This window comes from Quercus robur, chromosome 9 (genome assembly GCF_932294415.1).
Source record: "Quercus robur chromosome 9, dhQueRobu3.1, whole genome shotgun sequence".
NCBI lineage: Eukaryota > Viridiplantae > Streptophyta > Magnoliopsida > Fagales > Fagaceae > Quercus > Quercus robur.
Genome location: NC_065542.1, coordinates 9,721,172 through 9,775,885, shown reverse-complemented (window position 1 = coordinate 9,775,885; position 54,714 = coordinate 9,721,172). Strand labels below are relative to the sequence as shown.

General features: G+C 36.2%; 3 protein-coding genes across 9 annotated transcripts; 1 reads left to right on the top strand and 2 right to left on the bottom strand.

Annotated features, from left to right (window-relative positions):
• The first annotated feature begins 27,141 nt into the window (after positions 1–27,141).
• On the top strand, positions 27,142–31,145 carry LOC126698174 (probable pectinesterase/pectinesterase inhibitor 34). The gene is made up of 3 exons (XM_050395198.1): positions 27,142–28,184; positions 28,863–28,999; positions 30,208–31,145. The coding sequence occupies exons 1-3, from the start codon at positions 27,208–27,210 to the stop codon at positions 30,903–30,905; spliced, it is 1,812 nt and encodes a 603-aa protein (XP_050251155.1). The 5' UTR covers positions 27,142–27,207; the 3' UTR covers positions 30,906–31,145.
• Positions 31,146–37,462: 6,317 nt separating this feature from the next.
• LOC126698232 (phosphatidylinositol 4-kinase gamma 3) lies at positions 37,463–41,220 on the bottom strand. Its single transcript, XM_050395325.1, has 3 exons — positions 41,000–41,220; positions 38,728–40,466; positions 37,463–38,105 (listed from the first exon to the last, which is right to left on the bottom strand). Exons 2-3 carry the CDS (start codon positions 40,102–40,104, stop codon positions 37,728–37,730), a joined length of 1,755 nt encoding a protein of 584 aa, XP_050251282.1. The 5' UTR covers positions 40,105–40,466; positions 41,000–41,220; the 3' UTR covers positions 37,463–37,727.
• A 6,266-nt stretch (positions 41,221–47,486) lies between these two features.
• On the bottom strand, positions 47,487–53,985 carry LOC126700261 (uncharacterized). Of its 7 annotated transcripts, none has more exons than XM_050398330.1 (7): positions 53,729–53,985; positions 53,510–53,604; positions 52,503–52,953; positions 51,052–51,246; positions 50,439–50,468; positions 49,091–50,197; positions 47,487–48,216 (listed from the first exon to the last, which is right to left on the bottom strand). In XM_050398330.1, exons 3-7 carry the CDS (start codon positions 52,941–52,943, stop codon positions 47,665–47,667), a joined length of 2,325 nt encoding a protein of 774 aa, XP_050254287.1. In that variant the 5' UTR covers positions 52,944–52,953; positions 53,510–53,604; positions 53,729–53,985; the 3' UTR covers positions 47,487–47,664. The 7 variants fall into 7 exon arrangements, with proteins under 7 accessions (XP_050254287.1, XP_050254284.1, XP_050254288.1 ...); XM_050398327.1 differs by having other exon boundaries at positions 52,503–52,946; XM_050398331.1 differs by having other exon boundaries at positions 52,503–52,946; positions 53,514–53,604.
• Positions 53,986–54,714: the final 729 nt, after the last annotated feature.

Sequence of the window (54,714 nt, the reverse complement as noted above, 5' to 3'; positions counted from 1 at the left end):
CAACTTACAATTTCTCAACCAAAAAAAAAAAAAAAAAAAAAAGCCTTACAAAATTTTATATTATTATATAATCATCCCTATATTTTATTGTTTATTACACAAATTTTGTGAAGAAGAATAAATTATTATATAAAAAAGATAACAATAATTTTTTTTCCTTTGTTAAAGCTCTAGATTTATTATTTTTTCTCAACCTTCATTTTCTTTTTGTAGGTTTTGAAACTTCAATTAATTGATTCTCCAAAAAATACAACCCTTAAAATATACTGATAAAATAGAAAATATTTTCTTTCGTTTTTGAAAAATACTAGTCGCTAACCCGTGCGATGCACGGGATAGTTAAACAAAATTTATACACATTCACTTTTATTGGTACAATCGTTTGAAAATAATTCTAACTAATACCCAAATGTAAGAGACACATTGACTTACTATTTAAAGTAGTCTTCTGAAGAATTTACACATATTGTGCAACTAAGCCTTAATTTCTCATCAACAATAAAAACATGGAAATTCAAAACATGAAAAGAAAATAAAAATTACAACAATTAATTCCATTATCTTTCATGCTATACTTTGTAATTGTACGGAATTAAGTCAACTCAATTTAAGTAGTTGTAATAAAATTGGCTTCTACTATTCTCTAAACAAAATTTATACACATTCACTTTTATTGGTACAATCGTTTGAAAATAATTCTAACTAATACCCAAATGTAAGAGACACATTGACTTACTATTTAAAGTAGTTGTAAGAACCAAGTACAGGAATTCTGGGCCTTAGATCACTTGGGCTCACAACTTATTTGTAGTGGGTTTAAGGATTTCCTACAATGGGTCGTTCTCGGCAGAGAGACTCAAAGCAACCCTCAATTGAAATACTCTCTCCTTGACTATTTTCCCTCAATTTTTCTGAACCCCCTATTCTCCCAACTTTCTTCTATTTATAGTCAAGGTTAGTGGGGAGATCATGATTACAATCACCGTTAGTGCTACTAAAGGTCCAGTATTATCTGGTTAAAGTGGTCGTTTAGGTGGAAGGGCGGTGCAGCATTTATGATCTTGGAACTTGTTTCCATTTGCACCGATTATGTTCAGCAACTCACGTTCCCGTTCATATCATGTCCTTCCCGGATATGACTCATGCGCTCTTCCGGGAAGGATCAACCGGTCAACTCTGGGAACTTTGTGCTCAAAACCTGTTTTTACTTTAAGGCAGTTTCAAGAAGGGTCCGGGCCCAAGGACAGTACGGGCTTTGGAAGCTCGGCGCCGGGCCTGCATCCAAGGCCGGTATGGGCTTGGGCCCGGGGCCTAGATGGGTCTGGGCCCAAGGGCAGTATGGACTTTGGAAGCTCGGTGCCGTACAATAGCCCCCCCTTGATTCATACTCGGTTGCCGAGGAGAATCAAGGTGCTGCTTAGGGCCTTTTGATCCCAGGAGTCTTCTAGCCTGGGACTTCTGGTTGTCACTTCTCATTAAAATTCATCTCAAAAGACGCGTCGTTTCGCGGCGCTAGGCTCAGTCGTCATTATTGCCTGACGGTTCGTAAACCGAAGCGGCGCGCACATCAGTTACGCTTGGCATTCGTTGGGTCGCTCGTAGGCTGTGCCCATTTATTGCTTGATTAAGCGTTTCCTCTTCCCCCGTTTCTTTTGGCTCTATAAATAGTCCTTCTCCACACATCATTCCATTTTTCCTTCGCCTCTGATCTTTAGCGTCTTCTCTCTGCCGATCATAGTTCTGTGTGCTTGCTTGCTCAGCGTTCTTTTCCTCCTTAGAACCCAAAGTAAGTCTTCCTTCCCCTTCCTGTTCCTTCAGCTTTGTTTCTTTGAGTTCATTCTCGTAGTTTTAGGCTTTGTAGATGGGTTATTCTTACCTCCTAGATACCCCGGCTGCGTTGGCCACCTTTAGGAGTAAATTTAGTATTCCCAGTGACGTGGACGTGGCCTACTGTCACGAGAGTGATATGGAACTCCACCGAGGGCAGGGTACAGCCTTCTTTCCTTTGATGTCCATCTTAGAAGGTGGGGTTAGGTTCCCGGTAGATCCCCTCCTGATAAACACACTCACCTACTATGGGCTGTGCCCCGACCAGCTTCCCCCCAATTTTTACCGGGTAGTTAGTTGTGTCAGCCAATTGAACCGAACCTTTAACTTACAATTAGACCAACATGATATTAACCAAATGTACAGCCTCTGTGGGAGCAAATCCACAAATTATTATTTAAAGACGAGGGATGCTCGGGTACGGCTGATATCGTGCCTACCTGATTCGAACAGGAACTCCGCCGGGGAGTTCGTCAGGGTGCGCGGCAATTGGTTTGCCGGGGATATCCCTTGCCCCCTCACACGGCGTGAAGTGGGCTCGTACCCTCCCCTTCTTATTGTTGTTTGAGTAAGAAAAAAAAATTTTATTTGTTAAAAGCTAACGCGTTATCTGTTCTTTTGCAGACGGCAAAGTTTTTGTTCAGGACCTCAGAGCCGTCCACGTCAGGGACCTAAACTTCGTCCTCCGTTCCGAGATCTTTGTGCATTGGGACGGGCAACTCCGGGCCTCACACCTGATCCTCGGCGTGGAACCGGTTTACTCTACTTGGCAGCCTTTCAAGCAGGCGTTGATAGTTGACAGCCCCCTGCTATCGTACATAGACGTCCGGTACGTGAATTTCTTGCCGCCGAAGCTTACAACCGGGGAAGCGAGGGAATTTGGTCGGCGGTTCACTGCCGCGGACGAACTAGTTCCCCAGCGAGACGATTCCGCGGAACAGGTATCCCGGCGCCTTAGAGAGAGAGCTCACGAAGCCATACAACAAGGGGACCAAGCCCAAGAGCAGCCCCGTCCCGAGGATCAACCTGCCGAGCACCAACAGCAAGTGACAGACGCGGCTAACCTGCTAGCTGAAGCGATCCAGCCCGGTGTAAGAATGGTGGCAAGGAGAGCAATGACTCTTGACAGGTTCGTGCCTGGTGCCCGGCCGACCAACCAGCCCCCGCCTACTCAGGGTCGGGGTCCAGTTTCTCAACCTCCTCCCCCCTCGCAGTCCGGACGTGCCCGGAAGAAACAGAAAGTAACCGAGCAACATTCCACGGGTCCGGGGGACGCCGTAGTTCAGACTCCTCCCCGTCCAACTGGCGGAATCGTTATCCGCGAGCCGCCAACCGAAGCTGGCACGGGGGGCGCGTCCTCCTCCCAAGTGGCTCCAGCGTGGGAGCCTAAGTTCCTTTTGGACGGCAAGCCATTGCCCTCAACCGCCTCCATTCGGATGTGGGATAAGGGCGAGGGCGGTCGTATCGCCCAGACTTTGGCTGGAGCTCTCCAACTCCCCGAGGACGTGCATGCTTTCGAGGATGGGTCCGAGGAGTCTGTGGGGCGCCGGTTAGAGTGGCACGCCATTGCGGTAATTCTTTTATCTCTTTACTTTCGTATATATATAGATTTCCCTGGGCTTCTTTGTTAACCCCCGTGCTTGCTAGGCCGCTCAACTGGCTCATATCGTGGCTGCCCGGGCACGGGAGCTTGATGAGGAGAATGAGCGCGAGAAGGAGGCGCGGGAGGCAGCAATAAAAACCGCTAAGGAAAAGGCAAAGATTGCTGAGTCTGCCGAGAAGAAGGCTGCTGCCGTGGAGAAGTTCCGAGCATCGGCTGAAAAAAGGTGTACAGAGCTCCTAGCCCGGCAAAATGAGACGGAACTCAAGCTAGCCGAAGCCCTCAGCCTCAACACTTCCCATGCTGACGAGATAGCCGATCTCAGGGCCGGCTTGGCGGCCGCGGAGCAGAAGTGGTATGACGTAGGTTTCGCCGATGCCGAGAACTCCGCAGAGCCGGTGGTGACTGGGGCTCGGCGTATGGGTTTCGAGGCCGGGTGGTTTGCTGCTCTTCAGGCAATGGGAGTTCCTGAAGACTCACCGCTGAGGGATCCCGGCCAGATTCCATTTCCGAACCCTGTACCTGCCGGCCAGGACGCCCCGGCTGCTCTTGATGAGGAGGAGACGGCCAGTATGAGGGAGTTGGTTGATCAAATCGACTCCCATGCTGAGCCCGAGGAACTGGAGGCCACGAGCATACCTACTATGCAGGAACTTCTTGACGAGGCCCAGCCTTTCTCCCTGATCGTCCAGCAGGAAGTGCCACCACCGACTCAACCCCCTAGTTGACTTTATTTTCTTTTATTTCATTTTTATTTGCCTATGTCACCGGGATGTGGTGATTGAACCGTTGTTCTAATTTATTGGTTTTATTTGCCCATGTCACCGGGATGTGGTGATTGAACAATTGCTTTTAATTGGTAGTCCGTTTTCTTCTCCTGTTTCAATTTGTTGAATTACATCCGTTCGTGTTTTGCTTGAATTATACCAGTGCTATGGCCGTTTAATAGAATGTACCCCCGAGAGCCTGTTGCGCGGCGCTGTGTGTAGTTTTGAGAGCGCTATTTTTTTGTAAAAAAGGGTTAGGTTTTTATCAGGTTTTGGTTTAACCGAGAATTGAGTTTCCGTCCTTCGAGCATTTATTTGCAAAGTTTCCGTTTGTCCGGATATTTGATTTTAATCGAGAATCAAGCTTTTGTCTTTATAGATTTGATTGCAAGGTTCAATCATGCTCGGTGATTTTGACCGAGCCGAGGGTCAGGTTCCTGCCCTTAAGACTTATTCGTCAGGTTTTCACCTGCTCGGTGATATTGATCGAACCGAGAGTCAGGCTTCTGCCCTTAGGATTTTGTTCGTAAGGTTTTCACCTGCCCGGCGATATTGATCGAGCCGAGGGTCAGGTTTCTGTCCTTAGGATTTATTTGTAAGGTTTTCACCTGCTCGGCGATATTGATCGAGCCGAGAGTCGGGTTTCCGTCCTTAGGATTTATTTGTAAGGTTTTCACCTGCTCGGCGATATTGATCGAGCCGAGAGTCAGGTTTCTGTCCTTAGGATTTATTTGTAAGGTTTTCACCTGCTCGGCGATATTGGTCGAGCCGAGAGTCAGGTTTCTGTCCTTAGGTTCTGCTGGGGATTCTCTTGGTGCGCGGCTACAGGGTCAAAAACAGCAAAGACAAAAAAGTTCATCATACTCTTAATCTTCATAGCATACAAGTTTTGGCTTACATTGATGGTTACGCGTAGAATTTCTTCAGGTTGTTGGCGTTCCATGGCCGGGGGAGCGGCCTCTCGTCCAGGTCCTCTAAGTAGTAAGCCCCTGCCCCTGCGACGGCTGTGACTCTGTATGGTCCCTCCCAACTCTGAGCAAGCTTCCCTGCAGCCACGTCCCGCATGTTCCCCACTACCCTTCTTAACACTAATTCCCCGGCACTGAATTCCCTGGTCCTTACATTTCGGTTGTACCTTTGCGCCAGCTTCTGCTGATACTTGGCGAGACGTACGGTCGCGGCCTCCCTGCATTCTTCTAGCCAATCCAACTGCTCCATCATAAGGTCGGCGTTCTGTACGGGGTCAAACCCGACGACCCGCGCACTGCATAAGCTCACCTCGGTTGGTATCACTGCTTCTGCTCCGTATGCCAGAGAAAATGGGGTTTCCCCCGTGGATCTCCTGGGGGTCGTGCGGTAGGCCCACAAAACACTGGGTAGTTCTTCTGCCCACCTTCCTTTCGCTCCATCCAACCTTCTCTTGAGCCCGTTCAAAATAGTCTTGTTTACTGCTTCAGCTTGGCCGTTGCTCTGGGGGTATGCCGGGGTTGAATACTTGTTCTTGATGCCGAACTCGCTGCAGAAAGTCCGAAAAGCGTTGCTGTCAAATTGTAGCCCGTTGTCTGTCACTAGTGAATTTGGCACCCCAAACCTTGTAATTATGTTTTTCCACACGAACTTTTTCACGTCAGTGTCCCGGATATTGGCCAAGGCTTCAGCTTCGGCCCACTTTGTGAAGTAATCCACGGCCACCAGTACAAAACGGCGGTTCCCCGTTGCTCGGGGGAATGGCCCGAGGATGTCAAGCCCCCATTGCGCAAATGGCCACGGGCTGCTGACGGGATTTAGATGTCCAGCCGGCTGATGGATCATTGGGGCGTGCCTTTGACATTGTTCGCAACTCCGAACGTATTCGGCGGCGTCCTTCTGCATCTGTGGCCACCAAAACCCCTGCGTCATTGCTCTGTGTGCTAAAGATCGTCCCCCGGCATGCCCGCCGCATACTCCTTCGTGCAGCTCGGTTAAAAGCTCCTGGACTTTTTCAGGATGCAGGCACAAGAGGTAAGGGCCCGCGAAGGACCTTCTGTACAACTTTCGGTCCGAAGATAACCAGTACCTAGGAGCCATTCGTCGAATCTTATTGGCCTCGGCCTCATCCTCTGGAACTTTATCTTCGGAAAGAAAGTCTATGATCGGGTTCATCCAGCATGGTCCGGCCACCGTCACCTGCGCAACCTCTACTTCGGCCCGGTCGAGGGCAGTCTTCACACAGATGCTTGGTTCCCTTACAAGTTCAATCGTGATAAGCCTCGGGGTGTCCTCGGTAGCCGATGAGGCTAACGTGGCAAGAGAGTCAGCATGCTTGTTTTGAGACCGGGCTACTTGGGATATCTTTACCGTTCCAAACTGACCGATAATCTGCTTTGCCGTACTCAGATAAGCTTTCATTCGGGGATCCCGAGCCTCGAAGTCCCCAGTGATCTGATAAACAACCAGCCGAGAGTCTGAGTAGATTTCCACGTCCCTGGCGCCCAGATGCAATACTGCCCTTAGTCCGGCCAACAGGGCCTCATATTCGGCTTCGTTGTTCGAGGCTTTGAACCCCAATCTGAAGGAATGTTCCAGTCGCATACCTTCAGGGGTGATTATGACAATACCAGCCCCGGCCCCCATAGCATTTGATGCGCCGTCCACAAATAACCTCCACGGGCGAATCTCCGCACTACAGATCACCTGGCCTTCATTCTTAGGTGTAAATTCCGCGATGAAATCAGCGAGAATCTGCCCTTTCACCGAGCTTCTAGGTCGGTATCTTATGTCAAACGATCCCAACCGAGTCCCCCATTTAGCAATCCGTCCTGTGAAATCGGATCTCTTCAACAGTGATTGCAATGGATACTCGGTGAGGACGAACACTGTGTGTGCCTGGAAGTAGTGTGGTAACTTCCTCGTGGCGTGTACCAAGGCCAAAACCAACTTTTCAAGAGGCAGGTACCTTGTCTCGGCATCGACCAAGGTCTTGCTTACGTAATACACCGGTATTTGCACTCCCCGGTCCCTTAGTAATACAGCACTTACGGCATGATTGGTGACTGCAAGGTACATAAACAAATCCTCCCCGGGCTCTGGGGCCGTCAACCTCGGTGCCTTTGCCAAATACTCCTTTAGTTCTCGAAAAGCTTCATCGCAGCTCTCGTCCCACTGAAACCCCTTCCACTTCTTCAGAAGTTGATAGAATGGCCGGCAGCGATCGGCAAACTAGGAGATGAATCGGTTCAGGGCGGCCAACATCCCGGTGAGCACCTGCACCTCCTTAGGGTTGCTCGGTGGTTTTAGGCGATTGATTGCCTCTATTTGGTCGGGGTTAGCCTCTATTCCCCGAGTGGAGATCAGATAACCCAGGAACTTGCCAGCCCCCACTCCGAAAGTGCACTTTCCGGCATTGAGGCGCAGCCTGTGTCGTCGTAGTATCTCGAATACTCCCTGAAGGTCTTCAGTATGCAGCGACTCTTTTCTGCTCTTTACTACCATGTCGTCGATATAAACTTCAACCGTGCAACCAATTTTTTCCCGGAACATTCTTGTCATCATGCGCTGGTAGGTGGCCCCGGCATTCTTCAATCCAAACGGCATGACCTCGTAGTGATAGTTTGCGTTCGGGGATATAAATGCTGTCTTCTCTCGGTCCTCGGGTGCTAAGGCAATCTGGTGGTAGCCTTGGAAGGCGTCCAGGAAACTCATTCTCGGGTGCCCATACGTGGCATCCACCAACTGATCAATCTTGGGCATCGGGAACGGATCCTTGGGACACGCTCTGTTTAAGTCGGTGAAGTCCACGCAAACTCTCCATTTACCGCTTTTCTTCTTCACTACGACAGTGTTCGCTAGCCATCTCGGGAAGAATATTTCTTTTATGACCCCGGCTTCCTTCAGTCGCTGGACCTCCAGGTTTACTGCATCGACGTGCTCCTTTGATGCTCTTCTCGGCTTCTGCTTTTTCGGAGGGAATGATGGGTCCACATTGAGTTTGTGAACAATGAACTCGGGGTCTACGCCGGGCACTTCATACGGGTTCCACGCGAAGACATCTATGCTCTGTAACAGGAACAACAACATCTCTACCCTTTCCCGGCCATTCATGCTTGTACCTATCTAGAAGTATTTGTCACTATCTGAGAGAATTCTTACCTTTAACACATCCTCGGCAATGTCCGCCCCATTTTCTCGGGGTATCTGTAATTGCTATGCAGTCTCTTTCTCGGCGTGCTCAGCTTGGCCGAGCTGCTCCTTTTCCCACTGGACCGCGGCTACGAGGCATTGCTTCGCCACCTGCTGATTCCCCCTTACCTCTACAACTCCATACTCGGTAGGAAATTTTACTTTCACGTGAAGGGTGGACGGAACAGCCCCCATGGCGTGAATCCACGGCCTCCCCAAGATTGCGGTGTAAGGTGTGAATGATCGGACTACTATGAACGTAACTACAACTTCCTTGCCCTCCATGTCCACTGGGAGTGAGATTTGCCCCTCGGGAATCACAATTCTCCCGTCAAACGAGACCAATGGCGTGTTATACTTCGCCAAATCCTGGGTTTTTAACCCGAGCCCTTCGAAGAGGTCCGGGTACATGACGTCAGCCCCGCTACCCTGATCAATCATCACTCTCTTCACCAGGAATCCGCCTATCCGAGCTGTCACCACCAAAGCGTCGTCGTGAGGTTGGATGGTTCCTTCGAAATCATCTTCTCCGAACGAGATGTCTAGCCGTCCAACTCTCTTTTGCTTCTTGGATGATTCTCCCTCCCCGCAAGCCACTGTCATCACCCTCATTGCCGCTGCTGCCCCTCTCGGAGTGGCATGAATGACGCTGATTACCCCCCGGGGTGGTGGAAGGGGATTCCTTCTCTGTGGGGCGCCCTGCTCGGTCTCCCGGTCAGTGGATTCTGCTACAAACTCTTTCAGGTGCCCTGCCTTCACTAACTGCCCGAGATGATCTTTCAATACCCTACACTGCTCGGTGGTGTGCCCCTTGTCTCTGTGATAAGTGCAGTATAGGCTTTGGTTCCTCCGAGATGGGTCGCCCCCCATTTTATTCGGCCATCTGAAGAATGGCTCGTTCCTTATCCGTTCCAGTATCTTGTGCACGGGCTCTTTAAACAACACATTAACCCCTTCGATCTGCACCTCTGGTTCCTGCATTCTGAAGTCCCTTTTCGGCTTTGGCGGCAAGACGCTTTGCCGAGATCTCCCCGTAAAAGGGGCTTTCCCCCTGCTTTGCAGCCGGTCATCCTCCAGGCGTTTGTACTCCTCTATGCGTCTCATCAGTTGCCTCATGTCCTCCGGGGGTCTTCTTGTCAGCGACTCCCGTAGTTCAGAATCCTCGGGGAGCCCCATCCTGAAGGTGCTAGCCGCAATTTTCTCGTTTCCCCCACCAATCTCATTGTAGAGTTCCCAGTATCGGCTGGCATAACTCCGAAGGGTTTCCCCGACCCTCATTTTCATGGAAAGCAACGCGTCAACCGGTTGTTGCACTCGGCTGCATGTTACGAACCTGCTGCCGAACTCCTGAATCAGCTCGGCGAAGCTGTGTATAGAACCTTTCCGCAACCCATTGAACCATCTCAGTGCGGTAGAGCCGAGACTAGAGGGGAATACTTTACACATCAATGCATCGTTGTGCGCATGCAACGACATCATGTGGATGTAATGACTGACATGCTCCACGGGGTCTGTCCTCCCCTCATAGGAATTGAATGGTGGACGCGTGAATCTGCTCGGCATGGGTGCCCGTTCAATCTCATCAGAGAATGGAGACCGGGCTGCCATCCGCAAGGCCCTGCTCATGGCGTCCATCGCGGCGTTGTGGTGCTGCCGCTCCTCTGGCGACTCTGACCCTTGGTTATCATATCCATGCGACCGGGAACGTTCCCGTCTACGACGAATATCCCGGGGGTGACGACGTGACTCTTGAGAACGGGATCGGTCTCGGTGTTGTTATGTAACAGATCGGCTGGAACCTTCCTCGCCACGGTTCCTCCTGGGTTGGGGGTTGTGGTTCCTTTCGTGGCGCCGACCCCTTGCCTCCAGCTCCAAGTCCATTACCAATCTGCGCAACCGTTCCAGCTCCCGGTCTCTATCATCATGTTGCCGATGTGCTGAGACGTTTGAAATCGTCCGATGCGTTTGGGCCGATCCTTCTCCCAATCCGGACCCTTCCTCTCCTCTTGAATGCTCCCTATCCTCCAGCCGCTTTTGCCTTCTCTCCCTCCACGTCGATCCCCGAGAAGATCCTGCGGAATTGCTCGGAACGTGCCCTCCTGAACGCTCCTCAGACATCTTCTTCGCTTGAGTCTCACTCGAACCACAGTTTCGTAGGAGAGCCCCACGGTGGGCGTCAATTGTAAGAACCAAGTACAGGAATTCTGGGCCTTAGATCACTTGGGCTCACAACTTATTTGTAGTGGGTTTAAGGATTTCCTACAATGGGTCGTTCTCGGCAGAGAGACTCAAAGCAACCCTCAATTGAAATACTCTCTCCTTGACTATTTTCCCTCAATTTTTCTGAACCCCCTCTTCTCCCAACTTTCTTCTATTTATAGTCAAGGTTAATGGGGAGATCATGATTACAATCACCGTTAGTGCTACTAAAGGTCCAGTATTATCTGGTTAAAGTGGTCGTTTAGGTGGAAGGGCGGTGCAGCATTTATGATCTTGGAACTTGTTTCCATTTGCACCGATTATGTTCGGCAACTCACGTTCCCGTTCATATCATGTCCTTCCCGGATATGACTCATGCGCTCTTCCGAGAAGGATCAACCGGTCAACTCTGGGAACTTTGTGCTCAAAACCTGTTTTTACTTTAAGGCAGTTTCAAGAAGGGTCCGGGCCCAAGGACAGTACGGGCTTTGGAAGCTCGGCGCCGGGCCTGCATCCAAGGCCGGTATGGGCTTGGGCCCGGGGCCTAGATGGGTCTAGGCCCAAGGGCAGTATGGACTTTGGAAGCTCGGTGCCGTACAGTAGTCTTCTGAAGAATTTACACATATTGTGCAACTAAGCCTTAATTTCTCATCAACAATAAAAACATGGAAATTCAAAACATGAAAAGAAAATAAAAATTACAACAATTAATTCCATTATCTTTCATGCTATACTTTGTAATTGTACGGAATTAAGTCAACTCAATTTAAGTAGTTGTAATAAAATTGGCTTCTACTATTCTCTATTCTATAGAGATATGAACATATTGGATTTCTCAAACAATTACCGGTATTGCAATAAAATGATTTATTATTGAAAATAAGAAATAAAGAAAATCTGTCTATAGCTTAAGAAACACAATATACTAAAATTAAAGAGATAAAATTTTCGGAGGACAAAATATTATAGATAATTTTAGAAACAGATTATACACTTAAAAGGGTTAGTAATTTATAGCACTTACCCCCCACTATTAGTATACAGACACCAACTGCGGTCGTCATAATCCTTTGAAAGAACCTTCCCCAATTGGATCCTAACAAAAAAAAAAAAAAAAAAAAAACACCCAATTAACAAAATTGATCCAAAAGGGTCTAAAAAGCACACAAAATCAATTCAAAAAACAAAAATATGAGACAAAGTAATTACTTTCTGCTGCCAATGAAATCGTCTTTTGTATTGCTGTTCCAAACTGCAACACTTATCTCTCTAAGGCCTTCAATTAACGAAAACACAAACTTCTCTTGGAATACCGGAGTATTATGACCATCTATACACACACACACAAAAAACAAAATCAGCATAACTCACTATAACTCTATAGAAGCCTCAAAAATATAAAGAGAAATTAAAGGGGTTGAATTTGATATTTATGTTTGGAGAGAGAGAGTTTGCAGAAACTGTGGCTTTATATTTCTTAACATGAGAGAGGGGCAAGGTTGCTAGGGTTTTGAGTTGTTATAATGTTTTTATTTTTATTTTTTAAATATTGTGCTGACGTGAAAAATTGTGGTATTTCTTAACTTGAGAGAGGGGTAAGGTTGCTAGGGTTTTGAGGTGTTATAATGTTTTTATTTTTTAAATATTGTGCTGACGTGGAAAATTGTGGTGCCAGCAGAGGCTTCGGTTTTATATATATATATATATATATATATAGATTATAATTGGGAAGAAGAGGGCATAGTTCTAAATTAGTAGTATTAGTTATTAATTATTTTTTGGGCTAGCCAAGGCGGTTGAACCCCTGACTCCGCCTAAGAGCATAGCCATGCATGTTCTCACCTGCAAGTACGAAAATCCTTGAAATCTTTTTTTTTTTTTTAATCAATCCCTGAAAAAACTTAATTTCCATATGAATTATGAAAACATGTTGTGTCCGTTTGGCAAAAATTATTTTGTCAACTTATTTTACTATTATTTATGAGCTATACTGCATTTTTTAGTACTATTCATGAGTTTCACTATATTATTTCAGCTAACTTTTACTTTTATCTATAGTACTTTCAGTAAAAAAATTTCAGTTTCAATAAAATAAGCAGATCTCAAACCAGCCATTTATATGTGAATTATGTGATGGACCGTGCTAGTGACTTGGATCCCATCACTACGTCATTACTTTAAATTGACCATCACTATGCAAGTCCGGCTACCAATGGAATGATAGTCGGTGATTTATATATATAAAAGATCATCTCCCACTTGTTTGAGAGCACAAACTTTCTCAGCAAAAAAAAAAGAGACCACAAACTCATTCTAAATGGCTGTAAAGGCACTATGTACTGCACGAAAAGTACAGATTCTACCTTGCCTAGACTACTTTCACTAGTAATCAATCAAGAAAAGGGGAACAGAACAAAAACAACATTATTGATATTACAAGGAGTCGCAAATATCATATTACAAGATCGCACAAGTACAAAATGAAGATTAAGTTACAATACTCTTAAGTTAAGTTAAGAGTCTACTTCTAGATAATTCATGTGAGGCGGAACTCATTTGTAAATATAAAGTTATCTTTTCATTAACCGAGAATGATCATTCTTGATAGAGAATTACATTATTGTTGGAGAGAGTTTGCTTGTAAACTTCCATTTTTCTCTAATAAGCAATATGTGGTGGTTATTTTCAGCCAATAATTACCCCACTAATCTAGGAGGGGGAGTTAATTACGTGTAGGAAATAACTACCACTTATAAGTATCATTTGTCAATTTATTTACATGACATGGCATAAGTGACTACTATTTAATTTTTAATTTTTATTTTTATATTAACACTCCTAGAAAGGAACATTTATGTTCCGTTTGGATTGAGGGAGAGTACAGTAGAATAGAGTAGAATTGACCCAAAATTAGAGTATTTTCAACTCTACTCTACTCTTCCCTCAATCCAAACGAACCCTTTGGATATCATAAAGATCATTATTTATTTTATCAAAAAAAAAATTGGATAGGATTAATTTGATCAAACTAAACACTTTGCTCGCAAGGCATCTAAATAATTGAACAATCAATTTCGTGTGGAATGTCTTGTAGCATGCTTTAAATGCTGATGGGGTTTCTCAAAAAGAAAAAGTGACCATCAATAGTTGATGAGTTGGGGGCGGGGGATGTCTTAATCTTTAGATAGCGAAACCTGAGTAAAGAAAGTTGCACAAATGCATGCCAGCCAAAGCCCAAATTTACATGCCTCTATAGGCTCACACAATATCATGTGCCAGACAAAGAAGTTGTGTAGGAAAGGATAAAGATATGCAGCAGTACTGGACAACAAAACGTCTAATGTGATAACAGGCACAGCGTAGGGGTGGTAAAATGTTTTTCCCCGATCCTTATCTCATCCTGTTCCATTTCTTCAGGTGTTAGATATATATAATTTTCAATTATCTCTTGCTCGCTATCTTTTCCATTCTCTCTTACTCTTGTAAATCCACTTTTGCCTAAAGAAAAGATGAATTAATTAAAACAGGTACATTCAGTGCATAACCGATATGGGATTAAGGTAGTATATAATACGTTTACAATTTTTTTATTATAGAGTTTCAATCTATAGCGTTTGATTTTTACAATTACGCTCACATTCACAGTCCAAATGCATGTAAGGTCCTACTATTATCAACCACCTAAGAAAACCAAGCTTTGCATATAAGATTTACGCAAAGCTTGTTACATAGATTATAGATAGACAATGTGACAGATGTAGAACACTATCTGCTACATAATAGAAAGAAGGTGATGACAAAACACAAAACATAGGTGAGACTGTGTCGTCTCTAGTGATGTGGACAATGCGTAGAATATGACCAATCAGTCTTTTGATAGAAACATAAAGTCTTTGCGAGATAGAGAGAGATGGAGTTTGTTTTTAGTTCCTTTTTGTTCTTTTAATATAAAGTTTTACTCGGAAAAATAAATAAATAAAGCCTTTGCAAGGATGTAGCTTGTCCTCTCTTTTTTCAGTGGATAGGGTATGATTAATTATTGGAAGAGACTTTTCCATCAAAAAAAAAAAAATTATTAGAAGCGACTTTAAAATCCACAATAATCAACATTGAATGAGTAGATATTGTAATATTAAACGGCCAAACTTCTGAATGCACTCGAGTCTCGATAAAAGCCGTATCCATATTACAGTAGTTGAAAAATTAATTGAAAGTAACTCCTTTATAAAATAGTAAAATATTAATTAATTTTAAGAGCATTCAAATCAAGACTCATTATTTTAAATATTAACATCGAGTAGAGTAGTTAGGTATTTGAAGACATTTAGATGCAGTGATGCACTCGTTAAAAAATAAATTTAAAAAATCAAGACATAAAACCATCTTTGCAAAATGAGGTGAAGTATTTTGTTTTTCCAGTGTATCAAATGTATTATTTTTTTTCCCACATAAAAGACAAACCTTAATTGGATCCTACAGGTGGTAATGGGACTCACATTACATCAGATGGAATTTTTCTTCAATGATATTGTACATTGGTATGCATGAAACCTTGCTGTAGTAGAAACTAACAATGAAAGAGTGCTTACAAAATTAAATAAAAATAACTTAGAGCTAAAAAAAATGTGGCTTTTCATATCATGTGCAAATACATATTTAGATATTTGATTATTTATATCAAATCAATTATATAAGAAAAGCATGAATTATATAACAACTCACTTGTGAAACTTAAGTTTTACAAAATTTTAAAAGGGATTTGTATTATAAGCCAATACTTTTTCTAGGATGATATATATCTATTATTTTGAAAACAGTCAGCGAATCTTCGCACACCTTTAACGTGATAGTCACTCCATAAATACAAAGTTTTCATAGGATGGGGGACAATTGTCAGATTTCAAGTCTCATGGGAATAATTGCACTTGTTTCTATTACTTAAAACCAAATCATCCTTGGAAGAAAATGAATAATGTGTATGTCGTCCAGGTTTGTTGTAACTTATAAATCATACAAAAAAAAAATCAGGTGATTTGTCTGGGATCTTAGCCCTATGTTCCCTACCACCATGAAAGTGGCACATGCTTATTAATTTATTTGTTTAGCCTGGCATTTAGTCGTAACATGTGGCCCCTCTCCATTCATTCCAATTTGGTCGAAGCATTCCTCTCTTAAGAGGAAAATATAAAAGAAAACTATACCTTCACTTCTAAAAGCATAGAATTTATACCAGTTGAATAAATTATAAAGTCAGCTAATTAAATAAAGTATTATTCATCACTTCTAAGAAAATTTCTTGCTAATTAACTAATGTAGAATAAATTAGATGATGGATCGTATATATTGGTACAAGAAGAAAAATAATTCATAAATACATCACCATGATGCAGTGCAATATTGGTTGTAGATGATCTTAATTCAAAGTAAATGCTAATTTTGTCCTATTTAAATGTTGGGTAAATCATTTCAAAGAGTCTTTTAACTCATTGGTGCTTCCTCGTGTTTTCAAATTGTTTCTTCCCTAACCATCGAATTATTAAAAAAAAAATATATATATATATATATATATATATATATATATATGAGGTAAATTAATTACAACTTGATTTTAGATAAATTAACAAAATAAAAAATAAAATTCAACAATACAAACCAAATATATTATACTGAGAAACAAATTTTCATAAAAATGCAAAATTTAACAAATCTTTAACACTAATAAAAACCATAAAATTCACACTGAAATTGATTAACAAAATAATGATACGAAGTCCAATGAATCCCAACATTCTATTAGGACAAAGTAATCATATATATATTGAATAATTCTTCAATAATCATTTTCCTATTATACTGACATTTTAGTAAATATACTCGGGTTAAGATGAGATGGCCAAAATTCATTTATGTCATGTCCAAATAGTCGGGACAAATTAAGATTTTGTTCTGCCCTACTTTGCCCCATCCTCTCTTCACCTTGCCGTGGCAGGAGAAAGGGGCAGTGGTGGAGTGGACGAGTTGGGTTGAAAAGATGGAAGATATTAAATTTGGTTTAGTCACCTAAATCCACAATAACAAAAGCCAAATGGCTAGATATATACATAGTTTAAAACTATATCAATTAATAATTTATTGTACATTTTATATTTTGAATTTGTATATCACATTAATATCATTGATTTATCCAATCCATTCATTTACTCTATATATATATGTATAAACTCTTTTAGAAATAGCATTAATAGTTTTTAGAAAGATGAACAGAAGTTAGCAGTAAAACAGTTATGTGTGTGGATGAGATTCATATCTGTAAAGTCTAAACGTACGCAAATCTGAGAATATATGGGCACAAGTACACAGTGTGGTGCGATAGACTGATTGACATGCAAGATCATGACATATTTGCATTGTATCCGATATTGTTCAACACTGCAGATCGGTCGACTGTCGGTGCATTCTCAGTTGCCCCATTTTATCTAAATAAGGGTTTGAGTAAAATTATCCTATTAAGGATTGCCTCAAAGAACCATATATATAGGAGTCATCACCATTAATTAACCTCTAGGGAGCTTAGTTATAACATTGTTCTAGGCTTCTGGTACTTGATCAGTCTTGGAACAGTAACTTAGAAGCAGTTTATAGGAAGATAATTGGCACTAGTTATTAATTTAACAAGTGTCGTTCAAACCCAAGAAGAAAGAAACACGTGAAAGTATAATCGACGATGACTGTTGAAGTTTCAAATATAATTTGTAGCCCATTTTGCAAGATATGGCACTGCAAACACATATCAAGGAACCTTTTGAGATCATTTGTAATTAGTTTCTCGAAAGATCTTCTAATTCTTAGAGCTTAGCGAATATTATTTATGCATGTAAGTGCTCTCCTTGTAATTTTGTGACCAAGTTTATTTAAGTTTGGTTCAAGTATTTAGTTGTTAGTTGTGTTTGATCTTAATTATGTTTGCTTCAAATCAATTTCATGTTAGCATGATAACCTAGGCTTTGAACTAATCAATTTACTTCGAATTAGCTTACTTAGGCGCAGTTTAGTTTGAATTAGTTTATATATTTTGAACCACTTAATTTCTAATCAATGGCACTAGAGATAATTAATTTAGATTTAGATCTCAATATATTTAATTATTTAGTAGCTTTCATTGTTGTATTTTTCATTGTAACTTGCATTTTGACGTAAAGTCCTCTAAAGTGATGCGCTTTTGAACCCCTTCCCAAATCCACAAAAGTGAGATTCTACTTTAAACCATCACTTAAAATTGCTTACATTTGACATAAAGGGAGACCCTATTTAGTAAAATCTGGGTTCTACTTAAACAACAAGAAATGTCAAAACCAAACTCCCAAGTAATCATGACTCACGAGCCGAAACTAATTACAAAATGTAAAAATATGATATTAGGGATATTGCAAATTTTATTACATACAATTTACAAATTGATGCGTCACCAATCACAAAAAAAATAATAAAAATATTTATATATTAAATCATTAAAATCCATTAATCATATTCATTGTTACATTAGTTTGTAAGTTTTAGACTAGGGTTTCAACTCATAAGTGAAAACACAAGGAAAAAATAAAATTTATTATAACTTTAAAATTTTCCATTTAAAAATTAGAGTCTCTTAATCCAAGCATTTTAGTTTGTAAGATAATACTATTCACTTGTTGAAAGTTTAAACTGAAAACAGGAGACAGGAGGAAAAACTTTCCTCAATGATTGCATCCATAAACATCAACCATGGTCCATAAGTGAAAACACAAGGAAAAAATAAAATTTATTATAACTTTAAAATTTTCCATTTAAAAATTAGAGTCTCTTAATCCAAGCATTTTAGTTTGTAAGACAATACTATTCACTTGTTGAAAGTTTAAACTGAAAACAGGAGACAGGAGGAAAAACTTTCCTCAATGATTGCATCCATAAACATCATCCATGGTCCATAAGTGAAGACACAAGGAAAAAATAAAATTTATTATAACTTTAAAATTTTCCATTTAAAAATTAGAGTCTCTTAATCCAAGCATTTTAGTTTGTAAGATAATACTATTCACTTGTTGAAAGTTTAAACTGAAAACAGGGACAGGAGGAAAAACTTTCCTCAATGATTGCATCCATAAACATCAACCATGGTCCATGGCAGTCAGCACCACCCATTAGTCTTTTAATACTAATTTGCAACCTTATCCTTGTTTGAGTCTGATAATAGTTATTCTTTTACATTTCTTTTTTTCTTTTTTCTTTTTTAATTTCAACTTAGTACAATAGGATTATTAATCTCTAGTACATAGTTTTTCTTAGTCCACGTTATTGGGTCTTTTAATACTAATTAGCATAGTTTTTCTTAGTCCACGTTATTGGGTCTTTTAATACTAATTAGCAACTTTATCCTCGTTTGAGTCTTATATTTACTCTTTTACATTTTTTTTTTTTTTTTTTAATTTCAACTTGCTACAATAGGATTAATAATCTCCGGCATTTTTTCTTGGTCCATGTTATTGGGTCCCTGTATTTTCACTTGCAAAGTTGCAAGTTGTAACCCCAGTCTAGCATTTGGTAGGCCAGAATACTAAGATAGCACAGTCCTTTTTTCTTCTTCTTTTTTTTTTTTTTTTAATTTTTTTTTATAAGGAAAAGGACAAACTTTTATTAAGAAAAAGTGATGGCACGATCTAAGTGGGGGCATATTAACATCCAATATTTCAAAACGAGTAATCTCAGGGAGCTAATATTTTTCACAGTTTCTTAAAATTGTAAATTATGATTAAGAAAGAGAAACTTTTATTAAGAAAAAGTAATGGCACAATCTAAGTGGGGGCATATTAACATTCAAGATTGCAAAACGAGTAATCTCAGGGAGCTAATATTATTTACAGTTTCTTAAAATTGGATTTTTTTTTTATTAACAAAAAAATGGGTAGGGGCGACCAACATAGCAATCTTATTTGGGCGTGACCATAGTAACACCTTACCCGCTGGGTCCGAAACCTTGCTGGGATGCAGGGAGACCATAGCAAGTCATAACTTTCCAACTTCATGCAGGACACTAGTGAACTTTAAGCTGCTGAAAGAGGTAACCCAAGTGAGTCTATGTTTGGACTTGAACCTTAGACCTCACACTTAGTGCATCTTGTGCATCACCCAAGACCACTAAACCACACTCTCCTCGGTGGTTCTTAAAATTATAAATTATAATTAAAGCAACATTACTTTTACATTTTTTTTTTTCCTCACGAACTTTCATATGGTTATCACTTATTTATATATCTTTATTATTATATACCAATTAAAATAAAATAAAAAATTATTCCAAACTTATTTTTAAAAAAAAAGATAAAGTCCAATTTCACCGTTCATTATGTTTACCTTTTCAGTTTTCAGGCCACTTTGCATGAACTTTTTTACATTTTTTTTACTTAATTTACTAATTTTACCTTATGTTCCTATTTAACACGGAAGTTTTCATAGGATCCTAAAGAATTCGAATTTGCTTTTTCTGTGATTATGTTGTAGACCAGCATAAAAGGGTTTTCCACTTTGCCTTCCACATTAAGGTAGGTAACCACCTTTTCATGGACATCCCTTTCTTTGTAATTAAGTTCACTTATATTGTGAAACTTTCCATAGATTTCCTTTAATCAAAAGACAAGTTGCTATAGGAAATCACTTTTGGAAACAAAAGGGAGCGACCTCCCCCAAAAAAGAACAACAAAAGAAGTAGAATAAAAGGAGAGCAGAAAGGCAAAGAGGTTTAAATAATGAGTTGTAAAGAATCAAATGCATGTCATCCTCTAATAAGGCAACCATAATGATATTCTTTTTGTGCCTGTGGTTTGAATTTCACCTCTTAACTTCTCTTTTCTTATTTCACATTTTGTATTTCACTCTGTCTTACCAATTATGATAAGTCATGTATTCCTAGTATATTATCTATCTATTAAGTGAAAAAAAACAAAAAACAAAAAAAAAAAAACAAAAAAACAAAAAGACAAAAATGTAAACCTAATGTTCACGCATAGTGGCCAGTGGGTGATGAAAGCTAATATTAAAAAAAATATATATATATGTGGTTATTGATTATAAAATAATTGAATCTTGTAAAAAATTCAACTTCAATACTCAAATGATCAAATAAAAATGATTTTTTTTTTAATTATAAACATAAAATACAATTTGTACTACTTTTTTTTTTTTTAAAGAAAATTTATTGAAATTTATACTCTACCAATGTTACTTCTCTTACAGCACCTTAACATATTAGCTCCCTTCAAAAGAGGGTAATTCAATAATTAATGCCCTACTTTCTTCTGTTGGCAATGTATAACTAATGAGTACAATATGATGGTTGTCATCATCGTTTGAGACCCACATGTCAGTATGACATGGGTTTTATGAGACGGTTGCATATAAGAATTTTTTTTTCCCCCACTACTCCCTCTTGGGGCTTAAGTTGAGGCACCACTTTTTTTGCACTTAATACATGAAGAAGTACTATTCGGCTCATCTCACTTCGTGGTCCAATATATCAATAATGACTTCCCTAACACATTTGCGATATACTGGACCACCATCTTCAAACTTCATCACAAGAAAATCAAAAATGTCTCTATGTAGGCAGGTAGGGTGGGTATGCGAATTAATGCTTCTGGGATAGCTAACGGTTTGGATTTTTTTTTCTTTTTCTTTTTAAGTCTCTATGCTATGGGAAATAATAACCCATATGCCATTATTGATCTCTACCCAAATTAAGTGAAGCAAACTACACCACCTATTCCAATCACTGACTGTCTGACAGTCGAAGAATTACCAACAATATCACCTCTATTTTACCATATATCCAATAGTAAATTGGGTTTTGTTGCCATCTTAGAAAAATTCTCAAGCTCCTCACATATAGTTTTTTTTAGATAGATAGTGGGGAAGTTGGGGATTGAAGTGTTATTAATTGGAGCTAGTATATACCATGAAGAAATTAAAAGGTTCTTGAACTTGGAAGTCCAAGCTAAGCTCAGGATTAAGATCAAACTAATCCATCATTATATTCAGAATCGAAAAAGGGTTTAGGGTTATAAACAAAAGTTGGAACAATTTCGATTCAGCATTTTATAGTTTTACAAGGAACACATGCACTAACAAAAAATAAAATGTTATATTCTTATACGTATATGAAACTTGACAAACAACTCGTCACAATTAATCCAAAAACTTTTATTAACACTTGGTTTCACCACAATCATCTTATTAGTTTCTCCATTTTCCAAGTGATTCACTTATTTTTACATTGTCATTATAAGTGTGCGTTTGGATTGGGTGTTTTGCCCAATCCGTGCGTCTGCATTTTTTTAGTGGTCTCATAAGTATTGTTCACGAACACACAAAAGTTAGCAAAACACAGATTTCTAGGCATTTTTGGGTCTCACAGCACTATTCATACATTTAAAAATTATTTTGCTACAGTATTTTCAATAATAAGTTTTTAATTTTTAACAAATAAGTGACATCCAAACACACCCTAAATTACCAATTCCATGTGAATCTTCAATTGAAATTTGATTGAATCAAAGGGTGGATCTATTTTGCATGCTTAGGAATTTTATGAATGCATTGATATTACTGCATTTATTAGCTGTCTCTTCCTTGTCAAGTTCTTTTTTATTTTTAAAGTAATGTTATATTCACAAATTAATATATAACATTTTTACAAAATGTTAATGTGACCAATCTATTATTGATTTTCATTTAGATCCACTATTAATATAACTTTTTTATTTACTAATAATTACTCATCACATCAACAATTTATAAAAAAATTTGTAAAATAATTTATACCTTTAAGATTATTTATTTATTTATTTTGTTAATTGCATTTTCTTCCTGACTACCATGCCCAAATTTCGTACGAAAAGGAGTACAATTGCATTTGTCAGCTTTCAATATTCCTGTTAAATAGTACGACATATACGGGTGACAATTAATATGAGAAACTAACAGAAGTCACTACGTACACTGCTTTGCAGTTTGCACTACGAGTTCGTACAAATGTGCAGTTATCAAAGTGGGGACCTGGGCCTTTGGCTTCCCAGAAAAGAAATTAAAAAAAGGCCAGGGTTTGTTCAGCAAACACAAAACAAAGAGGGTTAATGTACTTTGGGCAAATCATTTTATTTTGATTAATTCATGCGGAATTTGAGTACAAAAATAAGATCTTGTATAGGACAAACAGAGATATATTTTCAAATAGCAATGGTTTTTGTATTATTTAAAGTTTGTTTGACATTAGTTTCAATTTTTAATTTTTAGTTTTTATGTACATCTTTTTAAATCCTTAATTTTTCTTGTTTTTTTTTGTTTTTCCAATTTTTTTTTTAAGTACAAATATACGTACAAATGCTGTAGGGGCCATCAGAAGCCTAGGAGGTCTATTAATCCCTTAGTCCCTGACGATACTCTCGGTCATGACTAGACCAAGGAGGCTGACAATCTAGTGTGTTAGACAAATTTTTAGGTGGTGAAAAAATCTCTTATCATATAGGTAGTATAAGTATAAAGCTTTTAAATAGAGACAAGTGGCTTCACATCATTGGGAACTAAATCATGATAATTACTTTAAGCCATAGAGAACAACTCGTGTGATTATGTTTAAACGAAAACATATGAGAAATACGTGAGTAATGAAAATTGTGCCTCACAAGAGGCCATTCCAATAAAAGGAACATGTGACAAGAATGTGACCAATAACAATTACTTCAAGACAATTATTGGAGGGGTCGTCAAAAGAACAGGAGGTCTATCGATCCCTTAGTCCCTGACAATACTCTTGGTCAAGACTAGACCAAGGAGGCTAACAATCTAGTGTGTTAGACAAACTTTTAGGTGGTGAAAAAATTCCTTATCATATGGGTAGTATAAGTATAAAGCTCTTAAAAAGAGACAAGTGGCTTCACATCATTGGGAACTAAATCATGATAATTACTTTAAGCCGTAGAGAACAGCTCGTGTGATTGTATTTAAATGAAAACATATGAGAAATACGTGAGTAATGAAAATTGTGTCTCGCAAGAAGCCATTCCATTCTTCTTTGAGTGAAGTGAGTTTCCCATCTCAAGCGGTGTTTAATTACTTGGAGTGGACTGGGAATTGGTTTGTGCTCAAACATAAGTAACAAAATTTTGATTTTTGAGATCAAGCAATAGAACCATAAAAAGAAAAAAGAAAATGAAACTGAGAATGACCTTGACAAAAAATTGCTTTCCAAATTCAACCTCACCAATTATATTATACTCTAATCCGTCCTGAACTCTATAAGATTTTAAAAATTAAATTCACCCAAACATATTATATTAAAATTTTAAAAACCCAATCAAAACTCGTTCGTTCATCTTAACTTTGGGCTAATCTAAAATATAAAACGAAATTCAAGCATCACAAATTGTAAATCTTCTTTAGAATTTGAGAAATAAAGTGATATACATATTGTACTTTGTTATAAATAGATAATAAATAAAAAGGTAGGAAAATGAAATCCACATCCTTAACTCATACTGTTATTGATGTGCTGTGTTATAGTTTGCGTTTGAGTTTCTGAATACTGCTACAGACTTATGCACGCAAGAGAAGAGGATGGCGCGACCGGTAGGGGTGGTTGTTACTTATTAATGACACAAATCATATATACTTCCTTTTAGTAAAATTTTGTAATTAATTGTACACTTATAAATTTCTTATACTAATAAAACCATTTTGACATCAAAAATAAAAATAAAACACCATTTGTGATTGTCATCTCCTGATTTATTGGAATTGCAGCACCCAGATTCTGTAATTGTAATTCCATGAATTATGGAAAATTAGATAAAAAATTCTATAAGGTTGCGTTTGAAAATTTGGATTTTGATTTGGTTTCTATATCAATATATTTGAATTCCATAACTTTAAATCTATTGATTTTAGATATAAATTTAAATCCAAAAATTTTAGAGGTTTAAAATTCTTGGTGGATTTTTCAAATCCAAATCCTTGATCTATCTTAAAGCATCCAAATAAGGTATTTTGATTTTAATCATTTAAATTCAAATCCGCATATCCAAATCCTACCTTTCAAATGCACTATAAATACAAGAATAAGTCTACCAATACAACTTTCTGTTACAAATTTTTATTTATTTATTCCAGTTTCAACCTATTGTGTTCAGCAGACGCTTTTAACAATTGTTCTTTATCATTAGACCAAGACACCAATTGATTTCGGGTATAAACGGGAATCGAACCATATATCTTCTATTAGAATATAAAGCACTTTACCAATGTTAATTGAGTTAATTAGAACCCATAACATATTGAAATACCAGTTGGTTATATAACTCGTTGAAGTAATAATTTGTGGTTGACTGAGAATAGAAATAGAAATAGAGGGGTCCATATATGAAAAAAGAAAACGGAGAAACAATAACAACTTTCTTTGTCCGTTCTGTTGTCAGGCATAATAATACATTAAATCATTAATACAGTAGTCCTCATACAATCAATGATGCAATTTTCTCAACAACAAAGAGAGGCCACGATAACTAAGATGAGGGTGCCCTCGTTATAGCACAACTCTCATAAAACAATTCCAACTTCTTTTTTTTTTTTTTTTTTTTTTTTGAGAAAGACTTTTCTCTTTAAGTCAACATCCACGTCCGGAAAGGTACAATTATACAGTCCCTAACTTCGTGTAATCTCTCTTCTCAAAAAAAAAAAAAAAAACTTCGTGTAATCTCCCGTTACAGGATACTTTATATGTAATACAGTCCACTAATAACAGAAAAAAGCACATACTTCATAAAAAATAAAAAAATAAAAGTACTTACAAAATCCAACAAGACTATTCAGCAAAAAAAAAAAAAATCCAACAAGACTAAAAAAATGTCACTTAGCTTAATAGTTAAGAGAATCACACACGCCCACTCACTTTTCCAAGAACAAATCCTCACTTATTCTCGCAAAACATCCATTCCCCTTATGAATTTATAATTGGAGCATATAATATAAAAATGGAACATAAGAATCTGTAACCTACACTGTTCTAAAATTAAAGTAGTATGACTTTAGGTTTTAAAACTTCTCATTATAATATGATCATATCTATTGCTAGTTCGCTTATGAGCCATTCCTTTTCTTATATTAAGAGAAAGGATAATATTATAGGCCATGGTTTAACCAAGAAAGCTAAGTTGTCTTTTTATATTTTAGTCAAAAAAATATTAAATACTCTAGGAATACCATAAATGCGTACTCCTTCCTTTCACATAAATTGTGAGTTTCACCATAAATTTAATTAATGAGATCTACAATTATGTAAGAAGGAGTACGCATTTATGTGATATTTGGTATGAGGGAATCCACATTACTCCTGGCATCTAGATTCCTAAGAATGTGATTCCTTGCAATTTGAATGCCTAGGAATTTAGTTATTCCTATGTTTGGTTTTATTGGGAATCTTTTAAAATTCCTAGGAATGTGATTCCCTGTAATTTGAATGCTTAGGAATGTAGCTATTCCTATGTTTGGTTTCATTGGAAATCTTTTAAGATTCCTAGGAATGTGAGATGATAATATTTGGTTTATTCCCAGAAATCTTAAATGAATTATTTATTTTTCCCATTCTATCCTTATATTTGAATGTGAACTACTAAGTCCTTTAAAAAAAATCTTCCTCTAAATAAATAATGAAAAACAAAATATAAACTATTAATAATTTGTTGATCAACACAAACACTACAGCAAAAGTGAATACCTGAAATAATGGAGGGTCCCATTCAAACTTTTTTTTTCCACACGTGAAACCTAAATAGAACATTGTTAAAGAATATATCAACAGAGTTATTTATCTTGTTTATGTTATTTTGGTGGAAAAAGATATTAATGATTTGTTTTATATTTTATCTTAATTGCTTAAATAATAAGGAAAAATTGTTAAAATTTTTAATTTATAAAAAATACAATTTTCCTTTAAATTTGGGAATCTGGATACTCATCTATCTTAAAGGGAATCAACATTCCTACTTAGAGGGATTTAAAGGGAAAATTCAGATTTCCCTGACATCTGATTCTCTGGCGTGATTTACAACCAAACATGAGAATCTTTAAATATTTATGAGAATCCTAAAACATTACCCCGTACCAAACGTCACGTCATAATACTTTAAAAGTACTTAATAATTACCCGTTCTAATCTCAATGAAGAATGTTTCTATTTCCTCACTTGTTATTTCAAAACTGCTCTGAATGCATACGCAAACACAATGATCACAAATACTTAATTAATACAAAAAACATATATAATTCCGTGTGCAAACACAATCATTCTATTTTCTACTGTTACCAGTTAGAACTTTCCATGCTATTACCATCAACATATACGTGTCCTCTCAGTGGGCACCCCTAGAAGTAGCTGACAGCTCATGCCCTATTCGACATGGACTTCACAACAACCAATTTTACTCCTCTTTTTCCAATATCTCTTCCTCTCATAGTATATATATATACTCATCAACACACTCATAACTCACACTCATATTTCTTCAGCTAAAAATATAAAAAAAGACTCACACTCATATACTTTAAATCACCGCCAAAACAAAAACAAAAAAAACCATGGGTTTCGAAAGGCTCGGAGTCGGGTCAGACCCGGGAGGCTCGTCGCGGCATTACCTAAACCAACCAGAAGACGCGGAGGCAACCGCCAATCTCCGCGGCGGAGGAAGAAAGAAGAAGATTATCCTCCTCTCCTTATTAGCAGTCACTCTGATCATCGCCTCCGCCGTGTCCGCCACGCTGCTCCTACTCAGAAACGGGTCGGGTTCGATCGGGTCCCCGGTTCACAAACCGACCCGTGCGATTTCGCAGGCTTGCAGCAAGACCCTGTACCCGGCTCTGTGCGTGAACTCGCTGATGGAGTTTCCGGGTTCGCTCACCGCGTCGGAGAAGGACCTGGTCCACATTTCGTTCAACATGACGCTGCAGCACTTCAGCAAGGCGCTCTACGTCGCCTCCGAGATCAGCTACGTCCAAATGGACACGCGCGTACGCGCCGCCTACGACGACTGCATCGAGCTCCTCGACGACTCCATCGACGCGCTCTCACGCGCCCTCTTCTCGGTCTCTCCGTCCCCTTCTCCTTCCTCCTCCGCCCCCGCCTCGACCCAAGACGTGCTGACGTGGCTCAGCGCCGCGCTGACGAACCAGGACACGTGTACGGACGGGTTCTCGGACCAAACCGGGTCGGTCAAGAACCAGATTTCGGACAGGCTGAAAGACTTATCGGAGCTGGTCAGCAACTGTCTGGCGATATTTTCAGCGAGCGAGAGTGACGAGTTCGGCGGAGTTCCGATACAGAACAGGCGAAGATTGTTGGGATTCGAATCCGATATTTCGGGTGAGAATGCCGATGGCTTGCCGAGATGGCTGAGCCGAAAAGAGAGAGAGTTGTTGAGTTTACCGGCAGCGGCGATACAGGCCGATATTGTTGTGTCGAAGAATGGGGATGGTACGTACAAGACAATAGCCGAGGCGATTAAACATGCGCCTGAGAACAGTAATCGGCGAACAATTATTTACGTGAAGGCAGGAAGGTAATTTCACTTCAATAGTAATTATTATTATTTAATTATTATCATTATTACTACTTTTTAGAGGACGAACAAGCAAAAAGGCAAACCTATATATTTTTTTTCTCTAGCAACTTTTTAAGTCTTTTCCTAAAAAAAAAAAAAACTTTTTTAAGTATTTTATTTAGTCTGGTAACTTTTGTTTTTATTTTAAGGGTTGGTGGTTTCACTGTTAGTTCTGTGGAAGAAAAAAAAAAAAAAAAATCTTAAGCTTTTTTGACTTTCTTTTTGGTCAGTGATTGGTTCATTGACTTCACAACAATAATCATTCAAACTTTAGTCATGTGGATGTACATTAGGTATTGAGGGTGTTGAGGGTGTTGTACATTAGATTCAATACAAACACGACATGTGTTTTAAAGTGATAATGTGTTAGTCTCATATCATGTCGAGTACTGTTTTGAACGAAAGTATTATAATTTAAATTTTGAGATATTGTCTAAATTTGATATTAAAGAAAATTTTGTTTTTAGTATTAAAGGAAATGATTTTTTTTTTTTTTTTACTAATAATTTCATAACTTTTCGAGGCAATTTTTTTTGTGAAACTTGAATGTTTCTCTCTCTCTCTCTCTCTTTAAATTTAGCAAAAAAGGGAATTAAAAAGTGTTTTTGTAATGTTTTGTTTTTGTTTTTGGTTTAGGTATGAAGAGAATAACTTGAAGGTGGGAAGGAAGAAGAAGAACTTGATGTTTATAGGAGATGGGAGGGGCATAACGGTCATTTCGGGTTCTAAAAATGTTGGCCAAAAGATAACGACATTTCACACGGCATCATTCGGTAAATTCAAATTTTAATCTTTGAACCTTGTTTGGTAGTTTAATTTTCACTTTGTTGTCCACTCATAATATATTTTGGCTTTTTCACTAAAAACTCTATGGGCCAGACATAACCCATGCACGATGTGTCGATGTCCATGTTGCACGTGGTTTGTTTGTCATGCTTACACTTTCATGCCCTACTAGATTCCTATATATTATCCAAATGGTACCATTTTAGACCAAATTACCCTCCAAATTGATTTCCACTTCAACTTCTTTTTTTTTTTTTTTCTTTTTAGATTCTCAAAAAAAAAAATTTTTTTTTGTATCATAATTAGTGTCACTGTTATTTTTACCATTAGTTTGTTTTTGAGGAATGTCCATGTATACCAAATGAAGGTTAGAAACAAAAAAAAAAAGAAAAAAAGAAAAGGGTTTGGGTGGATCAAAATGTCACGTAGAATTGTTTTAGAAACTTGTAACCTGTCAAATGTCAATATCACAAATGTCGGTGACTGTTTATACTTTATACCTCTACTTTCAGTCAGTGCACTGTGCATGAATGCTACAGGTTCTGAAATGAATCTTCAAATTCTTTTGGATTTTATATGAATTAAAGAAATATTTTTGAAAGTATTTTATAAAAAAAAAAAAAAACTAATCTAATTTTATTTTTATAGTTTTTAATATTCTTAACAGGATCTTTAATTTATTTTTATTTTAACCAAAATGGAATATTTTCGTTTTCAGTGCATGGCCAGACCGTAAATTAAGCAATTTATGTTTCAAACATCAAATCATGTTTAGTCTTAATCATGAAAATGAATGGACAACATTGTCCCTAGCTTGAACTGGTAGATAGAATTTAAAGAAAGGGAAACACTTTTTAATTGGAGGTGGGTCACGGGTACCAACATGACTTATTACGTATATTCTTGTCAGTAGATCAGCCGAACTTACTAGCCAATCATACTATGCTACCCAACCACTCCATTTTCTACCTTGAAATAGAAAAAAGTTTAAGACTAGGAAATTTTTCAAGACTTATTTACTACAATTTTGATGCAACAAAGTGCGATAAAATAAAATTTATGGGTTCATATAAAAATAATAGATAATAATTATAATTTTTTATGAGATACTAAAATTATTCTTGAAGCATTGCATCTTTACAATATAGTATCAATCGTATTTATTGTTATGTATTTTCAACTCCTATCTTTTCAGCGGCAACGGGAGCTGGTTTTATCGCACGAGACATGACGTTTGAGAATTCAGCTGGACCAGGCAAGCACCAGGCTGTGGCACTCCGAGTTGGTGCAGACCACAGCGTGGTCTATCGGTGCAACATCATTGGCTACCAAGACACACTCTATGTGCACTCCAATCGTCAATTCTTTCGAGAATGCGACGTCTATGGCACCGTAGATTTCATATTTGGCAACGCAGCCGTAGTGTTTCAAAACTGCAGCCTCTATGCTCGCAAGCCAATGCCCTCACAGAAGAACACAATCACTGCCCAAAATCGAAAAGACCCAAATCAAAACACAGGCATTTCAATCCACAGATGCCGAATCCTCCCCGACTCGGATCTCAGACCATCCATAGGTAGCTTCCCAACATATCTAGGTCGTCCGTGGAAGATGTACTCTAGGGTTGTGTACATGATATCCTACATTGATAACCATGTACACCCACGAGGCTGGCTAGAGTGGAATGCAACATCGTCTGTGAACTCACTCTATTATGGTGAATACATGAATTTTGGTCCAGGTGCAGCAGTAGGGCAACGTGTTAAATGGCCAGGGTACAGAGTTATTACATCGACGGTGGAGGCAAGCAGGTTCACTGTGGCACAGTTTATTTATGGTTCATCATGGTTACCATCTACTGGAGTAGCATTTGTTGCTGGGCTTTCAGAGTAATTAATTTACAGTTTAACTTATAGTTGATATAGGTGGTATTATTTTTAATTTGCAATTGTATGAAATATATATATATATGTATAAGTTTCTGATTTTTATTTTATTTTATATATATATTGGAATAATTATTAGAATTTTGTCATTGTTTTTTTCTGTCACTTCTGTTGGTTTAACTCAAAGATGTAATAGAAGCTACAGATTATAATTATTCAATAGCTTAATAGATTTTGTCTTAAACTATGAGACTTTTGTTTTTTTTATGTGTCGGTTAATTTTGTATTGCAACTTTGTTTTTTTTTTAGTGAGCGTGATGTGATGGTACAAGGGCAATAATGTGATTTTGTGAATTGACTTTGGTCACTTGTGTCTTGCGGTGTTTGTGGGGTTGTTTCACTTTTCCATTGTGAGGCTGAGATTTCCTTTAATTTAATTCAATTCAATGGTGTCGGTGGAGGTTGGCCCACATATATGGTCATCAAAGGTAACTTTCAATTGCATTGAATTCAGCCCAATATTTTATGGGGGCCCATGCTGGAGATTTTGGAGTTTGGACCAACCCAAGATGTGGCTCTGTGTTCTAAAGGAAAACTCAACCATGGAAAATGAGATACACAAATTCTTTTAAGTGCAAGAAAAAAGTATATGAATACAATTTTATTTTACTTCAATTTTAACTTATTTTAACTTATAGCATCCGTTCTTGATGATTTCTCTATATCATTAGACCAAGATACCGATTGATTTTTGGTGTAAACTTAGATCTCTTATTCAACGACAAAAGACTTTACCATATCTCTTATATTTTACAACTTCTTGAAGTCAAGGGCGACGCCACCTTAAGGCCAGGGTGGTTCTAGGACTACCTTGACCTGAATTTTTTTTTTTTATATATATAATAATTTAAAAAAATTTATTTGTCTACCCTTCAAAAAAAATTTAAGAACACCCTCAGTTTTTTTTTTTTTTTTTTTTTTGCCAATAAAATTAAATTTTGCTCCATAATTTGTTCTACATTTAGTGGATAAATGATTACTTGGTTATGTACATTAAAAGAGTTGTAACTTGTAGCATTGATAATGAGACTATCATGCAACAATTTCAAAATATGAAAACTTGTAAAAGGCAATTGTAAATTTTATATATTTGCGTGTTTTTTTTTTTTTTTTTTTTGTCAATATATGAATTTCTCTTTTTATTAGATTGTATAATTTATACTTCCTAAAGAACACCCATAAAAAAATTCTTAAAACCACCACTGCTTGAAGTAACAAGTTGTGAATTGGTGGTCCATAAAAGAGACAGTAATGGGGTTCATATTATTGTAATTTTGTTTCATTGAATTGGAATAATGACTTTAGCCCTTGTTTCCACACTGGAAAAAAAAATGTCAATAATAATAACTTTTCTTCAGTCCACCGATATGCAATGAAATCCTATTAGTCGGATTGGACAACTTGCATGGTGTCTTTACTCTCTCTAACTCAGCATTGTCAACACTTGCTGTGGTGGCATAGCAATATCAATACGTCCAGTCAAGCTGCAAATGATTCAGAAAAAAGCACCAACTTATCACGTGGCTGATGGCTCTACAAAAATTTGATTCATAATCCATGACCATGTACCCTTCTTCTGGGTCTGGATATGAATAATTTTGCTTTTAATGCACTCTCTACCAACCATAACCAACTCCACTCCCCAAAAGCCCAAAAAGTTTCACTAAAATTGTTGTTTTATTAATGAAGGGACTACTATTGATTTGATTTTGTTGCATAATGCAGGCAACATTTTAATGATGTACGTTTTGTATTGAAGAAAAATAAAAAAGATGTGGGAAGAGAGAAAGCATATCATTAATGTAGTTTGACTAATTGGTTCATGTCTACAGTAAAAAAAAATCCCTAAAAGTAAAAGACTACATTTAAAACCAGGACAGCTCATGTTTTTTCATAAATCATGGGCTACGTATTTATAGCATATCTTAATATATTTTATGGGTTACAGGTTTGTGATAATATAGTAGCTTAATATAATTCAATGAAAAGGATATTAAAAAAATATAGTCATTTGTTATTTATCTCTTGGGTGCTTTCTTCAATCGGGAGGAAAACTAGGAAGCGGTAATTTGAAGAAAAATCAAGTTGAACTTTTCTTATGGTGCAGCTGTACAACTAGTCTAATTAGATAAGGCTAGCTTAGGTTGTTATCAAACTAGCTTGGGAATAAACAGCTTAGTTTTTTTTAAAAAAAAACAAAAAACTCTATATAGAGGCACATCAATATTCACCCAAAAAAAAGCATGGAATACCCTTGTTATAGTGTTTTGTGGCGGGATCCAAGTGAATTGAATTGTGAAAGGAGTGAATTTTTCAATGAAGATTAAAAAAACAAAAAGTCTAGTGCCACAACAAGTGGCATAATTTTTACCACAACTCGCAACATTGGCAAGTTGTGACAAAAGTTGTGCCACTTGTTATAGAATTATACTTTTGTTAAAAATATATATATACACACACTTAAAAGAAAAGTGGGATTTGTTAACACATTACCAAACAGGCAGACATCTATATACATCATCCCTGTTTTGTACCGTTTCCCTCGAGAGAAACATAAAAACTTTTCTTTTAAGCCTCTCATCACTTCTTAAACCCAACATAAAACACTTACACAATTTAGTGTGCGTTTGTTTGCACTTTTAGGAGTTGAAAACGCGCATATTAGAAAAAGCTGAAGAAAAATTGCGTTTTCGGCTCAAGCAAAAATAGCGTCCAAAACGCGCAAAATTTATGGACCTCTTGAGGTCCATAAATCAAAACGTGAATTGCGCGTTTTGATATATCCGTTGGGCTCACAAGAAATTACCAAATTACCCTCTATTAAACAACAAATCTAAAATCAAAACAACAACAACAGTAGATCAAGAACAGAAAAAAAAAAAAAAAAAAAAATTAGAAAGACAATAAAAGATCAAGAAAAAAAAATCGAAGCCGATCTGACAAATCTAAAATCAGAAACAACAACTAATCAAGAACAAGGAAAAAAAATAGAAAAAGAAGAAGGAGATCGGGGTTGAAAATTGGCCGGTGGCTGCTCAACTGTTCGAGCGCAATACAGTGGTGTTTGGTTCGAGCGCAATACAATGGTGGTTGGTTCCGATCATCCAATCTTCCCGATCCAAGCACTTAAGGGTACGTTCTGGAGTTGGATGAGTTCTTGCATGGTTGTTACAGATGAAGTGCTAAGAGGAAAAAAAGAAGAAGAAGGAGAGCTCTGTCTGTGGAATGTTCTGGACTGAGGAAGTGGTATGGTAGGGAATAAAAGAGGAAAGAAGGAAAAAAAAAGAAAAAGAAAAGAGTGTGGGTACGTGTGTGGAGGAGAAAAAAAGAGGGAAAAAAAAAAAGAAAAAAAAGGAAGGAGAGCCCACGTGTGTGGAGAGAAAAAAAAAGAGAAAAAAAAATGCTATCACAATATTTTCACAATAAATCTTAAGGTAGGTTATTATTAGCTAATATTGGTGAGAAAAAAATAATTTTTTTAGAAAGAGAAAAAAATAATTTTAATAGTATGTTAAAATTAAAATCAATATCAATTTTTATCACCATATTTTCACAATAAATCTTAAGTGGTAGGTTATTATTAGCTAATATTAGTGAGAAAAAAATAATTTTTTTTAAAAAGAGAAAAATTGATTTAAGTATGATGAAGTAGTTGATTTAAGTATGAAACAAACTCAAATAAAAAATAAAAATAAAAAGTATGAAATAAACTCCCTTATATATACATTGTCCTTTTTGGTAATTTATCCTTCAAACTGCCACTTTTATAAGTGTTAGCTAAACACTCAGCTTTTTCAAAAAGCATTTTTTAACAGCTTTTTCAAAAAGCATTTTTTAACAGCTTTTACAAAACACTCAACTTTTTGAAAATGCACTTTTTTATTATGCACTTTTTGAAAACTCAACTTTTTCATTATGCACTTTTACAAATAGCTGAACCAAACTCACCCTTAGACTCTTGCGAATGAGGACTCTTTTACAAACTTGTAAAAAGAAAAAGTTTTCCTGTGAAAGTTTGGAGCTAGTTATACTATCAATTCATCCAAAATAGAATCTACAACTCTATCCTATCAAACACAAAAGATCACCATCCATGTCCATCTTTCAGTAGAGGCCAACTGTAATAGAATAGAACTGCTTTGATATAACGCAAGCAAGGACCGCTAATATATTATCTATAATGGGATATACTTTGATTAGGATTAGAAAAAATAGGACCACTCCAGTTCAATCATATAGTGTATTAGTGTGTACCAACAAGTTCAATCATAGAGCCTTGTCTAATAAAGTTTTGCGTGTACCATATCGTTTTGAAGGTTTTTTTTTTTTTTTTTTTCCTCAAGAAAATAAATAGAGAAAAGTAACAAATCCACATTACATTAATCCGCAGCCCCGACAAATGTTGAAATGAAGCCATCACACTATCATCACATCACATAGTTCAGTAACACTTTCACTATCATCAAAACTTATCATTGATGAAAACCCAAAATGAAACTCTTTTGGAAACCTGCAGTCTGAAACTCACAACTTAATACCATACAATTTGTAGAAACTCATCAGGTTAGTAAATTTTTATTTTGCAATCTTTCATTTCTACGTTTTTTTCGTCAACAAAATTTGTTAGTTTTAACTCTTTTAAGGTTTAATTTTATGAGAGAGAAAGAGGCTTTTCATTTTTAGAATTTTTTTCTTTGGTCAAATAATTTCAGTATTTGCATGTGCCCCTATTTTGATTAGCAAGCATGTCAAGGACCACATCCATGTAGAGTGTGTTATGTCAAATCTGAAATAAATTGGAAAGTAAGTTCATCCAAACAGACTAGACCATTTCTGTGCCAAGAGTGTCACTGCAATGGCATATGGCCTTGTCCCAGAAAGTGTTTGTACTTTGTAGTTTGTACTCTGTAGTTTGTACTCTTTTCGCTTCATTGGCCCAGAGGTGACCAGTGCAATAATATCCTTCAGCTTGGACTATTAATCAAATAATCACCACACATACAATATATCAGCTTTGGATGCTATAAGAATATTATTGTTTCTCATTGATGTAAGACAAGGGCTTAAATCTCAAATTTTAGCACTTAATGGGCTATGTGAAAAGTCTTCCAGATATCAAGGTCTAATTCCATCCTGGTTAAAAAGTTCAATCAGGTTATTTATAGTGTGGGACTAAACCATAGATTAACAAAGAATAATGCTTAAACTATAAACTATTTTATAAAAAAAATTTAGATGTGGTGCGTAATTATTAGTAAATAAAAAAGTGATATTAATGGTAAGCTTAGATGAAAACCAATAAGAAATTGGTCATATCAACATTTTGTAAAAATATTGTAAAATAGTTTGTGGCTGTAGCATTAACAAAAGCTTAAATTACATTTAGCACCAAAAACTTAAATTACGTTTGGCACCAAAAAAAAAAAAAAAAAAAAAAAAAAAGCTTTCTTACTTTTTGTGTTTGGCTCTGCCTTCCTCTTCCTTGACCCTTTCTCTGGAACTGGTTTTTATAAATAGTGTTCTTCATTTTATGCTCTGTCTACAACTCTACATAATACACATTTAAGGTTCCACTTCCACAGAAACACCCCCATTACACCTACTTAATTTTAATTGATAAACTATTAAGAATTTCCAACCATATAGGAAGCCTCTCCACCAATTAACCTCTGGGAGCTTGGTTGTTCTAGGCTTCTGCACAAGTAGACGTTCCCACTGATCCACATGTGCTTGCCTCCTCTTCTAGATCCACTATGCACAACCTGCTTTGAATGTCCACCAAAGCCTCAAAACCTAACAAGCTTCCAAAATCAATTCCCTTCCCTCAAAACAGAAAAGACCTTGGCATCAACTAAGCCGACTGCATCGTATATAACTCGAAAATCCATATCTTGTGTACAATTACTGTACAAACCACCATCTGGATTCAACCAATCATACAATGAAGTTAATTGCCCTTGTGGACTGAAACCATCCTCACACAGTCTGTCATGTTCTGTTTAACACACAACCAAGATTTCCATTCCCTCGAAATAGTTTCAATAAGATTGACCTGAAATGAAACTTTTTGACCCAGTCTCAATACTCAAATAGATCTTCTTGTCAAATAAAATGCCTCCATAAGACGCATCAAATTTTCATCCTCAAATACAATTGCCAATGCCTCCAAGAAGTCCTTTAAAACACTCCATATCTTTGTTTGCTAACATAAACCAGAATCTGTGTACCTGTTTAAGGGCCCATCCGCCAAATAGCATCCAAGATTTGAAGGCATAAACTAGGGCCTCGGTGATAACCAAATTCCCACACTAAAGCAAGCAAAACCCAAAGTATCAATACAAAATAAAAACAAGAATATACAAAAGCTAGCATAAAATTAACAGTCTTACCTTATGGTTATGTTGTCTTCGACCAAAAAACCAAAAAAAAGAGAAGTATAATATTATATTACTCTACATAGTAAAAGTACCATTAAAAGATAATAGAAATTTAGGAGACATCAGGTACTTGAATCTTTTTGTTATAAACGTTTGAAGATTTTCATTCAGGTAATATAGGGGAGAGAATGACGGGGAAAGGAGGAGGTTAATGCTGAACAAACCTATCTACGAATCAAATGAGGAGAAGGGGAAAAAGTTTCAGAAACAAAGCAACGGTACATGTTAAACTAAGGAATACTTTCTTTTTTTTTTTTTTTTTTGAGAATCAGGAATACATTCTAAGTAACATATGCACATTATTTATATGCCTATATATTTACTGCTTGGCCTTATGGGGATAGCTTATCAAGGCAGCGATCCATGATCAGTGATACAGACTCCAGAAATGCAGCTTCACTTGTACCCGGGAGCACAGCTTCTGATGCTTCTTGAACAATCTGCTCAATCACAGATTCCTTCTTTAAGGTTTCCCTGCACATGATGCTTCCAATGGCAAAGGGGGTGAGTCCTCTCTCTACACCTTTCTTTAGAAGCATGGTGGAAATGCGAAGGGTGCGGGCACACTCAGGTGGTATGTGCCACCCATGAAACTTCAGAAGTTCAATGTCTTGTTCAGCATCCATTGATTTAATATAATCAATTGTGTCAGGGGAGTAAGGTTCTTTAGCTTGAGGCCAGTAGAGCCAGTCAAATGTACAATCTTCAAACTGCAGTGAGAAGAAGCAAAAATGAGAGGAAGTAATAGACAGAAGAAGTATTGGAGACAAATGGGTGTAATGATCTTAAAAAATAGAAAAACTGTTAGTTTGTAACTAAAAATAGAGTGGATAACGTACAATGCAATTTCTTTGGAAAGCATAGCATTGCAGAAGTTCAATGTAAAAGATGAGAATTATACAGGAAAGCATAGCATAATTTGTTGAACTGTTGCATATCCTATTAAACCAGAAAGATAAAAGGATGCAAAGAGAAGGATACGGAAATCTAATCAAAGTGAGAACATATTGCACAGTGGCACAAAATTAGGACAAGCAAAACAGCCAACAATGCTTTTAACTTTTTCCAGTTTGCAGCAAATTAAACAACATAGTAAGTGAAATAGACAATTGAACTAGATTTTGAAGTATATCATCACAGGGAACATACATAATTTTCTGCCAAAGACACCAACTATGTCTCGGAGTCAATAAGCAACCACAATGAAAATCAACAATACATGGGGAGATTGAATTAAGCAAACAAGAGAGGATACACCCTTTAAACTAAACACAAACAAAATTGTATCCAGTATTTAAGCAAGCATTGTCAGAAGAAGAACAAAACACTTACATTCTCAGGCAAGCAATAGCCATGATCAATGGGAATAAGCACAATCTGACCATCTTTATGATCTTTGCTAATCAATATGTTCCCAGCATGCCTATCTGCATTCGCCAACCTTATGTCCAACACTGATATCTTGTGCACCTCATCCACTGGGAACGCACGAGGGCCCATATCCTCACAACTGCCATTGTTCTTCACAAACATCTGCAGTGACCCAATCTTAACATTTTTGGCTGCACACTCAAAACCGTCTGGATGATTGAATCCTCTGTGCAAGCACTTGACCATAACAGTGGGGGGAACCCCAGCAAAACCCTTCTCCCTATAACAATATGAGCGACGTCCACTCCTTGGATGATCCAAAATGTATGCTGCAACTTCCCTCAATGCCCCTTCTCCTACTCGTGTGCCCTTCTTCAAGCCTTCACCATCAAGTGACAAGGGTAACCCCTGAGGATTATTCACAGCCATTGGCTCCTCATCAATTGGCTTAAAAACTGAGACATACTTTTGAGCAGATGAATCCTGCATGAAATAAGCTCCTCCTGATCCCTCTGACGACTGAATTGGCTCATTGCCACTGATTAACCCATCAAAGGTAGAGTTAATAAGATCTTTAATCACTATTGGTAGTTCAATCTTAGCATTAACAATTAGAGGTTCCAAAAGAAAATCTCTTTGCAATGGCATACTCTCTATGACAGGACGTCCCCCAGATAATGCTCCCCATTGGTGTTCTCTAACACCAGCCCCCTTCTCTTTCAGATTTAGTGCTTCGATAGACACTACTAAATCTTTCTCAACAGGTTTAACTCTTACTTTGGCAGATTTCCTAACTAGCAAGTGAATCACAGTGTCATTATTTTTGCATATGTCATTGATTAGTCTCTGATCTTCAAGCTCTTCGCCATCACATAGCAGTTCTTGATCCTTGAGATCAACAAACCCTTTCCCCTTCTTAGCAATCTGCTGTTTCACATAACCCACGTTTCTATTCCTATCAACTTGGAACTCAAACTCCTTCCCACATACAGTCCTAACAGTAATTGCTTGGAGATCAGAGAGTTTTACCACCAAATGCAATACAATCCCTTCACTTAACCCATAGTCTCGGACGGAAGTATTGTTCCTAGCTAATTCTCTCCCTTCACAAACCAATTTCTGCTTCTTCACATAATAACCTTTGTGGTTCTGGATTCTTAGCTTCACCAAAGCAATCGAATCTGACTCCATAACACACATGGGAACCACAGACCCAGCATCAGCAATGTAGACCAAGATTGACTCACTTGAGCATGGGCCATACAGACCGGTGGACCTACTGGGGAAGCATAGAGACTCCTCGAGCACTGGACTAAGTGCTACACTGGCAATTGACATTGTTTATCTTACAGAATCAAATCCCTATGTGTATCACCTAGAAGTTCCAAACCCTAAATCTCATACAAAGCCAATTGTGCTCCAATCGGAAAACCCAATTAATAGGGTAAATCCAAAAGAGCCCAGAAAAGCTCCTAAAACCCCAAGAAGTAAAGCCTTATGCAGATGATACTATTTTCTTTTTCCTTGTGAACAGAACCAAATCAAAGCAATTAGTGAATTTAGGAATTTTGTCACACCAATTAGGGTTTCTGTTAGACTTATAACATCTAAGGTTTCTATAATGCCCGTCAAATCTAGGGCTTATGCCATTCCTTCTATTGTTGAGAACTGACAAACCCTTTCCTGCGAATTCGGATTCCCTACAAACAGCCAAAAATTTGAGCGATCAGATACCAAAAAAAAGAAAAGAAAACCTTATTCACCAAAGAAACTAGATATGTATACATACATTATCGAATCTTTGCAATTAGAGATTAAAAACTCCAAAAAATAAATCTTTTTACTCCTACAATTCGAAAGAAAAAAAAAAGGCAATTAACTAAAATTTGTCTTAATTAGTTGATTTTTTCCATTGTTTGTATCTCTCGGGGAAAAAAAAAAGTAAATTTATTTAAACTAAATCAAAATTTACATACATTTGAAGTTATAGCTCACACACACACACACAAAAATTGAAGGCAGATTTCACTGAATAATAATAATAATTAATATCATTTACGACACAGACAGACTATTTAACAGATTTTCTTTATTTTCTTTCAAATTTTCCCACTAACCAAACAGAAAATACTAAGGAATGTACAATCTACAGTTCTACACAAAGAAATTGACTCAAAAAAAGAAAGAAAGAAAGGTATATAATTCTAACAAGTAAAAAGATCGGAGAAAAAACCTCAGGTACGGAGGCAATGAAACTAGAAACTCATAAGAATTTCCGCCATTGATTGTTCTCTCTGATCCTTCTCCACTGATTCCTCGCCATGTCTCCGAGAATCCAAAAAATTTTCTCTTTCGCTTTTAAAATTTTCGCCAGAAAATTTTTCCTCTGATAAAAAAAGAGACAATCAGTGAAAGAAAGAAAAAAAAACACAGAGATTAGGACGTGACTATGTGGAATCAAATTTGGGTTGGGGTATTTATAGGGTTAGACTTTTTGACTCGATGACTTTTGCCGGAAGTTTTTAACGGCGTTAGATGTGCCGTAAACGGACGTTATGTTTTTGTTGGTGTTAAAAGTGTTAGATATACTATTGACTATTGATGAGTAAACAATTTGAATTTTTTTATAGGCTGGATTATTTATTACCTTTGCTTGTTTCTAGAACTTTACAGAAAGGATCTTCAACCAAAAAAAAAAAAAAAAGTTTTCTTGTGTTGCACTTTGGCATAACACGAACACGAATACAACACTGTATAGATAAAATTTATGTATAATTCCTTAGTTACGCAGAATATTCGTTTATTTAAATATAAAAAACATAACTGCATTGAATTGAATTGTTCTTGAAGAAGATAATATTGGTTATATTTGAATTTAATTGACCAAAATTTTAGCCTTTAAAAACTACAATATATCAGTCTTGACTCTTGTGTGCCATCATGGGATCCCATAGATTAAAGCAAGAATATATATAAAAGTTTTACTCTTTCAAAGATATTTTAGAAACGTCTTCTAAAAAAAGATATTTTAGAAATAGAATATAATTATTTTTTGTTGATATTTTTGTTTAAAGTAGACTACTATAAGACTAGTTGAGTTAAAGTGAAGCAAAGAGTTAGTGCATGAAGATATTTACATGACCTAGTGTAAAATGACATGCGTGGAGGGATTTCAACACCTATTTTATTTTTAAGATCTTTTGTACTCTTAATGTTAATATAATAAGATATTTGATATTAGATGAGTTTAGAAGGTTTGGATTCAATTGTGGAGAAAAAAAAAAAAAAAACACTAAATACTATATTGAGAAACATGTTTCTCAATTTTCTTTGGAGGGGGATTAAATCAATATTTAAGTGACTAGTGTTGTTAACGTGTAAAGGAGATAAATATAATAGAGATATATGATTCACATTAAGGATCTCAATTTTATTTTGTTTGATTATATAAACCACATTACATGGTCTTGGTTATTATTCATTAAGTAGAAAAATTGATGGGTTATTTTTTAGATTTTAGAGAAGTGGATACCAAATATTTTTATATATTTCAAAGACTTTACATATTTACTTCTTCTTCTTCTTCTTCTTCTTTTTTGAGAAAGTATATATTTACTTGTTTGGTCATATTTATTATTTTTCTTTTTTGTGAGTAATGTTAAGAATATGTGTAGCATTTTTACAACATTAAAATAAAGTAAACACCAAATTCCTTTATTGTAATTATATTTAGAGAGCAATTCTAATTTTTCATAGAAATTATTAGAATTTTGGTTAAATAGTTAAATTCACAATTTCTTAATAATTTATATTTTTGGAACAATTGATATTTTATAATAGTATTATAGTAAATATTTATGAGTTCAAACAATATCTCTACTCTATCTCCCATTTAAAAATTTACGTATTAGATCTCAATTATTAAGATGGAATTTAGACCCAAAAATAAAGGATATTAAAAGTTTGGTTAAGTAATTATGGGACGTCCCTCTCTTCTTCTGTCATACCCAAATATTTTGTTAAAAACACAATAATAATAAAATAGTATAGTGCAGTTTCTAGATATTCATATTCAACTTCAAGTAAGTCTTATAATAGGGGATAATTTCACCAAAATCAGCTAGATGGTTTTGGAAGAAACTATTTCATCACAGCCGCACTAGATACTTTTTTTTGTCCTCATATACATATTATATTATATTTATACATGATTATGACAATATCATGCTTACAAGATATGTTTTATATAAAATTCATTTTAAAAGATATTTCAATTTTTAACCCAATGACATCCCCATTAGAATAATGTGAGATTTACAAATTGAGTAATAAAAAATTACTCCTTGTAACAAAGTTAATCGGATTTTTTGTACGGATGTATAAAAATAAAGCTCTTTTATAATTTATGAGCATATAATAATTGATACTTTTTATATTAAAAAAACCATACGTACAATACAAAGTTAAAATAATTCTATAATAGTCGACATTTTGTAAACTATGCATTGTGTTTGCTTTAAGTTTACTGAGTATATAGCATTCCAGACCCTTCGTATCATTTTTTTTATCTGAATTTTTACTATTCGGACACAAAATTTAAAAAAAAAAAAAAAAAAAATCTACCTACATTGACTAGCTTCAAATCTCATTAATTTTTTTACTTAAAACTCAATATATCCTAACACATCTAATAATATCCTAATAAATTTTTAGTTTAGTTGGATTTTCAAGGTTATTAAAATTGATTGTGTGATTGTAATTTTTTTTTTTTAAGAGTTTTAACCTGTAGCATGGAGATTAAACATCAATCAGTTTTTGGCATAGAGAGTTTCAATAGCTTTTTATCATCATACCAAAACACCAATCAATTTTTGGTGTAGATGAAGATTAAATACTAGATTGTACATATTTTTTAGTATGTGATATATGATGTTATAATATGTTGGAATTAGAGAGTGTAAAACTTGGATTATACACCACATTTTTATAAAATTTAATCTCTAAGTATTTTGTTCCACAAATTAGAGATCTGGGTTTGAATTTAATTTACATAAAAAATAAAACAAGGGGTGATTACATTAATTTTCATAATTTCAAATTCATCATCATTATCCTGATAGAATAATATATCTACGGAATGTACGGATAAGGTACACATGTAGAAGAATCTTTTTTATGTTAACGGACGTCAATCCTGGTGAAAATAACGCGTTCGCTGAGTCACTATGAACATCCACAGTTTCAACTTGGTCGCCAAGAAGCCTTTAATACTTTCTCCACGTAGTTTAACCAATGGCTACTTGCCAATTGTCATTGTTTCGTTATCATAATCACTTTTTTTAATTTTGAATTTTTTTAAAAAAATATAGAACATAATCATTTTAAATGTGAACTTAGAATCAATCCAAAAATGAAAAAAAACAAAACAAAAGATGTGACGTGTGTTTTTATTTTATTTTTTCCCTTGGGTGCTAGTTTGAAAGTATTTTAGCTTGGATTCGAATTGTATACATTAAAAAAAAATAGTAAAATTTATTTTCCTCAACAAATTTAAATGTATGGTAACTATTTTTTCTCTTTATTTTTTGTTTTCAAAAATAATTTTTTATTGGTGAGACTAAAAAATTCGTTTGACAACACAAAATGGACGGAAAACAAAACTATTCTCAAAACTCATTTTGTGAAAGAAACTGAAAATATGCAAAAAGCTGTTTTCAGTTTCTAATTTTCTAAAGTCAATGCAAACATGTATTTAATTTAATGAATTTGTCTCATTTAATGAGTTAGTATTAGACTTCAAATTCTAGTAACAACATATTTTAGTATTTTCTATTTTTTTTCTTTAAAAAACTTTTTTTTTTTAAATTTCAACTAACCAAACATGTTTTTGGTTTAAAAAATACAAGAAAATTGTTTTTTCTTTATATTCCCAAAAACAAGTTTTTGAAAATAAAAAATAAAAATTGTTACCAAACATAACCTAAACTTGACAGAAGTTTTTGAAAATAAAAAATAAAAATTGTTACCAATCATGACCTAAATTTGACAGAATTTTTTGGTATTTTTGTTCAAATCATATTACATGATGAGTCACGATTAATAACATTTTTTACGGTTTGTTTCCCTACATGATATACGTGCATGAGATAAGACTCATATAAAAAATATGTCTTCGCCACACATCATTTGGTCCTCTATTTTTTTTTTTTTAATAAAAAAATCAGCCTAAATAAATAAAAATAAAAACTCTTATTCAACACCCACTTGAGCAAAGCAGTTGTTAGTGCTCAAGAACTTTGAATCTTTCTCTTTTTCTTTTGTGTATAAAGAGAGAAATAACCCTACCCATCTTCTAGTCCAATGGGTAGCGTTGTTCAACTAGACAGGGTCGGTTCTTTTCTCTAGTCTTTTAGCCTTAGTTATTCAGGCTTTAGGCAGAAATAGTGTTAGGCCTTCTCCTTTTTTGTAATCCTCTTCTTTCATTTTGAATAAATTTTTTATTCAGCCAAAAAAAAAAAAAAAAAATCTAAACACATTCTAAACCAAATAATTTTAACCCTTAACCTTAATATTGTGAGATTTATAACAAAATTAGTAAAAATCTACCTCTATCCAATATTGTGACCATTTTTTTTAACCCTAGGGGTGTTGAGCACTCACATTAGACTCAATATTACTCTTATGTTGTTTTGATATTAATATTTTTTGGAAAATGAATTATTTTTCAAAAAATATTTTCTAGAAAACTATCTTATTTTTCTATATTTGGTAACGACTTTAAAATAAGTTGAAAAATTATCTCTTAACTTTCTTTATTTATTTTTGCATGAAATAGAGTTGATTTCCATATTTAGCTTTGAGTGAGATAAAATTATTTTTATAGTAAACGTGAAAAACAACTCTATCTCACATTAAGCTAACTAAGGGAAGTTTGTTAAGAGACAGTTTTTCATTGACTTTTTTCCCCTTATACTATCAAATACAAGAAAATGAAAAAACTATTTTCACATAAGGTTTTTTTTATTGAAACAAATAAAAGATGAACAGTTAAAAGTCTCATGCCTCAACCTCAATAAACCAAAAACCAAAAGCAACTTTTGAAAAATAACTCAATACAATTATTGAGCATAACTCGAATGAACTACCCAATTAATTGTTTTTTGAAAGGAAAAAAAAAAAGAAAAGAAAAGAAATATCTATAATATTGGCTCCATCAGAAATAGATGTCCCCAACATATACATTTTGGATTAGGATCTATAAAGATCCACCTAATTTTCCTTCTGCTTATTTTCAGAGTCACTTTGTTTATAAGAAAACAAGGACCTCCACCACAATTTCACAAAATCACTGCATATTTATTTTCTTGGTTTGTTCTCCTCCACAATCACAATGTACTCTCGTCTCATTCTCAAAAAATAAAAAAACACAATGTACTCTCGTCTCTAAATACATGTCCCTCTTTCTGCATTCAAATCAATTACTAGTATGATTGTATGAGTTACTTGATATAAATTTAATAATAGGTGATTATTTGAATTTGGAAGATTTTACTCAAACAAAAGCACTTTTGTTATTATTGATTTGAAATAACGTCTTACACCTAATCATTTCAAATCCATATATTACTAAAATTCAAATTTATCTATAAGTTTTTAAAAATTGATTAATTTACATCAGGCAAAACATTATACGGACTAATATGAAAATTTTTAGATTTAGTGGATGAAAATAACAATTGATCAAAATTATATGGTGTAAAATGTTTTTTCGCTAATTTTTTTTCATGTCATGTACTATGATTTATTGGCAAATTTCTCGGGTTTTTAAGCACTAGTAAACAGTAGCTTCTGTATACGTGTTTGTACAGTATTTTCCATCTTATGTTTTGGTTGCAGGTGTTCAACAACTTAGCAAGCATGATATCATAACTACTCAAAAACAGTTTTTTTTTTTTTTTTTAATTGAAAAATTCATTCAGTGGTTAAAGCAATAAAATTTGTCTTTTTTTTTTTTTTTTAAAAGGTAGCTAATTTGGTGGTCATGTTTAATTTAATCATTTCAATAGCTATCAATGAGTCAAGTTCGATTTCATAGCAAGTAGTCCTCATATCTATCGTCATTGGTGTTGACCTTGACCCAACCCTGTGGTTGGTATTCTTAGAGGTGAGACACTAATGTAGACTGTAAAGGTTAAATTGCATTGTATAAATAAAGGTCCAATCCGATTGCTCATTCCTTTAGCCAAAAAATTCCGCTACCTCACTCAGTAGATTTGGTGGAAGCCTTGGCAGTTAGTAGGGCAATAAGCTTTGCTAGAGAACTTTGCATTTCTAAGGTAAGAGTTCGAAGGAGATAGTCATAGAGTTGTCACAGCTATCAACAACCAGGCACCATCAAAAACCATGACCATGTTTGGTCATGTTATTGAAGAGATTGGATGTTGTAAGAGATTTTTCATAAATATAGCTTCAAACATGTAAAAAGAGAGGGCAACAAGCTTTGCTCATTCCATTGCTAGAAAAGCAGTTTATCTGCAGATCTTGGTATATGGGTAGAAGATCTACATTCTGAGTTGGATTTTGTATTCCAAGCTGATTTAGTTCATTCATAAAATATTTTCTTACCGATTCCTCAAAAAATAAAAAAAACAGTTCCAATCCAAAACATTGATGGGCATTTTTTTTCTTCTTCTTTCTTTTATGCTCTTTTGAGAATGATTTACCGAATTTTAAATTTTGCATCATGTGGGGGTTTTGATACATGAATATCGCCATATGGCTTATTAAAAGGGACTAAAATATGCAACAAAGAGGTCTTCCATACTTTACAACGCCTATAGAAGGAAATGAAAACACAAATCTCACTCTGGAAAGATAAAAACAAAAACTTGTTACTCTTCACAGGCTCCTCTCTATGAAGTCCCAAATCCGCTCTTCCATATAAATTCGATCCCTATGCCGGCGTGGCATGTGACGTTCGTCTGGAAAAATCAATAATTCATAAGACTTTCCAGCAGCCACAAGTGCATTCACAAGCCTTGCAGTGTGCCTAAAGTGTACATTTTCATCAATCATGCCATGCACAATTAACAACCTCCCTTTCATCTTGTGCACATGGTGCATCACAGAGCTTTTTTCATAACCTGATGGATTCTCAGAAGGCAATCCCATGTACTTCTCAGTGTAAAATGTATCATACCCATCCCAGGATGTTACAGGAGCACCAGACACAGCACAACGGAACACGTCAGGAAACCTGGCCAATGTCATAGCTGAGAGATATCCGCCGTAGCTCCACCCATACAACCCAATATGGCCAGCTTTAGCTAGCCCTTGTTTGATAAGCCATTCAGCTCCAGTCAGCTGATCATCAGCATCAATCTGACCAGCCTTGTATTTTAGAGAGCCCTCAAACTTCAGTCCACGTCGTGCAGTTCCTCTATTGTCCATCTGTAAACAGTAAAGTAATTACAACGATGAATTTTTCATTTTTTTTAAATAAGTGGCATGATGATGATAAAATCTATTAGAGAAGCAGGCAGGAGATAGTTTTTATCCATATGCTTGACACTTCAAGACACTTCAGGAATGGGACAGGTAATCAGACCAGGGGTAGAATAACAAAACCTAATCTAACTGAAATTTCATACTTTTTATACATAGATGCAGTAACCATGTCTCATAAACATAATAGCAACGTCCACCATGTTACCATGAACCCCACCAAACAAAGGGACTGACAAAATATGAGCACTCATAGTTTAGCCATGCCCCAATATTCAAAGATATGGGAGCTATATGAAGTTATCACCTAAGCATGCTGCATGCACCATAACCAATACAATATCTTCATCCATCTAATATACATCACCGATTCAAAATTTTTTATTTTATTAAAAAAAAGGGGTTCCATCAAGCATGGGCTTCCTGTGTGTCAGCAACATAATTGAGTAAATTGATAGCATAACTTATACAGATGTTTTAGCCAGGCAACTAATTGGACGATGATCATACATATGTGCATGTACACTACAGCCTTGCATAACCAGGGTGTTTTTAATTCTAATTAAGTACTTGTTAGTAAAGAAGTCTAAGTCAAAATGTTCAACTAAGCCATAATCCTAACTATTTGAGGGCAGTTCTATTAATCCCTTATATCAACTAATTTGATTCAGTTAAATGTGTCCTTTTTTGTCCTTTTATCCTATCTAAGATCATACACTCTGCTACCCTCCTATTTACCAATCTTTTTTCACTATTTCTAGAAGTATTATAAATGAAATATCACGTAAACAAAACATAAGTTTTTACACAAGATACAGACCTTCCAAACTAAGATGCCCTGGCTTCGTAGAAACTGTGCTTTCATGTCAACAGTATTTATCCAAGAATCAGAAACAAGCTGTACACTTGGACCACCATACACATTAATCAAGGTTTTGTAAGGTGGAGGGCCAAATCTTGTTACATCAGGCTTATATAAAGCCCCATACAATGCAGTCCCATCATCTGCCTGTATTTTAACTAGCTGTGGAGGCTCAAGTTGAAGCCGTTTGAATCTTGGAATGGTAAATTGTTCATACAGAGGTGTGATTATGCTTCCATCTTCCAAAGAGCAAATTAAAACCCTAGGGGGAGAATTAAGAGAATCATGGATATCCACAAAAGTCCGCATATGATGATCAAGCACAACCACATGTTTTCCTTTACTATGGGTCAATCTCACCGGTGGCTCCAGGGGGTTGTTTCCATATGGGAATAGTTTAGCACAGTAAAGGTTAGATTCCAAAGGCCCATCTAAAGTTCCAGTGAAATAAACAAACCCTGCAGCCTCATTTACACCAGCAATTTGCTCAACCATCCAGTCACCTTCAGTGAGAGGTCCTAAGCATGTCGCATTTGCATCATACAGATAAAGATGTCTAAATCCTGTTTTTTCACTTGCCCAGATAAATCCCCCAGAAAATCTGGTGACTCCTTTGTCTAGAGGCGTGAAGCAGTCATGTAAACTAACCCATGCACCTACTTCTTCTACCAATATGGTTTTCCTTTGGCCTGTTTTGATATCAAACTTAAGGATCTTTAGCTTGGAGTGAGACCTGTTCAAAATCTGAGCTGTGAGATTATTTCCTAGCATCCAGTGGACTCTAGCCAAATATTCTTCCTCGTTGTTTGCCTGATCCGATCCCCCACAGAGAAGATCCATCCAAGTAATAGGACCTCCAGCAGCAGAAACCACTCCAAGGCGAACTTTAACATTTGTAGCTCCGGCAAAAGGATAAGCATGGTCTTCCTGTGCATCTGAACCAACTGAGCTTTTACCTTGGTGCATAATTCTGAAAAGAGGTACCTCAGAAGAATCAACTTGTGTGAATGCAATGAATTTGCTGTCTAATGACCACCAGTACCCAGTCTTCCTATCCATCTCCTCCTGCAGTCAGCAATATTTTCTCAAAATTATTATTTATAAAAAAAATATATAAAAAAAAAAAATCTTTAACACCAATAAATAAACAGTGGTGGTTTTCTGAATCGCCTTTTTTGCTTCTGAAAGCAATTTTTTTTAACATTGGTACACTCAAAGCAGGAATTAATTACAAGAAACAAAACCAAACAGTTGCCTGACTTTGTATATGCAAAAAGAGGGAAAGATGATAGAATGAAATTCTCACCTGAGCTATATATTCAGCAAGGCCATGAGTCTGCAGGACACAAAAAAAATGGTATCATAATTAACAAGGAAAAAGGAAAAAGAAAGTCATTAGTAAACCAAACAATTGGCAACACAATAATCAAAAGCCCATTGCACTGGTTTGGCAATTTGATGCTTCGCAGTTTCGAAACTAACGATTCTGACTTTAGTCTCACAACCTTGAAAAGAGTAATAATTTCAAAAGAAAGTGGAGTTGTAAAAAAGATAGAAAAGAAAAAAAGGGGCAGGGTGAAGAAAAAATAATTAATTGGCAAAGATCTGAGAGAGGATCTGGCCCTAAGAAGGTGAAACTGGATACATAAAGCTGGCCCAAAGTTATTGGGAGCTAATGCTCCCTGAGTTAAATTAAGTAAAGGCTGTAATAGACTCCTATGCTTCAATTATCCAACCTTAAATGGCTCACTAGCAAAAAACAGTTCAGAACATTAATAGTGGGATTAGGACGGACAGATCAGTTACAAACAAAGAATTGGGTGTGAAAATTTATGCATTACTTCACAGAAATCATAGAGTTTTTTGATAGCATCTGGTATCAATGATATCATAAAAATCTAAACCTGCATTGTACATACCAAAGAATTTCCATTGGCACCATATGTCAACTGTTTTGATTCATTGTTCAAGAGATTGAGAACATGCAACTCTGAATCTCTTACATAAGCGACCATTGTGCCATCTGGGGATAGATGTGGATCAATAATTGGTGAACACGGTACACTTGGAAGCTTGAGCTCTGGATTTGAACAAGAAAAATCCTGCAAATAAATCTGTCCATAGATAGAATACCAAATCATCAGTGGAAACCAGATCCTTTCAAGTTCACAGTGCTAGTATGAAACAGAAAATAAAAAGAGTTAGCATCTATCGATTAGCCCCAAAACATAGATATTGAATACATCCCACATTGTTATAACAGATTTGACAAGGTGGTAAAAGGTCAAGAAGCAGTGATTGCATTGATGGCATTATTAATAGTTAGAAACATTTCAAACACCAGAAATACAGAAGAGAAATTCAGTTTATAATAAAATAGAACATGTTCACAGGTTTAATTGTATGATGAAATGCAGGGTGAGTAGAGTGTCAGGTGTGTTCCAACTAACAGTAATAATATGTATATAACAGAAAATCCAAATATCTCATTGCCAGTATTAGCTCCAACTATCTATTCATATAGGATCCGTTAAAAAAATTTGCATCAGCTGCCCACCTAATGCAACTCCAGTCTCAAGGATCAAAACAGATGCAGTATAGGCTAATGTATTTACAACAAATCCATTTGCCATCCAGAAAGTTCTAACAAATTCTGATGGAGAACCCAAGAAGTGAAACATGGTGGAGGAAAGTCCACATTATTTAAATTGTGAACAGTAAATTAAGTAATTTAGAATAGGAGGTGAAAACTGTGCTGAAGGTTGTTATACAGTTATATTAGAGGTAGTATGAAGGAGTTGATGGTGATGCTGAAAAAGGGGATAACAGCAGAGATGGTTTTGGTCATGGAGTTAGAATCAGGGTGTGGAAATGGTCGGATAATTTCAAAAGTGGAGGTGGTGACAGTAGGGGCATTAAAGGAGGTTGTGATGGAGGTGGTTGCATTGCTATATGGTGGCAGCAACATGAAAAAAGTATTGTGACGATGCCACGATGAGGTCCATGAGATCCATTAGTCCCCCCTCCTAATCCACCAAACAAAAAAGCCTACCCACAATGAAAACATGAACTTAAAACACATTTTTCTTGCGTCAATTCTAATTCCCAACTAATTAATGATCATAACCATACATTTATTATAAAACAAGAGAAATGATGCCAAAGAACTTATCCTCTTGAATCTTAAAATATTAACAGTACAACAAACCCTTTAAGACCAAAAAGATATTCTCAGTCTAAGAAATTATATCAAAATGTTTTTGCAGAAGAGAGGTGAATAATTCAAAAAGGCAAAGAGTAGCACTTTATCATGTAATTCAATAAAAACATAACATATAAGATTATTAGCCTAAGGGATAAAGGAACAAACCCCAGCTGGCAAAGGCACCATGATTTCTTTCTTTTTTGTGCTTGTCTTCACCCATTCATACCGTGTAACTCCCAACCCACGCTCCCTCAATCTTTCCCTCCTCAACTTCTCTTCTGGTGATATATTACTCTCGTCCAGCCCACCATCCGGGGGACTGAAAAATAACTCTTGTTTTCCAGTCTTGACATCATAAGCAAAAACCCTCCTATTCAAAGTGTGATCAGGACTAAGCAAGTAAGTTATTATACTATCATCAGGACTGAAACTGATTGAAGTAGGTGCCACATAACCGGGCAATGGGTATTGCACAATCTCTTCGACAGGGAAAAGATTGCAGTCATCAATAGTTGCTGTAACGCTTGAGTCCGTCAAAGGCATATTGCAATTAAATGATCTTGAACGCTTCAGAGTCTTCTTCTTGTCCTCATCAACTGATTGCATCACCTATTAACTAAAAAGTGTTGATCAAAAAACTGAAACAGAACCTGAACCTAATTAATGATAAATTGATCAAACAAATGTGATGACTTTTCATTGGAACCCAAAAAAGACATACACTTTATTAGTGAATCAAATGTGATAAGAGCCAACAAGATCACAAACTGTACATTAATTACAAAAGCGTTTAATAACGGATATGATATCCTAGATTCTTCATTATATGGGGCTTAGATTCTTCATTAAATGCACCCCCCAAAAAAATATATACATAACTGAGACTAAAAGTTTATACTTTATACCATAAATTCATTTAGCATAAACAGTTAAATCTAAGAGTGAAATCAAAACATTTTTATTGTTATAAAAAATAAAGCTTTTTTGCACTGTTTTCTAGCAATCAAAAACAAAGGTTAGCAATTCAACATAAAAACTAAAACCCATCTCAAATAAGCACATAAAAACTTAATTCTAGTGGTCAAAAGTTTTCCTACATTTTCTCAACAACCAAACACAGTAAAATCAATGCATAATCATTAACTAGAACATAATTTTCAAATAGCTCTAACCTACTAAGAAACTCCACGAATCAGTACTCTGACAAAGTTCTTGGAAATTGTCAGCTGGATCCGATCACAAAATACGAACCTGCACCGAACCCACACTTTTGTATTGTCCGTAAAAACCAAAAAAATAATACTAATAAGTAAAAAGAAAACTCGAAAAAACTCTTCTTCTTTTTTCCTTTTTAATGTTAAAATGAGAATTTGATTTATTTGACTCAAAACCTTGGAAAGAGCTGAAAAGGATCGTCCATGAAAGTGAAGAGACAGTTAAACGTAATATCGGATTTTGGATTCCACGGAAAAGAAGAAAGAACTGTTCTTGACTGTTCTTGATTGAGGATTCGGAATCGGATTCTTAGGAAATTGGAGTTTCTATGTTTGTGTGAGTGTGTTAGAGAGAGAGAGAGAGAGAGAGAGATCTGTGTGCTTTGGGTTTTGTTGGACTTTTATAATTACTTACTATAATGTTTTCGTGGACAACCTGAAATAAGAAGAAACCCCCAGATGACTAGATGACTTAGATGAGTACTATTTTTCAATTTATCTGTTAAAAAAAAAAATTTACTATCTGTTGTGAATTTGGAAAATACCAATTTGGGTTTTGTTTTGAATGGCTTCTTCATAAGATGTCGGTATAAGAATGTATCTCATGAAACGGTATCATATAATATAAAATTCACATATGTGTGATTATTTTTCTCTCCATTTATAACTTTATTGTTTGCATTGTGCATAAAGATTATTGCGTCATGCTTGTGTATGATGAATTTTTGTTGTTCAATTATCTGAGATTGCCTTTAATGAATTCAAAATTTACACGTCATGTTTACATGGAGAATAATATTATGAGCATAACATTTTTACAGCAATTTCACAACAATGTCAATATGGTAAGTTATTATTGGCTCTTATCTCGGCGCCTCTTTGACATTATTTTTTTTTACCTACTATTAATAGCTTGCCAAGCTTTATTGTGAAAATGTTATGTTTGTAACTTTATTTTTATATGTTGAATTTCTATAATTGTCAATTGTATGATATCCAATCTACATGCAATGTATTAATTAATCAATTCTATTCGTAACATTTCTTAGCTCAACTAGTAAAGTCTTTGATGATTGAATAAAAAATCTGAGATTCAATTCTCATTTATACAAAAAATCGATTGGTGTTTTGATATGATGATAAAGAGTTATCACTATCATCAG

Coding starts and splice junctions, on each gene's coding strand:
- LOC126698232 (XM_050395325.1), bottom strand. CDS start 40,104: ATGTCAATTGCCAGTGTAGCACTTAGTCCAGTGCTCGAGGAGTCTCTA. Junction 38,106..38,727: donor GCTATTGCTTGCCTGAGAAT/GTAAGTGTTTTG, acceptor TTCTCACTGCAG/TTTGAAGATTGTACATTTGA.
- LOC126700261 (XM_050398330.1), bottom strand. CDS start 52,943: ATGCAATCAGTTGATGAGGACAAGAAGAAGACTCTGAAGCGTTCAAGA. Junction 51,247..52,502: donor TGGTGCCTTTGCCAGCTGGG/GTTTGTTCCTTT, acceptor ATCTATGGACAG/ATTTATTTGCAGGATTTTTC. Junction 50,198..50,438: donor TTGCTGAATATATAGCTCAG/GTGAGAATTTCA, acceptor TGCTGACTGCAG/GAGGAGATGGATAGGAAGAC.
- LOC126698174 (XM_050395198.1), top strand. CDS start 27,208: ATGGGTTTCGAAAGGCTCGGAGTCGGGTCAGACCCGGGAGGCTCGTCG. Junction 28,185..28,862: donor ATTTACGTGAAGGCAGGAAG/GTAATTTCACTT, acceptor TTTTTGGTTTAG/GTATGAAGAGAATAACTTGA. Junction 29,000..30,207: donor ATTTCACACGGCATCATTCG/GTAAATTCAAAT, acceptor CTATCTTTTCAG/CGGCAACGGGAGCTGGTTTT.